The sequence below is a fragment of the Gossypium raimondii genome, chromosome 2, assembly GCF_025698545.1.
Source record: "Gossypium raimondii isolate GPD5lz chromosome 2, ASM2569854v1, whole genome shotgun sequence".
NCBI classification, from domain to species: domain Eukaryota; kingdom Viridiplantae; phylum Streptophyta; class Magnoliopsida; order Malvales; family Malvaceae; genus Gossypium; species Gossypium raimondii.
Window position 1 is genome coordinate 501,791 of NC_068566.1, and position 60,948 is coordinate 562,738.

Below are 60,948 nucleotides of genomic sequence, written 5' to 3' on the forward strand. Positions count from 1 at the left end.
ATCGTGATAAAGAGGCCAAATTCCTCTTTTTAACCTTAAAACCTTGTTGCAAGATTCATATTTGCATATTATCTGAATGTGATTGATACTTGCTTAAACTGAAACAACTAAAAAGCAAATAAAATGCCAACAATGGCAAATGAAACTTCAATTGCAGAAATTGAGCAGTCAGACCAGAAAAGAAAAAAAAGAAAAAGGAAATGATAGCTTAAACAGTTGATGCTTCATCATTTTTCCTTTGGAGGGGCCTTCTTTGCAGCCTCGGCTGCTTCCTTCTCTGCCTCGATCTCGGCTGCAATGGCATCGATTTCAGCTTCTTCAAGCTGCCGAAGACCATGTTCCTTTGTCATCACAGCAACTTCGATGTTCTTTCCCCCACTCTCAACAACCTACATGAATGAGAAACACGTAAAGACAATCAAACATTGTTTTCTCGTATAACACACACCCTTTTAACGCATTAGCAAGCCATAATCAACTGCAGGTAAAGCTGATGTTGGAACGTATTATTTGACGGTAAAACCACCGTGGAGGCCACTGTACTAAAAGTCAGATTACATTTTGCCCCCTCTACTCGAAAAATGAGCAAATTAATCCCTATATGTTAAATTAAAGAGCAAATTAGTCATTTAAAAATTTCATCCATTTATAATTAATTAAAACTAATGTGATTAATAGAATAATCAAATAGTGACACATGATATATCACGCTTTTATAGTAAAAATGGATGAATTTTTAATAAAAGAACCAGTTTGCTCTTTGATTAATGTATAAGGACTAATTTGCCTATATTTTGAATAGAGAGGGCAAAATGTAATCTGACTTCTAATATAGGGGCCTCCATGGTACTTTTATCATCATTTGACCTATGCAGACAAGTGTATGATTTCACCATGGAAGTCCTTATTGCAGTCATGCCTTCGGGTGGCAAGGCAATGGAAGAAACAATTACTACATAATATCACACAAACAATATGCAAAAATATTTTATCATCGATGTTTGAGATAAAGAACTAACACAATATATACTTTATCCGAAAACATAAATATAATCAATGTTCGAATTGCAAGTTCTTTTTTTTTGCTCCGCTTCAAGATGCACAGGTCGTTAAGCCGTATCATCTCTACAAAGGTTAAGAGTCCATGCAAGGAAAAGTTTACAAGTTAAAAGATAGATTTAATTTGGTAAAAGTATTATGAAGGCTCCTGTACTAAGGGTTGAATTGCACTTTATCCCCTCTACTAAAAAAATGGGTAAATTAGTAACTATATGTTAGATCAAATAGCAAACTGATTCCTATACGCTAGCATGGGAGACACGAGGCACACCACATGTCACATTTGGTTATAAAGTAACGCCAATTTTTAACCATATAAATGGATAGAATTTTTAATAAAAAGGACCAATAGGGACTAATTTGACCATTTTTTAAGTAGAGGAAGTAAAATTACTTTTACCATTTAATTCATATTTCTTTGGATTCAACATGACAAATAAATACCGAATGGCAAACAATGGAAAACAAAATAAAATTTACGCACATGAAGAACCAACAAATGGAACTTACCTCGAGCAATGCACGAATTGCAAGCTTAATGGTTTCTTGCCCGGAAGTTTCCTTGTAGTTCTTCTCTAGAAACTCTCGTATCGAGTTTGAGTTTCTCCCAGTTGCATTAGCTTTCCAAGCGGAAAATGTCCCTGACGGATCAGTTTGATATAGTGCCGGTGTACCGCTATATGGATCAAAGCCAACAATCAGAGTCGAGAGACCAAATGGTCTAACACCTCCACTTTGAGTATACTTCTGCTGAAGACCCGCAATGTAACGAGTAATATACTCGACCGTAACGGGATCTTCAACAGTCAGCCTATGGCTTTGACATTCGATCCGAGCCCTGTTTATGAGGACACGAGCATCGGCTTTGAGTCCAGCACATGCCAATGCAATATGATCATCCAAATTCACAATCTTCTTAACCGATCTACACAATAGCATGCAGTAAAAATGAGTAAAAAATAGCCCAATTTGAGGAAATTCAAAACCTCTAGTGTTCTCATTGCATGATTTTATCATAAAATTCCTAAAAAAACAGTGTTCATAAATAACCCAACATAATCTATTAGTTCCAATTCCAAGTCATAGAACCCTAACCCTAAATTTCAACTTGAACAAAAATTAAGCAGAAAGGATCAATTTTTGAGAGAGATAAAAAGGGAAAAATGAAATAGAAGGGGTAATATAGCAAAGAGATGAATATAACCGTGAGTCCTGGAGTTTGGCGGCGGATTTTTTCTCGACGCCTAGAACAACGATGTCGGTGCCGCGTACGCCAACGGCGGCGTTACCTTTACGAACGGCTTCGAGGGCGTATTCCACTTGGAATAAATGGCCGTCCGGTGAGAACACGGTAATCGCTCTGTCGTATCTCGCCATTTTTCTTCTATTCCTTAGGATTTGCTTATGCTATTACTGAGTTTGATGAAGCTTTTTGCTCTTTGAGCGTCAACTTAAGCTAAAGCCCAACAACTAATAAAAGTTAATTTCACTAAATATCCTCAAACTTTGACATAAATTTTAAATTGGTCCCAAATCTCAAAACTTTGAAATTGATTTGTTAAAATAATAGTTAGATTTTTTAATTACAACATATTGAAATTTAATATCAATTTAAAATTTGAGCCTTAATTTGAGAATAATATCTTTTTTATTTTTGAAAAAGTGAACAAAAGGCTTATAAAGGAAACACAAATAAAAATTATTTTCGATATATTATTGATATACCTAAATTTATGAGTTCGTTTAATCAGTTTATGATCCGATAAGTCCACACTCCTAATTAAGAGCTAAGATGTTTGCGAGTATAAGACCTCATGAGCTCAAACGGATGGAATCACACACCTGACACGTCACACATATTCGTTCTTCAAACATGATAGCTCATATCAATGACGACAAGACATTATTAAGTCGGATAAATTTGAAGGGGTTCAAAACTAATGTATGGACAACACGTGACACATTAGGAGCTATCAAAGATGGCCCCTAGCACCGAATTAAAAACCTAAGACACTCGTTTTTCTAGCACGTCCCAATCATCTTAATTTTCTTACGGCTTTCAACTTATCGAGTGAATCGTTAGACATTTACAATCTTCTCCTTGTATTAATAATTAGTCTCCAAATTCAACCCAAAATAATCATATTATTCTTATTAGCCTTTGGGGTTTAATATATACAGTTATCACATTAACTAAGAACAAACTAAGCCGAAAGTTAGACTATAAATTAAAAATAAAAAATAAAAATAAAACCAGTTCCAAACTGAAGATTTGAAACAACAAAACTGGTTGTAATCCTATGTATAGCAGACAGTATTAAAGCTTCTTGTTATTGTTGTGTTTTCTTTTTCCCCAAGAAACTGCCATGGCATGCATAAACATTCAAGGTGATGACTGTTTAGTAAGTGAAAGGATGGTGGACACCATCAACTTGTAATCAATTGGCTTTGTTAAATAAGCATCCATGCCTACTTTCAAGCATTTTTCTTTATCTGATGACATAGCATGAGCCGTCAAAGCAACGATTGGAATATGCCAACCCGTTCTTTCTTCCGATTTTCTTATCGCTTTTGTCGCTTCGTATCCGTCCATCATTGGCATCTGTAAAAGAAAAGACAGAACATGATTGAATGTTTTGCAGTTTGATTTGAAAAATGAAGCATTTTTTTTTCTTACTTGGCAATCCATTAAGATCAAATCATATGGTGGAGAATCACATATCTCTGATTCCACTTGGTCGTTTCTATGTTCGTTGTCATTATCGAGCACGGAATTGAGGGCTTCGACCGCTTGTACTCCATCTCCTACCGCGATTACTACAGCTCCCATTTTTTCGAGCATGATGGTTGCTACTCTTTGGAGAACTGGTGTGTCTTCTGCTAGGAGTATCCGTAAACCTTGGAGAGATTTGGGTTCGTTTGTTATTCTGTCTTTAGCATTGCTTCTTACCGAAGGTTGTTCTGGGGAATCGGGATTTTCGGGTTTGATGTCTTCGGTATTTTGCAACTTTGATCTGGTATGGCATTGATCTAAGCCTAATCGCGTGAACTCGACTAGGCAGTTCCTAAGTGTCGATGGACTGGATTTTAGTATGGTTCCTTCTCTCGATTCCTCTCTGATATGGACCGAACTTACAGAGCTAACACCAGCTGTTTCATCGGAATCATCAGAGCTGCATGTCTCGAACTGAGTTGAATCGATTTCAAGACATTCGTGAGAATCACCTTCTTTAGATGTACCTTTCGTTCCATTCGGACTTCGGTTTTGAGGCTCAACATAGCTTTCTTTTATGACAGCTTCCAAAATATGTAGCATTTTGGCCTTATATAATGGCTTATTAACCATCAATATATGTCCTTTCCTACGGAGTTCCATCTTTATAGCATTGGATGTATCGTGATTCAGCATCCATGCGAATTTCACAAGGCCGGAGAATTTATCGAGGAAATTAAGCTGTTCTTTCCATATGTTGGTGCTCAAATCGAGCAACCCGAGATCGACAACTATGATGTAAACCGGGTTCTTCATGTCTTGTAAGCTTTGTACTTTGGACCTCACAGGTTCAGCCAGTGAATAATGAGTGTCGAAACCAGAATCAAGAGTTCGGGCATGGAATAGTTCATGGAGGATTTGTGTTAGTTCATTCCATTCCGATGCTTCCAATGTCGGGACTCCGTTTTTCGATAGCCATTTCGACATTGTCAATCTACCTATGCTACCATGTAATGCAAGGATTACCTGCATTCATATTTGCTTCGATCTCAAGCCGATTTTCGAGCACTTTATGATAAAAAAAAAAAAAAAACTCTATGTACTAACGTAAAAGCTGTAAAGTCGAGTATTGAGATAATCAAACTTTACTCACAGCTACACTGTGCTTCGAGACATCAATTCGTCCTTGTTGTTCTACGCCATCTGCAGGGGTACTAAGGAGCAAAAATAGTCTCATTAGAGTTCCAGGACCGTTCTTTTTAACAACCTTGATTTCTCCTCCCATTTTGTTAACCTGTCATCGATAATACGAGTGAAAGAACGATGTCATCCATCATTTTGTACACAATATTTCAGCACAATGTAGTTTCATATGTCAAATGGTAATGAAAATTTGTAATGGAATACGAAACTTGTTTGTCAAGGAACTTCACTTACCAAGGTTCTCACGATGCACAGTCCGAGACCGGTGCCACCATGCCTGAAAAGACCAAAAGTGCATTACATTTCTTAATCAGCTCGTTAAAATACGATTTTTTTTCTCAAAGTACTTACGTTCGAGTTGTTGAAGGATCAGCTTGCTCAAAGCTCTCGAACACCGATTCCCATTTGCTCCGGTCAATTCCTGCAGATCATGTAGGATAAATTAGTTCAAGCTAAGCTACCTCAAAATTGAACCCTTTTTCCCTTTTCACCAAAGAATCTTACCACAGCCCGTGTCATCGACTTCGAACCAAAGAATCATTTTGTTGTCTTTCTTGCCAGCCTTCTTCGTATGGTTTCCGTGTTGTTTCAACTTTGTCTTTAATGCAGACAACGGTTTCTTCTGATCAGGAGAAAACTTCCCGGAATCACTACACACATTCGGGTTCTCACACCATCCGCGGAGTACGATATGTCCCGCTGCAAACCATCCGAAAACAGTTAAGTTCTGCTCAAGTGTAACAGTTCCATCATCGAAATAAATGTTCATCTTACATGTTGTGAACTTGATGGAATTGCTTATTAAGTTAGCGAAAACTTGAACAACTCTAGCCGAATCTCCTCGAACTACTTTCGGAATATCATCTGTTTACGAAATTATAATGTAACATAATTTGTATAAACATAAACCGATGATCATACATTTCGTTTTAAGTCATACCAGAGAGATCCAGAACTGTTTCCACATTATGGTTAATGCATTGTACAGAGAACATATCAACAAGTCCTTCGAGTTCCCGTCCCAAATCGAACTCAGCTTCTTCCAACACCAATTTTCCCGATTCAACCTACAAAATGTAAACATCGTCCTCAATTTTACGAACATTTTAAGTTTATATTCTTATTAGTTTGTCTTTGAATCTTACCTTGCTTAGATCCAATATGTTGTTAAGAAGCCGGAGTAAAGCCGTTGAGCATTTACGAATCTGAGTAACCATTGCGTATTGCTCGTTCGTAAGGCAATCATCGCAGATAAGAATGTCCAACAATCCGATAACAGCAGCCATAGGTGTTCTTAATTCATGACTGTTAAAACACAAGATACATTAACATGCATGCAAGGCAATAATGTCAAATGACCTGAAAAACGGAAATCGGTTACCTCATGTTCGCGAGGAATTGGCTTTTGTAATTACTCGAAGCTTCAGCTCTTCTTCTTGCATCGAGATGACTTATTAACTCAGCTCGGAGTTTCATTTCTTTGGAAACTCCATTCGTAAGTATCAAAATGCAAACACATCCAATAACTAAGATACATACAGATGCTGATATCAATATAACCAATGTTTTCAAAGCCCTTTCATCAACTTTCCCCATTATATACTTTCTCGGAATTATAATAACCCCGACCTGCACCGGCAACATAAACGGTTAGTTTCGATGTTTGGGTTAATCGGAAAAGACGGGATAGTTTCGGAACTTACTATAGGTAACCTTGTTAAGTTGAGAAAAAATGAATCAATGTAATAATGTTGACCCCCAAGGTTAGCTTTTTCAACATGAACCACATGGCCAGGTGGGAACTTATTGCCATAAGCTTCTTGCAACCATTGAGCTCCCATTCGTATCACACGATCCTCGGAGTCGACGGCCATCATTAGTTTCGGCCCTTTCGTCGTGTTTTTTAACAAAGGAGCATTAGTTGATGTCGCTAACAAGTAACCTTGTTGTGAAGTCAAATATATATACCCACTATGCACTTCAACCAGTTCTTTCATCAACTGTCCTACACTAAAAAGAGCGGTCGTAACACCGACAACAGCCATGATACTCGTATTCGTAGCGTCCCAAACCGGCAAAGCAGCCGAAAGCAACGGTGAATCGGTGTATTTACTAACCGAGACATGCCATGAAGCTACCCCATCAGGCACTTGAGACGGGCCTGCTATGTTGATAAGATCATCCGGTGGGATTTGTGAAGGCTTTCCTTTCTTTTCACCCGTCACAGGATCGAGCGGTTGGCGGTACCATATCGCCGAGACATTGCCGTGGATGAATTGATCGTTCCAGCCTTTTCGGGACGATAACATCTCGTTATGGTACGATTCGGTGGAGCTGATTGAATAGTTTGCGAGATCGGAATAGATGTAGAATGTGTTGTTGCTTCTATGGTCCCTATGGAATGCTTGTACAAATCCATTTTTGTAGTTTATGGTTATGGCATTTAGAGCTTTACGGCTTGCAAATAGTGCCCATGTTATGTCTTTCATCATTTCATACAGCTGCTAAGATTGCAATAAATCAACACAAACAAAACAAAAAATGGTTAAATTTTTTTTCTTAAACAATGCTTATAATGAAGAAAATGAAGTTTTGGTCAAATCCTAAATAAGGTCCCTATATATGTAATTTTAGCGAATTTCGTCTCTCTATTCAGTCCTGAAATTAACTTTTTTTTTCCATGAATTCTGTCAAATAATTTTATTTTGATTATTTTTTAAGCATTAATTGAGGTGATATATAAAAAAATGTATATATCATGTCATCATATGCTGGGGCAGATGGTGATAGGAGCCAGGGGCCTTTGCTCTCCAAAATTTTTGAAAATTTTCATTAGAGCCCTGAATTTTTTTAAATTTCATTTAAACCCCCAAAAGTTTTGAAACTTTTTATTAAGCCTTCCAAAATTTTAAGAAGACCCTTCAAAATTGTTGTGAATTCTCATCAAGCTTTAATTAGAACAACCAGAATTTAAAAAAAAAAATCAAAATCTCCCAACTTAAAAAAAAAAATTTAATTAGACCCCTTTAAAATTTTTGTAAATTCTCATTAACCCTCCAAAATTTTCAAAAGTTTTAATTAGACTTACCAAAACTTATAAAAGTTGTCATAAAATCTTCTTCCAAAGTTTTTGAAAATTGTAATCAGCTCCCCTCCCCCCCTCCCCAAAACTTAATACCAAAATCTGCAACTGACCATACGTCAAACTACTAAAAAAAAGTTGATCTCAGGACCGACAACCACATTTCGAAAAGTAAAAACTATAACAGAAGGACTAAATTTGCAAAAAAAAAAGTATAATAGGAGGAGCTTTTATAGAATTTGACTATTGAAGTTTTATAAGGATGAACCTCAACTTGTTCTGCCTGGTTGGTGGGTTTACTGTAGCGCCTAATTACATATTCAGACAACTTGACTTGAGCTGTAGTAATTTCCGAGGTCGAATTCAAGATGTTCCACATCCTTAAGATTGGTCTTTGAAGAAGCTCATAACGAAGACCAAATGCCAATGTGTTTAATGATTTTGTTGTGTAAACCTTTGTGAAATGCCAGGTTAGAACTGTTAGCAGCCCAATCAAAATAGCTAGCATCACCTGGAAAAAAAACATTTAATAGAGGGATTAAACCCATAATTTGACCCTTAGTTTTTTGGGCACGGATGAGCTGAAAAAGAAGCAATATTTGTTCCAAAAAGAAAGCTTCAATGAGCGAGCCAAGTAATAAATGAACTATATTTTGATTAACTTATAAAAGTAGAAGAAATGAGTTTTGTCAAATTATAGGGACTACATCTCAAATTAGAGTATATCAGAGGGGCCAAAACCATAATTTAACCCCTGGTTTTAGCCATGGATGAGCTTGAAGAAAAGCAATATTTGTTAAAATAAAACTTCAATCTAATGAGTAAGATATTAAAGGGATTAACTAATGATAGTATAAAAGTAGAAAAACCAAATTATGCTAAATTATGAACACTAAATCCCAAATTAGAGCATAATAGAAGGAAAAATTATTTGGAATTAGAGGAACAGGATTAGACACTAAATTAAAGATACCAAAAGGGATTAACTATTGAAATCATAAAGGTAGAGGAAAAGAATTATTGCAAATTAGAGGGACTAATTCCAAAATTAGAGCATAATAGAAGGGCCAAAATCAGAACTTGACCCTGGTTTTAACCATGGATGAGCAAACTACTATTTGATTGGAATTCTAACGATATTTTGATTAACTAAAGGAAAAGAATCATGCCAAATTATAAACACAACCCCAAATTTGAGCATAACAGAGGGACCAAAACCAGAATTTGACCCGCTAGTTTCAGCCATGGATGAGCAAAATACTATTTGATTGGAATTCTAACGATATTTTGATCAACTAAAGGAAAAGAATCATGCCAAATTATAAGCACAACCCCAAATTTGAGCATAACAGAGGGACCAAAACCAGAATTTGACCCTCTAGTTTCGGCCATGGATGAGCTGAGAAAAAGAAGCCATTTTTGTTCCAACAAAAAAAAAAAAAACCTTAAATCCAAACAAAATGACTGAAATTCTCAAACTGTAGAACGACAAGGGAGAGTTTCATGTTCATGTTCACTAACCATGATAGCAAGCCGAGCAACAAAAACACTGTAATAAGACGATAAGCAATGACCACCGCCGCCGCCGCCACCACTACCACCACCACCACCGTACTGAAACTCTTCCCTTTCAACATCCCTATGTACAATCCTACGACCACGTGTGGCGGCTGCTTTTTTCCCACACGTTGAAGAAGAAACAACAAACTCTGAAATCCCATGTAATAGTTTCCTCAATGGAGTAGTGTCCATTGATGAAGCTAAAAGAATCGGTGAACTTTCAGAACTACTACTGCTTTCAAATGGTTTTTCTGTCATTTATTTTTCATGGAGTTTTATGCACATACACAGCAAGATCTTATGTTCTTGATTGTGTGTGAATGTGTTTTTTGTAATGTGTGTTGGCACGTGTGTTTGTGTTTTATTCTCGGTTTAATTGTGGATTCGATCCCTGTACCTTTTTTGGATTTTTTCGAAATTCAGTTCATTCATTTGTCTGATTTAAAATGGTTAAAATTTGCCATTAAGCCCCTATCAGTGATTCTACTTTTTAGATTTTTTTTGTTAAATTACAATGCTACCTTTTTTCAATGAAATTTATTTGTCTCATTTGAAAATCAAAATTCTATTCATATAATTATACTTAATTTTTAAATTAGATTTTTTAAATATTGAAATACTAAATATTCAAATCAATTAATAATATTATTGATTAGATTTTAATTTTTAAATAAAAATATATAGGAAGTAACTTCTTGAAAGGATGTCAGATTGCGTTTAACTTAATTGGCATGTCGTAAGATGACATGGGTTTGAATGCACTGAAGCGCATTATCCTCCTATTTATGGGTTGTGAAGGGGCTATGGGTAGTTCTAGGCATTGTGCTAAAAAAAACAAATATGATCAAAACCTATAATAAGATTATTCGGAAAAAAAAAATTCTCAAAAGACTCAAATTAAAAGTAGAGGATTAAATTTCAAAAATCCTAAGAGCATAGGGACTGAGAGACCAATTGAACCTTTATTCTTGGAAGTGGGTGTGTGTTTTTTATGCACTGCTTAATTGTGTCATTCCCCACTTTTTCAAGGCATTGCACAAAGACAATGCAATTTTTCCTAAGTGGAGCTTTGTGGTGTGTTTTTATTCCTCATCCAACAACATATTTGCCACAATTTTTTTTTCAACTCTTTTGTGATTAATTCTATTATATAATTATAATAAAATAAAAATGATTCGACTCAAGGTCAGACCCGATATAATAAAATGATACCCTAAATGTCAAAGTGAGCGCTCCTTCTTCAACCTCCAATTTTTCTCTAAAACAAGAGGATACCATTTTTTTCCTTATTTTTGGGACCTCTATTTTTACTTTTTCAATAAGATAGGGGACAAATTGTTATATAATTATAATAAAATAAAAATGGCCCGACCCGGTATAATAGAAAGAAACCTTAAACCCCAAAGTGAAGGGGCTTCTTCTTCAACCTTCAAATTTTCTCTAAAACAAGAGGATATCATTTTTCTCTGATTTTTGGGACCTCCGTTTTTACTCCGGTTGATTCTTTGTATCAACAAATTCTATTATCTTATGATGATTTTCAAAATTAAAACTCGTGTAAAAAGTTTATTGTTTATTTTTTGTTTTTATCAAATATTTTTTATATTCTAATTTTTATTTGTTTATGCTTTGTATTTACATATATTTATAATTATATTGTATTTGTAAGAGTTAATTGCACAAAACATTTTCAAATTATAATTCTCATTCTAAATTGGTTCTTAAACTTTAAAGCATTTTAATTACATCCTCAGTCTTGTTTTGTGATGTATGAGTTGACAATGATTTGCTTCGATAGGAGTGCGTGAGTCAATTCTAAATATATCAAAATTTTATTGAAAAATATAGATAAAAAATTATAATGTTTTAAAAATTAAAAAAAATTATATTTATATTTGTCGCTGACAGCAAATTTCAAATAATATATGTTTGAGTCAATTGTAAATGTGCTAAAAAAATTTCTAATTTCATTCTTTCTTAAAGGTGATCATGGGCTGGGTCGAGTCGAGAAAAAAATTTAGGTCTGTTTTTTAGGCTTGGGCTCAACTTGGCTCGAAAAATAGGCCTAAATTTTTTTCCAAACCTGACTCAGATAAAAATGTTAAATTTAAAAAAATCTTTACACTTAAATAATGCTAAAATAGGTGAAACTTAGCAAACCAATGCCACTAAAATAGTAGTAGAATTAATATTAAACCAAGAGTTATACAATTTCCAAACAATAACAACAAAATAATAGCAATATAATAGCAAAACAACATCTTTTTTTTTTTTTTACAAAATCGTGCCAGTTCAAGCCTTATTTTTTGTCTAAATCTATTTTACGGACTTATACTTTTATCCAAATCCTCTCATTTTTCGAGTATACCTCGGACCGACTCATGATAAGTCTAACTGTGCATACCTCACTGAACTGGGTCGGGTGACAAGTAATTAGTCCATTGTTAGGAAAATTGGGACCATGAGTTTCATGATTAATTGGAGAGTGACTGGCGTTTCAAAATTAGGTCTTTCGGTGGTGGGGATATGATTAGGCTAGGTAGGAAAGAACCATAAGAATAGACCCTAATTAAGGGGGTTGACTAAATATGAATATATATATATATATATATATATATAATAAAAATGGATTAAGTAATATTTAGTCCTTAAAGTTTGCAAGTTTTTTCAATTTGGTTGTAATTTGACCTTTGAACTTGGATATCATTAAAGTGTAATGATGTGATAGAAATTGTGTTATGCGATTACTTAAAATTTTAAAATATTTATATAAAATCTAAAAATTACAATAAAAATAAAAATAAAGTGATGATATGATGCAATTTCATAATGTCGAAAATTCAAATTCAGAACTAAATTGAAAAAAATATAAATTTACTTGCCAAATTCAAAATCTAAATGTTAGTTAAACCCTAAATAAGTAATTTCATCATTTTAATTCACATCATCATACATTTTTATATGAAAAAAGTAAATTATAAAACATGCATGAACCTATGAAGTGTGAACAAATATTTGCAATTTATTCATTTTTTTCACTAAATAAAGAATTTCATAATCATGTTTATAAAACAAATTTTTGAGTGAAAATGCAATATTTTATTTATTTTTGGTCACATTTTGTTAATGATTTTAAATCTTTGTATTCTTATTTGTTCAATTATAATATTTGTATCGTCAATTCAAATTTCAATTGGGATCCTAATGAATATTTTATGAAAGTAACAAGTTGGACATGTATTGGGATTTTTACATAATACCTAAAAAATGTCACATCATTTTATTTAACATTTTAATAATAGCCACTAGGGTTAGGGTCACAATTTTAGAATTCAAAACTAAAATTAACTAAACGGAGTCCAAAGATTAAATCCGTAATAAACACGTAATATTTAATGGTGTCAATTATTTAGATTAACTAAACACTATAAAAGTATAGAATCCAATTATACCAAATTAGAGCATTATAAGTTCGTTATTTAATTTAATCGCATACTTTAATTTAGTCAATTTTAATCCTTGTACTATTTAAATTTTAAAATCTCGATCATGACCTTAATAACAACCATCAGTGACATTGTTTATAAGTATCGTGTGAAAACAACTAGATTTTCACACAATACCCACTAAAACGTCAATAAATTTTTTAATTATCGCCATTAGGATCAATATCCAAATTTCAGAACTTGAAAAATATAGATACTAAAATTAATCAAGTTAAGGTATAAACATTAAATACACAACAAACACATAGTACAAAGCAAAAACGAATATGAAGTGGGTAAGCAAGAGCCCTAACTCCCCTCAAACGGAAAAATTACTATTTAAGTCCCCTGAAAGATGACTAGATTAAAAATTAATTTATAGTATAATAATATTCCGATCCCTTAAAATGACGAAGATAATAAACTAATACATTATAAAATTATGTTTTGATCTCTCAAAATCTTATTATTCAATTCCGATCCCCTAAAAAATTCTAGATTTACCCCTATACAAAGTATAATAACTATTTTCATAATATTTTAAAGACAAAGTTGGGGTAGGTGATCCTTTACACATTTGTCATTAATCCATTGAAGATTAAAAGACTTAAAATTATGAAGGGGCGGCTTAAAAATTAGTAATATAAACCCTAAAAGAAAACCAAAAGAAAATGGGGGTATGGGCGTGCAAATGCTTTTGAGTTTGCTTGATTGGGAAGGGTTTTTATCAATTATCATCCTCTAGAACTCATGCATTGTGACTCCACCTCAGTAATCCATCATCCCAATTGAACATAAAAATATTTGGCTAAGTTCATTTTTCACCTTTAAAGCAACATATCTATTGGTGTATGTGCCAATAAGTCTCCAACACTGTTCTTTATATTGCCTTACCTAAAAGGATAAACACAAGCAGCTAAAAGTAACCATATATATACACACACACATGCATTATCATCTTTTCAATCTTCCCTAAACCTTTTATTAAAATCGAGAAGTTAGTTCATCAATTTATTAGAATTTAATTATCGTAGTTCCCTAAACCAGTTTTCTGACTTTGCTCTTGAACATTAATACTCAATTGGACTAATTTTTCAAATATTATAAACTATAAAATAAAATTTAACAAGAATTTTCGTAAAAAATACGAATTTATAAATACACCCATATAGGTTTGAGGCAATGTAAGGAAGCACCTTGTTCTTCTCATATATAATAGTTAATTACTATTTATTATCCTAAATTTTGAGGGTAGTAGCATCTTTTATTCTTCTATGGTCTCTAGTTTCCTATGGTCACCCTTATCATATACTACAGGGAAGAGGGATTTTGTTAAATAGTATCCAAGATAATCATTTTTCTATGCACAAAAGAAGATATATTTTAACTAAAGTAAAATCCTTTTTGTCTTTATACTCTTTAATCACTTTAAAAGCTTATAGAAGAGGTAGACATGGTTTGGCCATAAATTGATAGGTATTATACAATGGGTTTGAAGTCTCCAAAGAATCAATTGGAGATTGAAATACCTTTTGGGTAAGATTGTGATGCTAACAGCTCTACAAGCATTTAATATATAGGATCATTTCACTATTTTTTTGATACAGTTCAGTGTTTATCCATTATCAGATATATATATATATATATATATTAAATTTTATAATAAAGTAAATGCATATGTTGTGAAGAATCAGACAAAGAATCAACTAGCTATGTTTTGCACTAAAAAGATGGGATTGGGGGAGTAATTATGAAGGCAATTTGAGGATTGGCTGGTTTCAACAATAGAAGAGTATTTGATTCCTTTACTTGGACTTGGACTTGAAACAAAGCTTAATGGCACCATTTGAAAATTTGGTGGTATAGATTTAAAGCTAAAAAAAGAAAAAGAAAACAGAAAATTAAACAAAATACTTTCTTCAAATTCACAATTCAAAACCTTCCACGTGGGTTAGTGCCACATTGTCACGACATTCTTTATTAGAGATATAAATGAGAAATTAGTACTCACAAGTTATTTGAGTTCAACTCAAAAAGATTTCGAATTCGATTCATTAATTATTAAGAGCCTATCAGTCAAGCTGAATTCGAGTATCATAATGCTTGATTTAAAAAAATCGTGAACCTAATCAAACTTTTTATTTCAACATATCTTTATATTATGAAATTATATTTTTACTTTTACTATATAAAAAGAGTCCAAATATAATTAAGCTTAAATTAAAAAATTAATAAATAAATTTAATCGAGTTTAAATTCAAACTCAAACTCAAAACAAAAATATTTAATCAAGCTCCAACTTACCACTCGAAAATTGACTTCACTCACCACCCATCAAAGTTCAAACCATACTAAATAGCAAGGAACGGGACGTATTTTCCCAAGTGGACCAAATGTGGTGTGCGCATGGCTAGCTTTTAGGGGTCCACCATTCACATTTGTGTAGTTGGATGTGGCCCCCTCTCATTGTGGATTTGGGGTCCAGGATTGGGAAGCATTTGATGTCTCACAATGGACGCTACATCTGTCAAAATTCTATATGAACTCGAAATTTTATGATCAACATATTTGACAGGTGGTGTATTGAATCAAATTAATTCATTTAATAGAGTTAACTCTATGGTTTTATTTGAATCTTTTAAATAGTATGTAGATTAATCTGATTTATTTAATAATAGGGTAATTAATTTAATTTAATTTTTATAAGAGAAAATTGAAGAGGTGCTCTCACAAAACTTTTCATTCATTCGTACAAATTTGATTAAAGCGTAAAATATCTTGATTTAAATAAAAATTATAAATTAATAAATGAAACTTAACTATCAGACTTAAAAATAACTTAGATAAAAATTGCAATACTTAATATCTGAATTAACACGAATTTATTTGACTTCACCCAAAACCAATTAAATCAGACATCCAATTTAAAGGAGTTTATTTGACATGAGTTTATTATTTCTTCAATGGTAATTGGATGGTATAGTTGAAACCAAATAAGGGGAGATGAGAGTTGAGACTATAATTGCTAACTAAGTGGGTGAATTTAAATAATGTTAATATAGGCTTTAAATTTTTTTAGGTATTTTGATCAAATCATGTTCGAATTATTCAAGGTTGAGAAACATGTTTTTTGAGTTGCGTTATTATAAGTTTAGATGATTTCGTGTTACTTGTTCAAGTCATTTCAAGTTTGTTCAAGTCATTTCAAGTTCAAGTTTTTTTCTAAATGAGTTTAAATCATTTTGATTTAGGTCAATTTGGGTTCGAAGTATTGACTTTTAAAATCAAATTGAGATAGGACGTGTTTGAATTTGGGTTGAATAGATCAAATTTAGAATTCAAGTTAATTGAAATGAATTTTCAAGTTCGGGTTAAAATTGAAAACTATACATATATGGTCTCCATGGTGAAAACTATACATATATGGTCTCCATGGTACATGTAAAAGACTTTATATTCATAAGGAATCAGAATAATAAAGCAAGATAAGCATTCTTTAGTAAATGTTCTTTTTCTGTCTGACGCAACAACGAATGGTCTTTTCATACCTATATACCTAACTATATTATATATAGTGCAGATATTTTCCTTTACCATCAAAACCAAACACCAGCAAAAAGGTTGAAGGAAACCTAGGATAGAGATAATGATGATGTTTAACTAAATTGCATTGCATGCAGGCATGTAGGCATACGTAATTGACAAAAGAAATCCACAGAAAACAAGTATCACTCTCACACTATCATTGAAGAGAGATTATAACCAAAGACTAGCTATGGCACATGATAATGCCTAGAAGATCCTAATAAATTGGGTTCAACTCTAACCTAACGCATTCAAGGGTGAATCTGATGATTTTTCAAATCTTCATAACTTATCATTACTACAACCAGACTAAAGCCTTCTAATTCTTGCCACTAATAGAGAAAATATGTACAAATATTATAAATAAGCAACAACAGGTATTGATAATATATGAAGCTTAGGGAGATAGGGATTATAGCCAGTTTTCTTGTTAACTTACAAATTTGAAGAATGGGTATTTGAAAGCAATCACTTCTTTCCCTTTGCCTTTGCCTCTTCAACGGTAGCCTTAGCAGCAGCCTTGGCTAGCACGGTAGCTTTAAAAGAATTTTTGGGATTTAGTGCCTTTCGGATTTTAAATGCAGCCCATGCTGTTCCCACAGCATGCCCTGCAGCATCAAGCCCTTCGCTAGCTGCCTCAGCTGCTTTTTCTCCATACCTGCAGAAAGGATAAGCTCTAAATTCGTGTCTCTTTCTTAATTGGCAAGAGAGTTCAGAGTAAGAGAAGAGACTTTGTATAAAATTGTCCTTGAAGCAAGGGCATAGCTCTCTGTGTGTGGGAGTGTTTGAGTGCATGGACCTATGCGTTAGGCATAAAGAGCAGAGTAGAACTCCTATTGTTAATGCCAATAAAAAACTTAAGTAAAATCTCAGAGGCAAATGGATTACAACACTCTTTGAACCAGGTTTACATCCAAATACAAACTTCAGTTGCTTGTCCATTAATCCATTAATATACGTTATGAACTTACTTTTGGTTGACAAATTCAGTCGTCACAGTGGATGATGTTGACATCACGTTTTTCCCAGCTGCTTCAACAGCATCACAAATTTTATCTGTTCACAAGGAAATAGTACTACAAATTAATAGGAGAGATCTGAATACTGCTTGAAATTGGCCACATAGAAGTCACATATCTACCAATCAGAAGCATTGCATTTGCTCCCCAAATACCCAAAATTTGATGCCACAAAAGTTGATAGTTTAATAAGATAATCAGCGAATCTAACCCACATAGGAATGGCATGAAATGGCATGAAATTTGTTCACCATGGAGTGATAACAGAGTCATAAAGTAGCTCGCCAACAAGGAAACTCAAAACAAATTCTATCATTCAAAGGCAACAGGGACTTAATTCATCAGCATATAAAGAAGCTCAATCACCTATATGGTATCTGAGAGGCCTCTAAAAATCGTAATGTGGTTCTGGGAGTACAAACTCGTTAGTAACCCAACCAACCCAACAAATTATCAACTGCACCGTTCAATGCAAACACACAAACACAAAGATATACGAACACAAAAGTTTCTGTCATATTCCTCTAGGTATGGTCTAAACAAGCACATTTAATCACCCACATAAACAAAACAGATATAGCATTGACCCTGCAATGAACAAATGGTTAAAAAGTTAGCTCATAAGATATTTGACTTAAACGAAATGCAAATTTCATGAATGGATAAGACAATACAAATTAGGGTGCAAAGGGATAGGAACCCCAACGCATTTGGATATCTCAAGCCTAAGTGGTATGGTTAATTGGAGTCTGCACCTATAGGTAACAGCCTATGGAGCCTGAGATCAAATTATTCTATACCATCCAGTGCATTCAATTCCACCTGAAGACAAGAAATCATAAAAACAGGATACAGATATCCTTAAGCTTGTATCAACCTACCGCACACCTAGAAACACCAACCTAGCAATCTACTTTCCATTTTCTCGACATCAGTTACTACAAAGGAGCAGTAGTGCTTTTGGGACGTATAAACCTAACACAGCCGTAGAAGAACCTAAAATGCAATCCAGCTGCCATCTTTATTAATTAAACTCCATGCATAAGCACACAAATCAAATATTCATTATACTTTAGTAAATTGCACAAGGATGAATGGCATTCTAAAAGATGCAGCTGCGCATAGAAAATAAGGTGAAGACAGGTGAATGACATACCAAATCCATCCAGGGTAGCAATAACCATTTCTCCGGGTAGGAGCTTAAAAATTTTCTTTCCCAATTTTGAGTTTGCAACTGAGCTCGAGAAATATCCAGAAACTTTCACAGCCCCAGACAGAAGCCCTTTAGCTACTTTGTGTGTCACTGTTGTCACCTTCTTAACCCTGTATGTATAGTTAAACAAAATTATCAAGCAGTGTTTGCTACAGAATTAGACCTAAAAGCCAAAGAAAAAGAACTAACTTGTACCATTATTATCCATGCTACTCGGGTTAAATCACAAGAAAACTTATGAAGTAAAATTCTTCTGAACAAAGTTGTATTTCAGTTCCATTTCCATTAGAAAATTCCATTGCTTTCAAGCATAGAACTTGAAAGAGAAAACGCGCAAAGGGTCATCACTCATCACCTAGTTTTATACAAATGGTACGAAAGAATTTCCACTTTTGTCTTCCCGTCTTAAGGAACAGAACACAGCAGTTTCAACTTTCTATAAACACTAATGTCATTGTTGTGCTCTGTTTCCTAAACACACACATAATGCAAATGTAATTATATACCAAATTTATCAATAACCTTTATCTTGCTACCATATTGGCAGCATATATATATATACTACCCATGCAATTGAAGCCTTGTGATTATCCCAAATGCAGACAAGCTAATTGTTTCTAAATTCAATTGATATTATTACCTCATTAGCTATAGCATTTCATAAGAATGAAAAAGAAACCGAATGCCACCCGGGCCCGTGGTATAGTGGCAAAGGACTTCCGTTGAAATGAATGAAGTCCCGGTTGATAGGTTCGATCTCTAGACACCCTCTATCCATCCCATTATCCAAAACAAAAGGAAAAAAAACAAAGAAAAGAAAAAAAGAAATGAAAACATAAAAAAGTAACATCATAAATCAAAGCCAACAGTTTCCTAACCTCTGTATCCTCTTCAATGTCTCCGGACTAATCTCAGCATCCTTCTCGGCCGGAGTCATTCTGGTCTTCAATACCTCATTCCCTCTATTCAGTCTATCTACTGTCACATCCCCACACCACAATATCCCCTTGATCAACTGCCCTGATCCAGCCGCAATCATCTTAGCAGCTTTCCCACTATATTCCTCCACATTAGGCGCCAGCGTGGTCCAATATGCCGCGCATTTCCCCTCCATCGCTTCTTTCTTGCTTCCGGAATTCAAATCCTCCGGCGACGTATTCTTCGCGGCAGACACCGCTCCATCTAAAACCTCCTCCCCTTTTTCATTTACTTTCTGCACCGTAAAACAACAATAACATTGCAATATAACATCGAACTGCGACAACAAATCTTCCTGTCCTTTCGAAGCTATCGTCAAACCGTAACTAAGCAAATCAGAGCCGTCGTCATCGGATTTCTTAACCTTCCTATCACCGTCCTCAATTGAATCCGCTTCCTTAGGAAACTGAAGCGAGAAGAAATAATGAGAATCATCAAGTTTAACTGACGTTCCCTGTTTCGTTATCGGCCATTGGATTTCATCAGCCACGCGCGCGAGTACAGCTACGATTTCGTTATCCTGCCAGAGACGGATCACGCTGAACTCGCCGCAAGCAAGCTCGACGCTGTACGATTTGTCGATCAAATGCACGATGGCGCCAGGGATTTTGATTAAAACTTCCTCCACGACTTCAGGTGGAGCCGTTGGCGCTAAAGGAGGAGAAGGATCTGAGTAACCGTTATGGCCGCTAACGGAATATTCAAAAGACGGTGCCGTTGGCGCAAAAGACGGATCTGAGTAACCGTTATGGTGACTGACGGAATATTGAAAAGACTCAGCCGTTGGTGCAAAAGACGGAGCTGAGTGGTCGTTACGGTGTCTAACGGAATATTGAGGATAGTCCGGGAAAAGGTTATCGACGAAATCATGCTTGTCGATGGTAGGGTAAAGATTATTGGAAGAAGAAGAAGAAGAGTATTGAGGGATACCGGGGTTTGTTTGGATCACTTCCGGGTAAAGGGAGCTTCTCCGGGTCGGGTATTGAGAATCCATTTTCCTTTCTGTTTGGGAGGAGAGAAGATGAGAGGGAATTTTTGGGAGGGAATAAATGAAGAAGAAATAAATATATATATATATAGGATAATTAGACACGTGGCGATCATTGATTGGTAATTTTGACAGTTGAATTGTCTCCGATATCCCGCGCAAGTATACGAATACTAAGATTAGATTTACTTTCGGTCTAATTATGGTTTTAGTCCCTCTATAATGCTTGTGTTTTCATAAAGCATTGGAAGTTTTCACCACATTGAAAAATAAAATTTTCAAAATTTAAACGTGTTTCGTATTTGTTTTAAATGTTGAATAAGATAAATAGATTAAAAATTAAAATTATTATATTCAACTTTTATCCAAATTATTTTCAATATTTATAAATTCAAATTATACGATTATCAAATGATATAATTATATTCTACAATCTCAACAACGGTACGTGACATCAGTGAAAAGGTAAGATTAACAAAATGCTAGAGGCACCTACTCTCCAATCAATCACATGTAAGAGACAATTTGATGCCCCTAAAATGGTAATTTTATGTTTTGACATTTTAAAATTTATAAAATTTTAGTTAATATATTGTAAAATTGTACCATGTCCCCAAAACAATAAATTTTAATTTAATTTTTAAAAAATTATAAAAATATAAGCTATTAAAATGGAGAAAGTACATTTTAACTCTCGTAAAATTATACGATTTAATTTCATCTCCTGCCCAAATTTTTTTTTTCTAACTTCACCCTAGCACAAACCACAATCTCTAAAGATGCTTATATCAATACATCTACATGCTTCCCTTTATAATTTTCATTGCAACCGTTTTCAACAATCTTTTCATTTTACAGGAGACTCAAAGGCTTGAAGCTCAAGACACAACATTTAACTAATTCTTATTTTTAAAATTTAAAAATAAAAAATATTATTGTCGATTGAGTCTTAACTCGATTGGTATCAAAATAATTGATAATGTAGGAAGATGTGGTTTCGAGTGCGTTTAAACGCATTACCCTCCTATTTAAGGGTCGGGGAGAGATTATAGATAAGCCTAAACATTATATCAAAAAAGAGCAGATACGATGAGAACCTATAATGAAATTAATGTAAATTTATTGAAAACTTTTATTTGAAAGTGATCTATGCATATATGCTTATTAAAATTTCAATAAGAAAGTACGGATTTCCATAGGACCAAGCTCCACAATGAGAGTTGAAGTAGTAACAGGGCCTCCTCTAATAGGAGAAGAAGGTTGTTTTCCATTGTCACCTTCTACTTTCCATGATAATTTCTTCATCTCTGATTTCACTTGATTTGTTGTTAAGCTCATTTCTTGTACTTCCTTTATCTGAAAAAGTAAATAAATAAACCCAATATAAAGCTCAAATTATGTTAGTTCAAAAATGGTTATATAGAGAGGAGTGAACTCGGAAAATTATTATAGGACGTCAAAAATGAATTATAAATTATTAGAAGTGAAAATTGCAGGTTTATCGTTATTTTAATTTGAATTTCATAAAATTTGAAGGGATTGAACGGTAGTTTTACTATTTTGGGGGGCCAAGGCACCTGCTTACTTTTGTTTATACATTCAACGGTGGAGCCAAAAAAAATTTTTGAGGGGTTGGTATTAAATTGTATATTTTTACGATAGTAAAAATACAATTTCATTATTTTAATAGTCTATATATTTATATTTTTTAAAAGGTTAAATCAAATTTTTATCATTTTTGAGATACAAAATGTAATTTTTTTATTACTAATTTAAAATTTTATAAATTATAAAGGGCTTAAATTAAAATTTTACCATTTTAAGGGGCAGCCACTAATACACTCCTATACGGGCAGAGGCCCTCCCAATATGGTAAATTTGCTCCTTTTAACTCTTTTAAAATTTATTAAATTACAAATAAATATAATGGTAAAATTATACTTTACCCCCTCAAAAGTTTATTATTTAATTTTGGCTTCTTTAATTAATATTTTAACTTCGCCTTGGTGTGTGTGTGTGAGAGAGAGAAAATTTTCAAAAAGTTCTAGTAAGGACCGAGTCCTCAAAGTATTAATATTATATAAATAAAGTCTTTTTGTCAATCTAACCAACTTAGATGTTAAATATTAGCTCAAATTTGACGTCGAGCATATTTAAAACACACGGAATTAATTGTAAATACATGCATTTACTGCATAGACAACTTAGATATAACATGTTAAAAAGAAATCGCTCCTAAATTTTATTGGCACTTATCTGTTTTCTTTTTAACACATTAAATCTTAGCTGTACATGCGGTAGGTACACATGTATTTACAATTTGATCCACACGTTTTAAATATACTGAGCTTTAGATTTGAACTAACATTTAATGTCCAAGTTGATGGTTATATTGACAAAATGACTTATTAATATGATAATGATACTTCAAGAACTTAATTAAAATATTTTAAAGTTTAAAAGTCAAATCGCGGATATATGATATAATTAACCCTATGAGTATATGTACATGTGTGTGTGTATGAAGCTTTACATACCGTTCTTCCATTGAACATCTTCTTTAGCTCAACTTTTGCTAGATGTGAATATGTAGAATCTTCACCCTCCTAATAAAAAACATTCACAATAATCACAAGAAATAGCCATATGGTCAATATGTTTCTTGTAATTTCACATTTTGTTTAGTAAAAACCCGATTTAAAATATGTTTTGGTGAAGAATTTTAGAAAATCGGATCGAGATGTTCGAGTTACTTACTTCGTACAAATGTGCTAAACGAAGGAGTGCAGTTCCATCACTCAATTCCTGCAAAAAAAACGGAAAAGAAAAAGAAAAGAAGCAGCTATTTTTAGAGGAAAGAAAGAGAGCTGTTTTAAGTAGAAAATTACGTTGTTAAAAAGGGGTGAAAGTGTCTGATAGGTCCCTCTATTGTTGAGATTTTGTCAATTTAGTCCTTATACTAATAAATGTGTCAATTTAATCCTTATACTATTAAAAGAAATTCAAAGAGGCCAAATTTTGATAAAGTTAACATTTACTGTTTAAAATTATAATTTATTATTTAACAGAGTTAATATTTTTAAAGTTTTTATGATTCTACAAGTGAAATCATTTGTCTAGAGTTGAATTACAAATGAAAAAAATTATTCTCATTTGATTCTTTTTTATTAGTACAAAGACTAAATTGATCCATTTAATTGATGTTGTAAAATCGGACCGATGATCAAACCGATTAGATCATTGGTTCCTGATTCAATTGTTATAAACTAAAAAATTCCAAAAATTTCTAAAGAAATAAAAGAATATTTAAATAAATAATAATGTAAATATAAGCATTCATTTTATAAATTATAGTAATAAAATTAAATATTTAAACTAGCTTAAATTTGGTCAAATGGCTTTTTAATTGGGCTTTTTACCCGGTTTAATCGGTTCTGCAATGGCTCACTCCTACTTTGGTTTTATAGTACCAATTGAACCACCGATTCCTGGTTCAACTGGTTGATCTAATTCAATTCTAACAACCGTGCATTTAATAATAAAAGAACTAATTTAATTATATCTCTGTAATAGAGAGACCTGTCACATACTTTCACCTTAAAAAATGGGTTCGAAAAACTGTCACCTGAAGAGTTATTAAAGCAACATTGAGTGGCAAAGTATAGCCTGGATCCATGGCAGTTGCTTTTGTCAAATGGGATGATTTCCAGGTCTCCATGTTCTAAATGATCAATCATTTGTATACACAGTTATGGTTTTTCCTAGACATGTATTTGTGACACATTCAAAGTTACAATGTTACCTCATATGTGAAGGCTAAAAGGACCGGCGAGTAAACTTCTTGACCAGTCGTACGACGCCAACGTGCGCCTTCCCCTTTCCGGTCGATACTAACGTAATAATTCCCTCGAATCTGAGCCAAAGACAGGATATTAAATCATTCAAGTATGGATTTTCATTAGAAACGATATGAACTAGCATTGCAATTACAGTTAAGAAGTGTACCGTAAGTCCCTCGCATGTGTTGCCTACACATACGCTTTCGTCAAGGGCTTCGCCTACCCCTCGGGAATCGTCGTAGAGCATCCGCCTAAAGCAAAGTGTGTTCAGCAGGTTCACATTGCCATACATGAATATGTGTTGGATACAAATATCGACTATGGGTATTTTAAGAAGCTAAATGTAAAGGAAACCTGTGAAGCATTAGTTCTATTTCCCCGTCTTTAATACTCGATCCTCCTGTGGCACGATCAACCAACACGGATAGTTCCGATTTCTTATCCACAGTGTAAATTCCGAGGTTAATCTAGAAAAAAATTGTTTCAAGACATCAATATGTACCATGAAAACCTATAAATACACATATAACGCTATACGCTATGAACTCTTAAGGACGACGAGTTCTCAAACTCCTCAATGATGTGAAGAATTTTCGGGCTCGTAAACTAGAACCGAGAAAATTACCGGATAATAGTTCCCTGCTACAGGTTGAGTAACCGTTAAGTTCCAGTCTTCTCTGAAATCTCGAACCTGAAATGGAACTGTGATGTTTTACATTTCGAGTTGGTACTATAGTAGCCATAAGACTAAATGCTTAAATTGGAGCTCAACCTTGCTCACATAAGGATCAAATCATTCAAAATGATCATATAGAGGCCTAACCTTCACAAAAGTGTTACAAGAAAACCAAGCCTTTTAAAATGGTCAAATAAGGGTCAAACCTTTTCGAATATACTCAAATAAAGGCTAAACCTTTTCAAAAGTGCTCATAGAAAGGCTTCTCAAATATCGTACATCAGATTTCAAATTATGTTTTTATTACTTTATTTTCTTTTCAAGCAATATATATAAGGGCTTCTTAAATGTTTATATCAAGTTTCAAATTATGTTTTTATTATTTTCTTTTATTTTCAAGCAATATTTGATTCAACTATTATGTATTTTATTCTAAACACGTTAACATTCTTCTAATTTTACCATAAACTGACTTGAAGTGCGTGAAAAGCCCTTAGTTGAACACTTTTGTAAATGTTAAGTCCTTATATGACAATTTTAAAAGGTTTGACTCTTACGTGAGCAAGCACTAAAAGGTTGAACCCTAATTTGAGCATTTAGCCTAGCCATAATGCAAGTAGAAACATCAATATATAAGAACGGCACAACGTGTCCGAGATCAAAACCGAACCAACATCAAGAAACATTATGATTTGTTGATATCTATACTATGCTAACTTGACATTGAAGCTAACTCAACTTCATGTATCTTCAAAGAGAAGGAATGTTTCAGAAATTACCCTTTTTAGAAAGTCTCTGCCATTCGAATCAGTATAAAACTCTTTGTTCGTAACCATATTTGCTGTCAGCTGAGTAATAATCTCTTTTCCGACACCATCATCTAAGGGGATCGGACCAATCTTCAAACACACACACACACACGTTCACCAGAGCCATTGATAACACAGTTTGAGGAAAAAAGAGAACATATAGGTAATAAGATTCAACTTCGTTTTAGATTTGCCTTACGGTGAATTCGATTTCAGCATGCTCTTTGTCTTTGTAAAGTCTGGTGACCTGGTAGATCCATTCATTAAATTGTTGGTAAACCTCGTCGACTAGAGGTCCACGAGTGACATTCAATGGCACCTGCAGGGGAACAAGGTTTTGATGAGAGGCTTGTTATATGCTCGAAAGATGGCAATGTTTAACTAGAGACTTACCGATCGTGAAACAACAGTTGGAGATTCTCCGTCAGGCCGGAATATGTATGCACCGGAAGCCTGTAACATTTAAGAAGGCTCTTACAAGTTACGACCTCGTTGTGAACACTTATATACGAAACCCAAGTGCTGTGATTGCTTACCTGAAAATCAGAACCACCCGAACTCGAACCATACCATAGGTAACTCTGCTGTAGTGGTACATCTACCTGGCGAAATTGGAAAACAAAGATTAAAACATACGCAAAACCGGGACTTAAAACATACCCAAAACCGGGACTTACATGATCATTGTTTGGAAATTACAAACAACTTACTCCAGTTCGAGAATTATACATCCGTTGGAGTTGGCCGGAACTTGTAGAAAAAGACATCTTGAGATTTCCCTGTCCAATTTCAATTGTCCCTTCTTGTGGCATTGCCGAGACCATTTCAACCGTGCCTCGTCCTACACCGTAAAAAGATCAAACATATAAATACAAATTTTCCTTTTTGTATATAAGCTTCGAGACTTCAACAAGGGTCCAGTACCTTTTTTGGTTCCTTTAGAAATGAAGTAAGTATTCCAGCCGAGTGCAGGTATAGATACTTGAAAAAGAAGCCAGTACTTCGGAACCGAATCCGACGGCAGTCCCAAGTAAGCCTTTGTGTAGAACTCCCTTACATTTATTGTAACATTATCCAAAGCTATAAATTGTGTATCAATGTTATTACCAGAGGAATCTTGGACAACAAGATTCGTGTCGTTAACCTGTAAATGGTTTGAGACAGGGCCTAAAAGTTACACCATATACTAAATCAACAAAAACCCAAAAGATATAAAATGTTAGCTAGCTCACCGGTATTCTAACGATATCGGTACGGTTCCATGCAAGAGAATTATATACCACCACCACCTGAAAGTGACCATTTCCGAATGGTGAACGAAAAAAAAAAAAAAAAGGAATTCGTAACGGAAACGAAAAATACACGAAAATTACCAAGCTTTTCCCTTGTGGAATGTCCTGTTCTGTTGGTGGACAGTAACTGATGTTGACCAATTGGCACTGTTATAAATGGTGTCAGACCAACAAGGATATGCACAATATAAGGAGACATTAACAGCTCTTAATGGCTTACTTGGCTAAATATATTTCCCGATTCTTCACATTTATCTCCGGAATTGTTCTTAGTTAAGCACGAGAGAGCAGAAGATACAACAGTTTCGGCCTGTGGATGCAACAAATTGTTCGATTTTCAATGATAAAACCCGGAAATCTCCTAAAACGGGTTGAAGTATAGAGGAAGTTGGCTGTCAACCTCAGTTACTCCTATTGCAAGGCGTTTCGAGTAGTCATTAGTTGTGTGTTGTTTAGCAGTACCGGTGATGGCATCATGGTGTTGTGCAATACCTAAAGCATCTCCCAAACTAAAAGTATTGGAACCATTGGATCTCCTTCCTACCGAGAATTCGAGTTGTCTCGCTGCCTGTTCGAAGAATACAGAAATATCAGTTCGATTTTACCATTAACTACAGGTTGTTCGGTTTTTCATCTCGTTAGTTTGATGACATTACCAAATAATATCCACTAAGCTTCCGAACGAATCGTTTAAAGGCCGGCCGACTTGTAAAATATCCGGTCCAATAAGCATTTTGACTGTCTGCATAACTGCCATGCATCATCGAAGCGTACGTGTAAAAGATCAGCCTATGCAAACTTGAAAACAAATGGTCAAGCAAATGAAGTGCTTACGGGAAATAGTCATCAGTTTTAAGTGGCCACGTTTCGTTTGCGGCATTTTTTGCATCGGTATATATGGATGGTGTAGAATACAATGCGTTCACTCTGCCATCCTAAGAAAAGGAAGCACAAATGAATAGTATTGTACACATTGAGGGAAAATTCGAGCTCAAAAGCTACAATTTCAAAATAAAATTAGCGATTAAAAATCGATTTCATTGTCTGAAAGTACCTTGTTAACATAGTGAATAAATTTGTCCATCTGTCTGAACCATGTTTCAGCATATTGATATTGGAAATCATCTCCCATTGTCCACATAATATGGTTCGTCCTCGTCACGTTGGCCTAATCGGAAAGAACAAAAAATAAAAACCGATAGTCAGGCTCCTAACTTGAGAAACAAGAAACCCAAAAAACGGAACGAACAGTTTACTTGGATCATTGCAGCATTAATGAAGTCGTTAACCCGCTGTTCAACATTGTAATCGAATAGAAGAGGATTGTCCTGGAGGCATAGAAAGTAATACACAACAAACACGAACAACGATCAATACAAAGACCACATAACTCTTTGTTAAACATTATCGTACCTGGACAGGCGCGGAATCATCATCCACTTCAAAATGGAAACCGGTCGGAGGACTATAATGAATGGGAAAAGCATTCGCGAAAATCTGCAGGGTGACCAACAAGTTAATACAAAAAGTAAAATGTTATAACTACAGGATTTTTTATTCCGAACCTGAGATGAAGAACCGAATGTATTGGACCCTTGCCATATAACCTCGAGAGACTTCTTGTTCTTCCGTTGAGCTCTATCTTGATAATCAATCCTTGCAAAATGCATTGAATCAAAGCCAACCTGTAGGAAACAATGTACGAAAATGTGTCATTTATTCAAATTAAACTCAGTTTCGAGTCGGTTAAATTGATTGAATTATGCACCTCAGCACCGAGTAGGTAACTTTGCACAGCAGAATGACCAAAAGGATCGATTTGCCATCCAGCACGAGGAACATTGTTGAATTGCTCCTTTATCGCACGATGGCCTAAAGTCGTTTGATCGATCATGTCTATATAATGTGTTGCAGCTTCATCATGCATACACCAACCACCATTACTGCATATACAATCCCCAATAGGCCAGTTTCAGTATATATGGAATAATCAAACCTTACAAGACATCAAGTTGCTCGGTAACCAAACATACACGAATTCCAATCGACCGGCATCCACAAGTTCTTTCACTTGTTCTTGTATTTCTGAACTTTGTTCCGTCCACCATCGTTGGAAAAATGCCTGTATAAATTCATATCGAACTTTATTATTACACGAACATGAACATGACTGGACTCAAGACTAGAAAAATGACCATTTACCATCTCGGCAAACACGAATTTCCTATTCGGATCACGAAGCAATGCATCGACGACCGAATCGAGCACATTCTGTACACAAGCACCCTGCATACACAATTCACTTAAAAAAAACCATCAAACATAACAAAGCTCATTGTCATTGAGTAAAATTAACATAAACATGGTGAGAACCGAACCTGAATGCTGTTGTTTGATCCAACATAATACTGATCAACAGTCTTTAACCAGCCAACATCGTCATGCGAATGCGGTACCAAATGAACGTTTAGTTTCCCCGGAACAATCCTGGCTCCGGTATCGTACTTCGCGTACACCGTTCCGGCATTAAAACAAACAACAACGACAACAGCAAGAACAACATAAACTGTAAAAATCTCATGTTTTCTCATTGTTATCACTGGTAATAATAATAACCCAGTTTTGTGCATTGTTGTTATTGTTCCATTTATAAACCTTCAACAGGCAATACCAAGGATATCATAAATGGCAGTAATAAAAGGACAAACAAACTATGTTCTGGCATGTTGGTGGCTGGCGGGCCGGCCAACGCTCAATATTTGTATTTTTGGGAAGTTTTTTAATGGGGATTAAAGTAAATGGATTTTTTAACTATAAACTGATGCCACACTACACGATACTAATATTAGCGTAAATTACACTCAAAATCATTAAACTATTAGTAAATTTACGTTTTGGTCACTCAACTTAAAAAGTTACAAACGGTCACTAAATTATACGAAAGTTTTCATTTAAATCATTGAACTATTTAAAAAAATTTATCTAAGTAATTGGGTTATTAATATTTTTTAAAAGTTCAACTAACGAGCTCCAAACGTCGATTAAATGATTGATACGATAGATCAATACTCATCGACAAGTAGAAGAACAAATCTTAGATCTAAGTCGATCTGACGATTGGTGTTGGAGATTAGAGAAAAAGTTATTTGAATTTTAATTCGCAGATTCGTGATTTCATGAAAAAAATTGAACTATAAAAGAGAAGGAGAAGAAGAGCTTTCGATTGGTGCAGGCGGTGCGAACAGAGAAGGTCGTACAATAATAATTTTAACAATCTAATAATTTAAATGAAAATTTTCGAATAATTTAATAATCATTTTATAATTTTTTAAAGTTAAGTGACTAAAACGTAAATTTATTAATTATTTAGTAATTTAAGCGTAGTTTAATTTTAATTTTTAACAATAACTGATGATGGCACACAGTACACAACATTAATATTAAATAGCGGATACCGAGGATAATGGCCTGTCTGTCACTGAAGATCCTGGCCGTTGAATGTTATCATATATGTGAATCCAAGGGTTGGAAATGGAAGAAGACTAAGCGAAACAATGAGTTGGGGTGCAAGCATTTGAGCTAGAAGAACCTAAGTATAATCCGTGAATGTTTGAAGGTTAAAATATCTTTAAGTCCTTGAAGTCTTTGTAAATTTAAAGTTTAGTCCTTTTACTTTTAATTTTACTTTTTGAGATTTAGTCAATATACTTTTTAGATTTTAAAATTCAAGTCTAATCGTTAACTCCACATTAAAATTCTTCTGTCAAATTCATTACTCACTCGATAGCAATTTAAAAAAAATAATAAAGTGGTAATGTAGATGAATTTAATATAAAAATTTTAACGTGTAAACAATTGGATCTGTGTTTTTTTAATCTTTTTACGAGATAAAATTACAATTTATTCACACAAAAAATGTATAATTCAATTTTGACTACCTAAAAAGATTTTTTAAATTCGCTCGTTCCTAAACCCGGTATATGAACACCTCTACCCCAATTAATTCAGTAAACAATTGATTTCCTCACAGCTGACCTAATTAAAAAAATCTATAAAATTTAACGTAGTCGCCATCTTTGAAAGCTTAAACAACAAATGGAACAACGCCTTTCTCTTGTCAATTTATGTATGTAAGAAACATCGACACCAAGGATAAGAGTTAAGGGTCTTATTTTTTTTTAAAAAAAAACTAAGGGTAAGAAAAAAACAAAACTAAAATAAAATAAAAACTTTTTTTTTATATACTTTCTTTCGTTTGAGTGTAACATCACGATTCCTAGTTTCGCATCAATCTTTGAATAAGAGAATAATGCGCTTCAACACACTCGAACTTATATCCTCTTGTACTGACAATAATAGTTCTGCGAATTAAACTAAGACTCAATCGACAAAACTTTGATGCATTAATATTTTGCTTTTTATGATTTTTTTTTTATTGCATTATGGTTTGGTTTGGTTTTGCCGATCAAGGGAGGTTTAACCAATCGGAAAAGTGTGAGATTTGGATAAGGAATCACTGCATAATCGTGAGACTGTTTGGGTTAAGCAGTCAACGCATGTATCACTCGCTTTCTTAATAAGCTTGGTTTGCTTCATTTGGATAAGGAATCACTGCATAATCGTGAGATTGTTTGGGTCAAGCAGTCAACACATGTATCACTCGATTTCTTAATAATCGAGGGATTGAGGGTTTCTGGAGATTTTGGATTTTAGATTGTTCAGCTTTTTTTCTTCTAAATTTAACATAACATCATTGGTTTCCACATATAATAACATAACACCCAGAAAAATGTTGATTTCACTGCAAATAAGTTGTATGATAATATAGTAAAATCTGTACTAGAACAATATATATATATATGTATATATATAATTAGTGGAAACATGAATGAGATGCATTTCAATGAAAATAACATATGCTGTTACAAAGGCCTTCAAAACGAAATAATAACCATCAACATGCATCCTGGTGGTAACCATGAAGAGCTTCCGTATCTGCACAACAAATCTAATTATATATATAAAGAAAACATTAAAATCTAGCATGTATTGATAACAGCTATGTATCATGAACCATGCAAAATCGAATTATAGCACAACCTGAAAGAAAAACGAATCCGAACAAACATCACTTCTTGTCTTCCTCCTTTGGTGCCTTGTCCTCATCTTGCTTCTGCTGGGGCTGAAAGGGTAGTAGCATAAACATCAACAGAAAGTAATGAGAAACAAATTTGATATAAAATGCGCACATTGGTGTATCGGTTAGAGATCTGATAAGGCCAAAGAGGCCTTGGCATTATACGCAACGGCTGAAAAACTGGGACTTTGATGCCCCAGGTTCGGCTACCGCATTGCGTAAATCATGTGTGGATATTAGTTTGATTGTGCTCTTTAAAGCTAGATAGACAAGAAATATCTTGAGAACCTTATTGTTCAATTTAATGGTAAGGCTATACACAAATGGGGTAGTCCCCGAACACCTAAAACACCGATGCTAGTTCGAAGGGGAATGAATTCCGAGGAGCAAAGTATTAAATACGACCATGAACCACCGTGAACTGCAAAAATAATCCTCTGATCCCTACTATAAATCATTTTAATATTTTATCCTGCTACTAAGTTCAATGAGCTTACCTCAGATTGACTTTGCATGGAAGCAAGCACCTCCTTAACTGAAGGATCGTTTGGATCTACCCCGGGAAGCTGCACAAGGAATAATTTAGCATTAAACGATCTTTTATTTTCTGAACTCAGAACTTGGATATAAGGATGAAAGAAGATAAACAGAAAATGCAGCAGACATACCGATGCAAGGATGGAGGATACGAATGACTGGTCTGCCAATAACTTACTCATATCTGCCTGACTAGATGAATCTTTTGCACTGTCTTGCACGGATAATTGAAGAGCTGAGAGAATTGGAAATACATAGAATTAAATCAGCATTCATGGAGAAAGGAATTAATACAGACATATCTCAGGTCTGACTTGCATCAACAAGTTTCTGAGATGAAAAACAACTAATTTCGGAGGGTGATTTAACTTGCATAGAAAGCTACAAATAGTATGAACTTGTAACTCGTAATCATTCAAACAACTTAAAGTGACCTGAGGACACGCTTTGGTCATCGTTGACCATCAACTGCAATCAGCAAAATATGCATACAAATAATTTTTTCCTAACACCTATATGTCTGGTTTTTCTCATAAAGAAAGGAATAGTTGTTACAAATATGCAACGACTCGGTACACTTACCTAATGCCAGCTCTGGATCCTCAGTAGCTGCATCTGACATCTCAGTATCCTGTAAATCATGGCTGGAGGCAGGCTCATCCATCGACATTGCAAGAGCCTGCTGTAGTAACGTATTGTCATCATCAGTAACAGACTCGAGGTCAGTTGTATCTCGACATGGAAGAGCAAGGGTCAATCATGTCTTTTTATGGAATAATTGTCCCACCCGAAGCCACTATCCTATTGAACCAAGTAATAACGAGACACAAAACAATACTACCCTTCTATAAAAACATCCACTCACAAAAAGAACAGCAAAATTAAATGGGAATAAAACCATACTAACCAAAAATTCATTTTTCTTATTATCAGCTTCTGAAGCTCCCTCACTAGCACGTTCTGTCATCGTCGCATCCTGTTCTTCCCCACCCTTTTCTTGTTTCGATGACTCTTCTGCCGCCTTTTTAGCAGCAGCTTCTTGCCTGGCTCTCTCCTCTTCCATTGAAACTCTAAGAGCAAGGGCCAGTTCAGGATCAAGGTTGGGATCCACGCCGAACTCAAAACCAGAGATGCCACCAGCTGCAGCTGCTGCTGCCGAAGCTGCAAAACCACTTCCACCTTCCCCGTCCCCAGTGAAGATGGGTGTACTGCCATGGATACAATAAATATCCAGCTTCAGCAATAACATCACAATTACGAGTAATTAGCACGCTGGAAAGAGAAAAAATCACCTAAATCACTAACCTTAGAAGTACATCAGAGAGAGCATTAGGACCAGCAGGAATATGAACGATGTGACTAGTATCATTATTGTTAACAGCAGCAAGAAGCGCTTCGAGCTTCTCTGTCTTCCCTTCATCATCTTCACCGAAATTTACAATATCAAGCGTTACACTGTTCTTTTTCAACTTCTTTCCAATCATCTCCAATGTCTTCTTCTCATGTTTGACAGGGCTGCAGAAAAAAAAAATCATACCTCATTTTTTACAACCAAAACATTGAAAAAAAACATTTCTCTGTTAATATAAAAAATGGCAATAACAAAAAAAAAAAACACCTTCCAGCAAAGACAATAATCCTTTGCTGCTGCTTTTTATTTTGCCGATGCTTAAGCGCCAATTGAGCCACTTGAATCCCAGCTGCCAAGTTCATTTCACCACCTATTTCTAAGCCTAGATTATGATAAGCAAAAGCTCCAATTTAGCAACTTTTATTACAAAACAATGTTAACAAAACTATAATATATATATATAGGGGAGGAATCCACTTACACAAAATTTCATAACTCTTGATATGATTAATATTTTAACAATCCTACTCAGGGGCGAAGCCAGAAAATTACCTTTGGGGGGCCAAAGTGCAATTTTACCATTATACTAATTAGTAATTTCATAAATTTCAAAGGGATTAAAAGGCATATATTTACCATTTTTGGGGCAGCCAAGGCCACTGCCTGCCCCCCTTATCTATGCCCCTGATCCTACCATTTAAAATCGATATGATAACTCTATTATATCTATCTAGAATAGTATCTTTATTAATATATTAATTTACTCAAAATTAGACATGCATGATCTACGCGAATGAAATATAAAATATGAGAGTTAGATTGTTAAAATATTAATAGTACAAAGGTGTACAGATCCTCCCTATATATATATATATATATATTATGCCTAAAGCAAGCTAAGAAACGAACCGTGCATGCAAGCTAAGATTTTGCCAAGATCACTTGTGGGAGTGACCAAAACACGAACACCTTTGCCTGCCATTGTTAAAACTCCCACTGTATTCTCTGGATTAGACTGTTAAAAACCCTCTAATTCAATAAAGCTCAAACCTTTTTTTCTTCCATAATAAACTAAAACCCTAAATTTCACATGCAATAAACAAATCAACATACATTTTTTTAGCAAAATTCAAATTGATTCCTTTTTTTTTTAATCCGGTCTACCTGAGTTTTAGCTCCACAAATAAGGTTAACAGCATCGGCTTGAGCCTGAAATCGAGAAGGACCGTAATCACCATTCCGCATCCACTCCGAATTATCAATACAGATCATCGTTGCCTGCAAATGCACAAAAATTAAGATAAAAAAAAAAAGCAATTTTAATCGAAAGAAAAATTGGAAGAATTGGAATTTGGGAAGAGAAATGGAAATTGGGATTTTAGGGGGTTTACCTCGAGCACCATGGTGAAAATGAAGGAGGGATCGAGAGAGAAAGAGAAAAATTTTGGGTTTACAAGTTTGGTACTTGAATTGAAGGAGATGGATGATTAGAAAACGACAAAGTATTGATCTGAATGAACAGTTGCTGTTTGAATATATATAGGCTACGAGAAGGTAGAGTATAGAAGAGGTAAGCTTACAATGAAACATTGACACGAGTAATGGAAGCAATTCCTAAAGAAAATTGAGAGGAGTCGAAATTTAGATTTAGATCATTTTGAGTTTGAATTATAAGTTCGGGTTTGAGGTTAAATTCTTTCTGAAATAGTTTAAGTTTTTAACTAATTTAAGAATTTAAGTTTGAATCATTTTATTTACTTGATTGGATTCTTTTCGAATTTGGTTCGATTTAACACGGGTAAATTTAGTCATGATATCATTCGAACATTATAACACTTAATTCAAATAACTTTTGAACCTAATCGGCTTTCTCATTTTAACATATTTTTATATTATAAAATTACATTTTACCCTTATTATACTTAATTAAAGCTCGAATTCAAATTTAAGTACGAAAATTAATAAATGATTTCAAACTTAAAAATTAATGTTCGGTCAAACTCAAGCTGAACCAAACTCGAGCTTGCAACTATTTGAGTTATATTACACCCCTACTTTGAATTCCTAGCAAGCATATCTTTAAATTTTGGGAATAATGAACCGTTGAATTGATTGATTGCACCTTTATTGTTTCATGCTTTACATGGAAATGACTATTTTACTACAACACTAGTATGAATATATCATCCAACCAGGGAACTTTTCTTCATAAATCACCCATCTTGGACTAAATGAGAAAATAACCATGTACAAGAACATCATTCATACAGGGAAGACTGTTCGGTTTTTGACCCTTCCGGTTGAAAATTATACACCACAATGCCAGCGGATCAATTTGATGCCGGAGAGATGGCAACGAATACAATGGCCAGACGGCTGCATCAGCGTTTCCCAAATGTTTTGTGCATGATTTTGAAGAGACAAAGGGTGCAGAAACACACTTCTGATAGGGATGGCCATTGCAAGGAGAAAGCGGCACACTGAAACATTAACATTAGGAAGAAAACAAAATCGAAATTAGACCTACGTGTGAGTTTTATAGATTTCAAATGATCCATTTGAGAGATGTTTGCTTCATACCCAAAATTGAAGACCAAGCCAAAAGATCATGTTCGATTATTGAATCTAAACTCGGCTGCCCCGCTTGATCTGTCGAATGAAGACAAACAGATTTCAGTGGCAATAAGGTACGTCGGTTCAAGATTCTTATCTTTGTAATAAAGGTGAGAAATGTAGACAAAATGGCCATTCGAGTCATGTTTTCCATCACCAAATGCCATCATGTCACAATAAGGACTAGTTCTAGCAAAGTAAAACAATAAGGTAAGTCAGGTCAAGATCCTTATCTTTGCAATAAAGGAGAGAAATGCTGACAAAATATGTCTTCATTAGATGCTACAAGGATAATAAGACCAGCCATTCGAGTGATGTTTTTCACCACCAAATGCCATCACGTCACAATAGGCCTAGTTCTAGCTAAGTAAACAATAAGGTACGGTATGTCAGGTCAAGATCCTTATCTTTGCAAGAAAGGAGAGAAATGTAGACAAAATATGTCTTCATGATATGGTACAAAGGTAATAAGACTGGCCATTCTAGTATCGTTTGCCACCACCAAAATGCCATCATGCCACAATTGCCCACGTAAACATTAACAAGGAAATTTAATCTCATTGCTATTATTATCTCTCAACAGCTAGATTAAGAAGCAAAGTCAGACTTTCTACTATCTCGTATTGCCAAGAATGAATCACCTAAACCAAACCTGAAGCATACACAAAGGTGTACTGTAGGCTGGCCTTGTGATGCTTTTAGCAGAATGTAGGGATTGCCATGCTTTTATCATCTATATGTACTTTCACCATACAGAAATTTGCGAAGTTCTCTAATGCGTGACAAGCTATCGAGATTTGTGCAAATGTCATTACCAGTAATTACCCTAACGGATTTCTGAAAATAAATAAACAATTCCCCTAACCTTCATTGGAAACTTCTACTCGTATGATTAGTTAATTGAATGCTCATGGGCCTTAGTATGACCATGAAATCCGAGAAAATAACCAAGAATCCAGCAAAGTTACCAATCATCAGATCTCAGTATTACGACAAAAAATGGTAATCCGTGCAACGGGTCAGTTCCTTTTGATCTAAACAAGAACCACTATATAAGTTCTTACAGTAGCTTAAATCTCAACTTACACTAAAAATAGAAGCATGCCTGTTATGCTGTAACTCTCCAAGTGAAATACAAACTTAGAAATAAGGCCTCTGATCACTAACCTTGGAAAATGCAAATTTGGTTGTCATATCGAGTTTGCATACAGGGCAGAAAGTCCCCCACTTAGTCAGCCATGACTCTACACAGCTTGAATGAAAATCTGCAGCAAAATTTGTGTTCATTAACTAATATCTACACACAACAAGAACTTGAATAGAAATGATCGGGGAAACAAGCTTTGAGTATTGTGTTCATTTATCTGTAAAGTGCAAACAACAACATCATCTCTCTTTTCGGACTCGTAAAACTATGGAATCGAATCAAGTTCTGACTAAAATGATCAAATAAGTGCATGGGTTCAGAATGAGGGTGCCTTTAAACAACCAATGATCCAAGCTTAATGTGCTAAACAATTTCATCAAGCTAAGTCTTTTCCATATGTCAAATTTGTGAAAATTTCGTAGTTCCTAGGCTAAAAGTCATATATATCCTCCACTTTCTACATTTAAAACACTTACTTCCCGGTCTCACAAAAATCAAGCTACAATGTAATATAAAAGGCTCGATATTGATCCAAAGGCGAAAAAAGTCCTACCATGTTGACAAGGAAGCACTTTAAGAAGCTCCCCATCATTATAATCCTCGAGGCAAATCGCACAAGTTTCACCGGCAATACTCGAACGGGCCGAACCAAACACAAGACAAGGAAGAGCTTCAACCACTTTACTATCAACACGTCTCACTAAATTCCTTCGTCGCCAATTCGACAAGCTTCGAGGAGCAACAAAGGCAATCACCAAGAAAGCTGCTATAACAACAAGTGATAGGAAACAAATAGCAAAAACAGTCCATGCTTTCCCATTCAATGGTGGGTAAATACAGCATTCCCCATTTTCACCTTTAGCATGATCTTTTAAAAATTCACCAGCAGATTTAGACACAAAAACAGCTAGCACTTTGATTCCTTTAGGGTTCACCATCACTTCAAAACAACAAACAAAAATTCCCAATTTAATAATCTTCTAAAAGTTAACTAAAACAGCATAAATTCAGTTCAATTCAAACCCAAAGAGGAAATTTCTTACTGTATACTAAATTGTTACTATATTTATCATCGTAAACAATTGCAGCAGAAAAACCCTTATTTTGAGCGTTTCGGATTTTCTCCTCGAAAGAACAATCCCCTCTAATTATCAAAGCAAATCTTATAGCTTCACTTTGGTTAGATCCGAAATCGTTTCGGAGCGGACTACAAGCATCCAATGGATCCGCCACTTCAAGAGCACCACAAACGCCCGTGTTATTCCCAATAGCTAAACACCCAAAAAAAAAAAAGCTTATTAAAGTTCGATTTTTTGCAAAGATTAAGCTTTTGTTAAGTTTTCCCGCATTTTCCCGGTAAACAAACAGTATAAGGAAGAAGGAAAGTTACCGAATTTGGCGGGAAGGTCCGGCAAGGAAATTGATAAGGGCTTAAAAACAATGTTAGATGAAGCTAATTCACTGAAATAAGCAATAAATAACAATGAAAAAATCCCAAAGAAAGCTTCTCTCATTGCTAAATGCTATCCCCCGCCCCTTTTTTTTTTTTTTTTGAAGCTTTTAATTTTCAGATTTTCTGATAAAACAGTGAAGTAATAATAAAAAATAAGAGTCTTGTGGAAGGTACTAGCCTTGGGTAACAAACGCCGTCGTTTTATCAACAGATACGACGGCTAAAAGAAGGGGTTTATATATTTTATATACATATATACAGTTCCTTTAAAGCCCTCTTCACGAACTTTTTTGATTCAATAATGGAGGAACCTTCAAAATCGCCATTGCCCGAAGCCTTCCTTAGGTTTCTTCAAGCAAATGGGATCGACCCATCAATTTATATAGCCTCTGATTCAACCCCTCGTTACCTAAGGCAAGTTCCATAAACTTATTTCATCTTTTTGGCTGGAGTTTGTGGGTTGTTTTTGGATTTCATTTGTTTTTTATTGTTTTAAAAAAGGTTGAAACCAGGGAATGAAGCTGAAATTGATGGAATTGAAGCTGAGATAAAGTGTAAGCTTGAGAAAGTGAATTGGTTACCTGGTTTTTATTCTCTTCGACCTGATATTTTGATTGCCAATTCAAAATCATACTTGGATGGGAAGGTGAGGAATTTAGTAATTTACGTTAAATACTTGTGCTGATATTTTTAGCTGAAAGTTTCATTGATTGATTGAACCTTGACATCTGTTTCTTCTTTTTTATTCAGAAAATGTTGATAAGGCCTGGAATTTGTCTCTTGTTTTAAACGATGGTGTTCATGTATTCCTTCTTATCCTAGAGAAACTGTTTTAAAAGATGGTTGTAGCTTATAATTTGAAGTTTGGGTCTTTAGGGTGTGTTTGGTAGAGTGGAAAAAAAGGGAAAGATAGAAAAATAGATAGGAGAAGTGGAGAGAAAATAAATTTTGACTGTGTTTGGTAGGTAAGAAAAGTGAGAAGAAGGAAAATAGAAGAGATGATTATTTTCTATCCTAGTACATTAAAACAAATCATTCCAAATTAGGTAAAAGTATCATGGAGGCCCTAGGAATCAAATTGCATTTTGCCCCTTCTACTAAAAAAATGGTAAATCAAACAGCAAAACAATAGGAATGGGGGAATTTTTAACAAAAAGACCAATTTACTCTTTGATATAGTGTACAGTGGCTAATTTGCTCATTTTTTTAGTAGAGGAAGCAAAATGCAATCTGACTCTTAGTATAGGGCTCCATGGTACTTTTAGCTTCCAAATTGTGATGATAAGAGGAGAGAAAATAAGGGATGCACTTATGTTAGTTTCAATATGATGCATTTTTCAAGAAGTTCTTTTTTTTGCCTCTCATTTCTTTCAACTCTATCAAGTAATAAATCGAAAGAAAATTATCTTTCAATTTCTCTGATTTTTCTTACTAAGCACACCTAGGAAAAGAAAATTTTTGTTTGCTCTTTATGTTAATTTTAGGCATTTTGTTCGGATTATGAAGCATTTACTCTTTCATATCTTTCGATATTCATTTTTTGTTTCGATTTGCATTTTTGGTGTTTCAGATTTATGGAATTGATGCTGCTTCTGGTGCTGCTGTCTCAGTCTTGAATATTTCACCAGGGGACCATGTGCTCGATCTCTGTGCTGCTCCCGGTAATCAATCATTTCTTCCCGTTATTATGTATAATCAACTGGTCCAGCACATTCGTTCATATACACCTCTAGTGTAAAAGGAATGGTAAGATTGATAAAGTCCTGATCAAACCGTAAAATGCAATCTATTCTCAAAGGGATCATCCTGATATCAAGTCTTGGATGAGATTTATATCTGTGTTCCTGTTCACAGTTCTTAGATTGCTCATTTGAATGTTACTGAAAATTATATGTATTTTGCCGGGATCGAATTCTTGATTGATTTCACTGATTCAGCTTTGTATAGAGTGTTTTTGCCGAACTTATTTCTTGTGTATGTCCTTCAGGTGCTAAACTTTGTATGATGTTGGATCTTCTCGGTGATTCGGGTTCTGTAACTGGTGTTGATGTTGCACGACATCGGTTAGCAGCTTGTCGAACGATGTTGCAAAAATATTCCTTGGGTGATCGGTGCCGACTATTTGTTGCTGATGGGACAACATTTTCTCTTGCTCCTTTGAGGGTCGATTCCCGTTCTAGATCATGTAATAAATCTGCTAATTTTTTTCGAGAACTCGACATACATGTCTGTCTGCTTTGACGTGTTCCTCGAACAGGCGAATCTTCGTTTGAGGAAAAGGATGAAAGATTTAGAGAATGGACTTCTAGGAGGCCATGGAAAGAAAGGAAAAGAGCTGCTAAAGCACGGGAAACCATGTCTTTACAATCGGTTACAACGAGTGAAAACCCTGAACTTATCTTTTACGGACGGCATTCCGGAGTAGTCGGTCTCAGTAAAAACAAACTGTATAAAACCATGTCTGATCTCGAAGTTTCGAGCTGCGGTTATGACAAGGTGAAGTCGTATTTAATTTTAAATCATCTTGGGAATCGACTTCTCTTCTTTTATGTTTTATCTGATGCGAAGGCAAACTAATCGGTGCTGTGCTTGCAACTTATCAGGTACTCGTGGATGCAGAATGTACGCATGATGGATCGGTTAAACATATCCAAAAGTTCGAAAATTGGGGATGGACAACTCTTCAACGCCGTGTATTGGATGCCGTGAGAACAGATAGCTTAACTCTACTTCAGGCAATGCCATTTTTCCATCATGATTTATATACATATATATATTGTTTGCAAGGTTTTATTTCTTCATGTAGTTCCTTTACTGTTTTGCGATTCTCTAAATATTTTCGCCTTTGTTTTCGGTCTTTTTTATTCGTTTTCTCGCAGTTAAAACTTCTAAGGAACGGTTTTAGACTGCTGAAAGTCGGGGGGTTGCTGGTTTACAGCACTTGCAGGTGTGTTTCGTTGGCATCTCTTGCGTCGTTTAAACATATAGCGCACACACTCACATAAAAAGATGCACGGCAATGTTCTGATTACCTCTTTTTACCTTTTTCCGTTAATTAGTTTGACAGTTGCTCAAAACGAAGACATAGTAGAGCAGTTCTTGAAGGAAAACGCTCCTGCAGGTAGTATAAACTCTCCTACAAGACAAAAGAGTGTCGTTTAAATTCTTATTATCGATGTTCAAATGAGCCTTTTGTCATATTACTCCTTCATTCTCACGTTCTAAGAGATATATATTGCCTTCGGGTTGTTTAGAACTACAGGAAATAAATGAAGCAGAAGAGTGGCCCTGTAAAAGTGGGAGGATACCAAAGACATTACGATTTGATCCCTTGACATCACAAACTAGTGGACTTTTCGTAGCTAAGTTCACAAAACTCGGCGCTTAATTAAGGTTTGTTCATTTTAGGTCTCTAAAAGATGAAGTAGCCGCATTTTTGCCGGATAATTGTAGCTTACGTTGCATTACTTACAGATTTACATTCTGGGGTGCAGAGAATCGTCTCTTCGTTGCTGCACTTCAACCTCGGATCTCGGCTGTTGCCTGTTTCACTACTTTTGGTAACACTGGTTTTTTTATTGATGATCAAAAAATTTTGTAATTTTGGTTGTTTGTTTTAGTATAGTTATAAAAATGATCCTAATTTAATTATAGAATTTATCGTTTCTACCTTTCTTTACCTCATTGCAAGCATGTTGGATTCCATCTTGTAGATGTTATATACATATGCAATTCTTTACATTTATTCGTGAGGACTCGAAACTTGCCCATCACATGAGTATGACAGAGACTTTAGCTCCAGTATCATGTGGCCTTAGGCTCAAAACTTCCGTCCTTACGTCAACTTATGTCTAAGTTTTATGTATATGCAACTTTTTCTAATGTGTAACGTTGATTTTCTTACATTTATTGATGAATACTCGAAACATGTCGGTTACATGAGCATGACAGAGCTTTAGCTCCGGTATCATGTGGCCTTAGGCTCAAAACTTCCGTCCTTACGTCAACGTATGTCTAAGTTTTATGTATATGCAACTTGTTCTAATGTGTAACACTGATTTTCTTACATTTATTGACGAGTACTCGAAACTTGTCCGTTACATGAGCATGACAGAGACTTTAGTTCCGGTATCATGTGGCCTTAGGCTCAAAACTTCCGTCCTTACGTTAAGGTATGTCTAAGTTATATGTATATGCAACTTTTTCTAATGTGTAACGCTGATTTTCCTACCTTTATTAAAGAGTACTCGAAACTTGTCCGTCCGTTGCATGAGAATGGAAGAGACTTTAGCTCCGGCATCTTGCCGTCCTAGACTCAAAACTTACGTCCTTACATCAACATACGTCTAAGTCGTCAACGTTATGACTCTTCTTGATTTAGTGTTTACTCATGCAACAGCACTACATGAGTAGTTTGGATCAAGCTTATTACTGTGCCTATGCCTCTTGGTTTAATTCAAATTGCGGATTCGGATTTTGAAATTACAATCCGATACGGATTAGAACAAATACGAATCAATATCCTGGATATTCATTATCTAAATCCGCATTACTTATTTAAGTAATGTTTCTGAATTTGAATTCGGATATCTATCATTCAAAATGCTTATAATTTTGACTTCATATATATAAAAAGAATTTCAGTGTTTTCGAATTCGGATTTTTGCAAATTTAAATATCGTATCGATTCTTTTTTATAGATTTAAATATCTGATGGATAGTAATATTTAATTCGAATTTCAATAATATGTTAAAAACAACAAATTTTAATTTAAATAATTAAAAAAAAATGAAGATACTCAACCTGTTGATATTCCTATATTGGAAACCGCGGTCAACCTTCATATTTGATTTGCCTTCGGCTGCTTTGCTTTAAGATAGTATTAAGTGAAACAGACGCTCAACGATGTGGGATTGGATCGCCAGACCAATTTGCTTTCTATTCTTATCAACATTTTGGGGCCTGATTTTGACATGCCAAATTTTTTATTCATCTAACTTGAATCAGCGGCTACCATAGAATACTTGTAGGTCTAATTATGGTTTTAGACCCTCTACTATGTTGAAATTTAGAATTTAATCTCCCTATTTTAATTATAAAATAATATTTTTAATAGGTTCAAATTGAAAACACATGGTTAAATGGTTTAACTTCCTTTTTAGCCCTTAAGAGTAATAATTCTATTTAATCTTTTTTAGTCCCTTGATTAAATAATTTTTTACATTTTTGGCCCCTTCCAAAAATTAATAATTCATTTTGAGCCATTCTAATAAATAAATTTTAACATTTCTCTCTACCCCATATTTTTTAATTTTATCTTGGCCCAGTATAGAACTCCTAGCAATTTGCATGTCAATCGAGTGTTTTAAGACTATTTAAAAAAAAGAAAAGAAGAAATAATTATTTCATCATTTTCGAAGTAGCAACTAATGTCAATGAAGCCTTGGCATTACGAGCAAAAATTAAGAGTCTAGATCTTGAGTACCTAAATATAAGTCCCACCATGTGTACATGTGAGTTTTAATTCAGATAATTTTTTATTTCGTCTGTCTATTAAAACGAATTGACTTTACTTTGTAGTTTGCTTGAGCATGTATTTGTGCTTACACATTTTATTTGTACTTGTAGAACTCGTTTATTACAAAAAAAAAGAAGAAGAAAGAATAGAAGCTAATCAATTTGAACCTTCTAATAACATTACAAAATTAGAGAAATCAATTTATGTCCGATTAAAGTAAAAATATTAAATCTCAAAATTCTACATAATATAAGGACTAAAATCAGAATTAGACCAATAATTATATATATTACCAACTTACATAAGCTGGCGGCTTCGTTTTTTCGCTTTTAAATTTGGATGCTTAAAACAGGGGCGGATCCGCCGTAATATGCGCCGGTGGCCCCCAAAATTTTTGAAAATTTTCACTAGGCCCTTAAAAATTTTGAAACTTTTCAATTAAGCTCCTTCAGATTTCTTTTTTGTAAAATTTTCATTATGTCGTCAATTTAAAAAAAAAAACTAATTAGATTCCTCAATTTTTATAAGCTCTCATTAAACCCAATTAATTTTTGCATAAATTAAACTAGTAATTACTCAACTATAAAATGTTTAAAAATAGTCACCCAACTATCATTCCAATTTAAAAAGCTACCGCCGTTACTAAAAAAGGCAAAATTGAATAGTTTGGTGATTAGAAAAGAAATTTACTAATAGTTGGGTGATCATTTTGTAACTTTTCATAATTTGATGACCAAAAAAGAAATTTACTAATAATTGAGTGACTATTAGTGTAGTTTACCCTCAACTTTTAGAAATTTTAAATAGGTTCCTTCAAAAATTAATACAAAATCCACACTGATAATGAAGCTTCCTGGTTCCAATGGTGGGATTTTAAAAACCAAGGTATAAACAGCAGCCGCCTGTTTCATAATCAAGCTATAACAAAAACTATATACATACATACATACATATATATATATATATAGCAATGGTCAAATACCAATATTATTTCCATAAAACTCATCTACATAAATATTTTTTTCGTATCTATTACTTTCTTTGTAATTTCTTTCACAAATGGGTCCTTTCTTTTCACTTTCCGGTGCCGGAAAATGGCTTGGACTGGTGGCTGCTATTTGGGTTCAGGCCATTTGTGGCAACAACTATACATTTGCCAATTACTCCGATGCACTGAAATCGCTTATGTCCCTTACTCAGCTGCAGCTCAACAACCTTTCTGTCGCTAAAGACGTCGGCAAGGCTTTTGGGCTCGTTGCCGGGTTTGCTTCCGATTGTTTACCGACGTCGGTTTTACTTATTATCGGATCGGTCGAAGGGCTGATAGGATATGGAGCTCAATGGCTTGTCGTTAGCCGGCGAATTCATCCACTTACATACTGGCAGGTAAGGTTCTTTTGATATACAATGCTTACGTTATAAACGTAAATGGGACATTTGTATTTGCATGTTATTGGAAGTTGACTAGATTAAATTTGGTAATTATCGAATCGAGTTTGAGTCGTTGAACACTTTAATATTTATTTGCATGGCTCACGAGTTTAATTAAATTTTTTATTTTATTTTACTTTTATATTATGAAATTATAATTTTATTATTATTATCTTGAAAGAGTTTAAGTACAAATGAATTTAATTTAGTTCGGATTTAAACTTGAGTACAAAATCATTAAATAAGCTCGATTATATCTCGAGTCAAACTCGAACTTAGAAACTGATGTTTAATCAAACTCGAATTGAATATCGAATATCAAATTTCGAGTTAAGCTCCAGCTAGCTAGTATTTTAGCTTAGTTTGATTACACCCGTTCATGTTACATAGATTCTTGAAAGGGTTAACATAAATAGAGTTAATTGCATTAGGATCCTCAAACTATGGTTTAAATTTTAAATTAATCCTAAACTTTATAACATTATAATTGAGTCCTCAAAGTATCAGCATTGTATATAATATGTTATTTTACTAACCTAATCATTAGCTTGTGCATTAAATGCTAGTTTAATTTTTGTATGCTAAAAGAATAGCCCTCATACATAGACGAAGTGAGAAATTTTTCGGGGTGTTGGATTTGAATTATAGATTTTCAAGAGAGCTAAAATGTAATTTTATCTCTTAACGTGAAATTTTATAATTTCTTGACGGATTAAACTATACACTTTTCATTTTTGAAAGGGTCAAAATTGAATTTTAAAATTTAGTGGGGCTAAAATGAAAAATTACCATTGGATTAACTTAAAGTTTTGCAATTTTTAAAGGAACTAAAGGAATAAATTTACCATGCCCCTATTGTCCTTTTTTTTTTAAAACATATTAGGTCCAAACTAACCATACAACAATATGTACATATTTGTAATTTGATCCACGTACTTTAAAGTACTTAACGTAATATCCGACTAGTTTTTAATGCTAAAATTGATTGCTATGCTAACAGAAAGACCCGATTGATGTAATATTGATATCTTGAGGACTCAATTAGAAAAATATATATTTTAAAGTTTATGGATTAATTTAGAATTTGATCAATAGTTTAGGGATGTTTTATGAAATTAACTCGATTTTAACATATATGAGCTTATATAATAAATTTGCAGATGTGTGTGTTTCTATGTATGGGAGGCAATAGCACTACATGGATGAACACTGCAGTTCTGGTTACCTGTATGCGAAACTTCCCGAAAAATCGAGGCCCAGTCTCGGGGATCCTTAAGGGCTATGTCGGACTCAGTACCGCAATCTTCACGGATATATGCACAGCTCTGTTTTCTTCGGACCCTTCAACGTTTCTCTTCATTCTTGCCGTTGTTCCGGCCATCGTTTGTCTTACCGCTACATTTTTCCTCCACGAAATCCCAACCCCGACTAAAAACCCGACCGAACTTCGGCAAGAAACGCTGTATTTCCACGTCTTCAATGGCATTGCTATCATATTAGCCGTCTATTTATTGGCCTTTGATATCACCGGCAATCACGGCCGGGTTTTATCGTTGGCATTTGCGGTAGGACTCCTTGTCCTACTAGCAACTCCATTGAGTGTACCATTGTATTCGTTCATATCTAAACCATTGTCCGATTCGGATATCGAGCGGCCGATGAAAGTGTCGTTGTTAGCGGACCAACCAAAGACGACGACAACAACAGGTGTTGAGCTGCAGTATCTCGAACGAAAACGACCGTCGATCGGGGAAGATCATACGATCGTCGAGATGATACGAACATTTGATTTTTGGGTACTGTTCGTCTCGTTTCTTTGCGGTGTCGGAACCGGGATGTGTGTGATGAACAACATGGGACAAATGGGGATAGCTCTTGGCTACTTGGATGTCTCCATTTTCATCTCTCTTACAAGCATTTGGGGTTTCTTCGGACGCATTGCTTCGGGTTTAATATCAGAATACTATATCTGGTAATAAAATTTCTCTTCTCTCCTTAATTTGGCAAAATTAAACTTATTATATAATTTTTTTAATTAAAAAATTATTATAATTATTTTTTATTTCTATAAAAACTTATTATATATTTTAATTTTATAAATATTTTTTTATTTAGTTTGCTACAATATCTTAATTTTATAAGATTTTATTTTATATTTGATTTAAAGTACAATTTTTTGGTTACTTAATTATGCAAAGTTATTAGTAAATTTAATCGTAAAACGTTACAAAATGATCACTCAATTTTTCAATTTTGTCATCTTTCTTTGTTACCATGGACTTAGGTAATAACTTTTAAAATTGGTATAATAGTAATTTTAATATTTAATATTTATATATTATATTAATTTAGTCTCTATTCTAAAAAAATTTAACTCACAATATTTACGCATAATATAATTTATTTTTTTTTTACTTTTTTTTGTGCCTTTAAAATTTATAATTTTATCTGGATTAGGGCTGTGCATAATTCGGTTAAACCGATTTTTTCGGTTAACAGACCGAGTTCGGTTAATCGGTCGATTAACCGAAAAAATTCGGTCGGGGGTCGGTTAATTTTTTTTGATTTTTTCGGTTAACGGTTAAATCGGTTCGAAACTGGTCGGTTAACCGAAAAGAATCGGGTAAACCAAATTTTGCAGGGTAGGGCCTAAAATAGGTCAAATTAAACCCGGCCCAATTTTTTCTCAAGCTCAACACCGAACTTTTTGGGTAATTTTCGGGTAATTCGGGTAATTTTTGGGTAATTCAGTTAATTCGATTAATTCGGTTAATCGGGTAATTCGGGTAATTTTTAACCAAAAATAAAAAACACATAATTTTCGGTTAATTCGGTTAACCGACCTTATTAACCGAAAAAAATTCGGTTCGGTTAATTTTTTTTTTAAAAATTCGGTTCGGTTAACGGTTAAAAATTTTGGAAGGTCGGTTAATTCGGTTATAGCAATTTCGAGTCGGTTAACCGGTCGGTCAACCGAATGAACACCCCTAAATTCTGGATGACCGAATAAAACAAATTTGATTTACTTTTTCCCTATTGTATAGGAAATTTGGAACACCAAGGCCACTATGGAACGCAGCATCACAAGTTCTAATGGCGATCGGCTACATCGCCATGGCCTTAGCCCTACCCGGCTCACTATACATCGGCTCTATCCTGGTCGGAATATGTTATGGGGTTCGCCTGACAATTACAGTTCCGGTTGCCTCAGAGCTGTTTGGTCTTAAGTACTATGGCCTTTTGTACAACATCCTTATCCTCAACCTTCCTTTAGGTTCCTTCCTTTTCTCTGGTTTGCTTGCTGGGTATTTATATGATGCACAAGCCACCGCCGTTGACGGCGGAGGTAACACTTGTGTTGGGGCTCAATGCTATTGCCTTGTGTTTGTGATTATGGCTTTAACATGTGTTGTTGGGTTGGGATTGGATGTTTTGCTGGGTGTTAGGACAAGAAATGTTTATGTTAGGATTCATGAAAGTAAACGAGCCATTGCTGTATCTGCAACGGATCGTTCTTCAGCAAAATGCTGATTGAATTTTGGGTTATTTATCTATTTGGGACTTGAAACTTAAAATACATTTTAAGTTTTTGTATATTTTGTATATTTAAAGTTTATTTCATGTAATTTTATTTTTAAGATTTTATTTTTATTTTTATTTAAATAATTAAATTCAGTTTTTATTAAAAAACTTAGTAGTAATAAAATTAATTATGAAAATGATTATACTATTTTTTTCTCTTAAAACCACCGATTAAAACTTCTCATGCAGGGGCTGACTCCCCAAAATGGGAAACTAATTTTTGTTCCTTTGAAGTTTATAAAATTTTAAGTTAGTACACAATAAAATTGCACTTTGATCCTCAAAATATAAAATTTTGATACAATCATTTAAAAATTATAAATGTATAAACTATTAAAACGGTAAAATTACATTTGAACCTCATAAAATTATGCAACTTAATTCTAGCCTCCCAAAAATTTCTGATTTGACCCTCTCTTCATGATAAAATAATTTTTTCTTTTGGAATAGTGTTCTTACGAAAAGTTTATGTAAGCATTTCCTTTTAATCGAACTAATTAATATTATTAACTATTTAAACCAACTAACGGCATTATAAAAATAAAGAAACTAAATTTATAAAAGTTATAAAATTTCAGGACCAAGTTGAGAAAAATATCAAGCTGAGGGACTAAATGGTTTAATTAATAACCAAAAGGTCGATCAATTACACACGTTGGTGAATAATATATTAATTTATTTTTGTTTTGGTCACTCATATTTTAAAACTTTCAATTTTATCACTAACATAGAAGGTTTTGGCCACTCCTTTGTTAAATTATTAATGGTAAACTACGCCTAAGATCACTAAATTTGTAGTAAGCTTATATTTTAGTTACTTAATTTCAAAAGGTGACAAAATGATTATTGAACTATTTGAAAGTTTTCATTTAAGTCATTAGACTGTTAAAATTACTATTGTATGACCTTCACTATTCGCACCACCTACATCAATCGAAATTTCTCATCGTCCTTCTCTTCTAAAGTTTAATTTTTTCATAAAATAGCTTTAAATATCACAAATCTACAAACCAAAATCCAAATAATTTTTTCTCCGATCTCCATCACTGATCATTAAATTGATTTGGATCCAAAGTATATTCTTCTATTTATTGATGAATACTGATTCACTGCACCGATCATCTAATCTCGTTCAGCAATCACTAACCATACTTTTTTTAAAAGAACAAACATAACAGCTCACTTAAATGAAATGCCTCTTTCTTAATTGGCATAATGGAAATTTTAATCCTCATTTTTTAACCATTTTATCATTTTGGTCCTTATTTGACCGAACCCAATCTCAAACCATCTGTCACCAGAATCTAATCTGATTTTCCCTCAAAGGCCGTCTCTCAGGCTTTACCGAGGAGATCAAATTGAACGAAGTTTAATGGAAACGAACAGTAACAGTGCAAGTTCAAAGCCTTCAGCTTCTTCATTAAGATGGAGAATCCTTAGTCGAGCTGTTCTTCATCGTGCCAAAAATCCAGGTACCCTTTTCAATTCACTGATCTCAATTTGTTTATATGGCATTGTTTTAGCTTTGCTCACTGATTTTAATCATCGTGTAGAAGATGAATCGCAATTGGGCATGAAGCTCATTTCCAGAAAAGCAGCAAAAGGATTCAACTTGATACCGTGTCAGCTGCTAAATCATGATCACGAGTCTAGAGATGCCCAGTTTTGCTACACCTTGCCCACTCAAGGATGTCCCAAGCTTGTTTTAACGTGAGTTTTCATAGACTCGATTCCCTTTTTGTTTTTCTAGTTTCTTTCCGACATTTCTTCGAACACTTGGTGGAATGAGCAGTCAATGGAAGTGTTGTAACATTAATCCTGTTTGTTGTCTTTGGAACTTAATGCAGTCAGAGATTGAATAATAATGCAGACCTCACTGACTTTGAGATTTGTAATAGACACAACATTGACAATACTGGGACTGTCTGTAAGTTACTTTTACCCATTGTTTATCAATTTCAAGTTTTTTCCTCTGATGTTTGTTTCCATGTCTTGTTGAGGGTTAGTCGGCTCCTTTAGGAGAAGTCTTCGAAATGTCTGCCAGACAGTCAACTGGACCCCCAACAACATAAGTTATTATCCTTCAGGAAAGGTTTCGTCTCCTGTGCTCTGTCGAGAGCTAACATGCCGTGAGCGGCTGCCTTGAGGACCTAGTTCACAGAGTTAGGAGCGCTCTCGACCATACGTGGATATACAATCACCCACCATGGTGACGTAAGCATCTCGCCCTTGATGGGGTTCGTACTTGGCATATAGGTCTTTTATTGGGGAATATGGTACCACTTAGCCCAAGTGGTACCAAATTTCCCAACAAGGGTGAGACACTCATGTTGCCTTGGTGGGTGGCCGTACATCCACATACAGCCGAGGGCACTCTTGGCTTTGTGAATCAAGCCCTCAGGTCAATCGCTTACCGCACACTGGCTCCCGGTAGAGCATGGGAGACAAAACTTTCCCCGGAGGACAATACTTTCAGTTGTTGGGGCACCAATTCGGCTACCTGGCTGAACGACACTTCAAAGACTTCTCCCGAAGGAGTCGACCCTCCTTCAACATGTCTATCTTTATCGAGTAAGATTTGTGTCTGGTTTGCTGCAAGGTGGATTGATACTCTCTAACTTATTGAAACCAATAGAACTTCTTAAACAAATTTCTCTATTTCTGTTATTATGGCCATAAGTTAGTTCCTTATTGCAACTCTGATTGTATGTTATGTATCTTATTAGTCACTAATATGTATCTTATAAGTTAATTTCAAGTAGTAGTTGTCTTTCTTAATTAAACTGTTCGTTTTCTCATTTGAAATGTTCTTATACAGGTCAGTGGCCATCTGAAGATGTCCTTGCCTATTATTGCTTATCACATGCAGACATGTTCAGGTTCGTATGTAGGGTTAGTCTCCTTTAATAAAATTGCTCGAGCTTGAGAACCAGGATAATACCATGATTTGGCTGCTTCTGCTGATCTGCGAGCTATTCCGTATTCCTTTTCACTTGGATGATGTTTCTGCATTATAATTCTAAAATGCCAGGTCTAAAAGAGTTATTGAGCTCGGGTCAGGTTATGGCTTAGCTGGCTTAACCATTGCAGCAACCACAGAGGCATTAGAAGTAGTAATTTCAGATGGAAATCCTCAAGTGGTCGATTGTATCCTTTTGACTTCATCATAAATACCTTGTTATATATGGAGGAAACAGCTTTCCCTGTAATTCCTTTTCTTTCATTCCTATTCACTTTGAATATATGTCTTGAGGTTCCTTAACATGAAGATATTCTGCATAATATTAACACAAACTCTGGAGCATTTGGTGAAACAAGAGTAAAGCCCATGAAATTGCACTGGAATGAGAAAGAAGTTTCAAATCTCTCACACACTTTCGACGTCATCGTTGCAAGTGATTGGTAAGGCCTATTACTGGCTCATGTTATGAATAACACTTGCATCAGCAAAAATACCATAGAGGCCCCTGTACTAGGAATTATGACTCGATTTTATAATTGATCTAGTGTTGTGGACGATGTAAGCAGTCAATCAATTGAGACTACTTATAGTCCGCTAACTAGGGGAAAGAAAAGCCTTTGTTATGAGTTGAAGGCAAAAAGGTTAGGCTCGTTCGGACGGGAGCAAGCCTCACACGAACCTACTCTTGTGACCTCAATCTTGAGGCTGAAAGAAACCTAGTAGGGACAGGTTATGGAGTATCTGGACCATTAGAGGCATGTAGTATTGCAAATTTCTCACTTTAATGGTGCGCTTATCTTCTGCCTTATTCTTAGCTTAACATCTTATTTTCAACAGCACCTTTTTCAAGGAATTCCACAAAGATCTTGCTCAAGTAACAGAGCTCTTGTTGAAAAAACCAGGACCCTCTGAAGCTATATTTTTCAGCCCAAAAAGAGGTAACTCATTAGATAAGTTTCTGGAGGAAATCAAGGACAATGGCTTGCTTTTCAGCATAACAGAGATCTACGACCCGGAAATATGGAATCGTCATCAACAGTTCATGAACGGAGATGAGTCATGGCCTGGCTATGAAAAAGATCATTGTTACCCATTGTTAATAAGAATTACGAGATAAACTACAGCAACTGGCATTCATCCCATGATCATCTGCCAACTGTTCGTGGGAATCTTTCCTTGCCGGTTGACCCATGTCATGTGCAGGTATGAGTGGTATAGTTGCTATCTTTTAAGACAGCAAGATTCACATGTACATGCACTTTCCATATCAACTTCAATTGCTATTTTTGCCATTTTATCATGGTGGGAATGGAAAGAACATGGTGATGTTTTAATTTTTTAATTTATCCTTGTCATAGTGTCTTCCCTTTTAAATGAAGCATGGATGAATGCACCGAAACTCTGCATGGAATATTCCGAGCAATAAAGTTAAGGATAAACTACACTATGAAACTGATGTTAGTAAATTTCTTTTTTGGTCACCAAACTATGAAAAGTTACAAAATAGTCATTCAACTATTTAATTTTGTCTTTTATGAAAAAATTACAAAATAATCACCCAACTATTCAATTTTGTCTTTTCTAGTCACCAGTTGACTAACTATTGTAGTTTTTAAAATTAACATAATAGCAACTTTAATACTTAACATTTATATATTGTGTCAATTTAGTTTTGATTTTAAAAATCTAATCTTCAACATTTGCACATTATGAAATTTGGTTTTTTTTGCAGTTTTACTTTTTTTTTTACCGTTTCACCTAAAAGTTAAAAAACAAATTTATCAGCAAAATTTGTTTGAATAAATACAAATAATAATATTAATATATAAAATTCAAGATAACGATTTTCATTTTTCTCTTTCTTTTAAAATTAACCCTTAATTTCACCAAAAAAAATAAAATTACAAAAAAAAGACCAAATTACTCAATGTGTAAATGTTGAGTGTTCAATTTTATTAGAATCAAGACTAAGTTCACATAATTTATAATTGTTGAGGGTTAAAAGTTGCCATAAGTCAAATTTAGAAGTTGCTACCATTAGCCAGCCACAGCTAGTGACAAAAAAAAGGACAAAATTAATTACGTGACAATTTTATAACTTTTCATAATTGGGTAACCAAAAAAATAAATTCACTAATAGTTGGGTAATTATTAGTGTAGTTTTACCCATATAAGTTTTATTTTCTAGACTTGATAATTAGGTCCATTTTGGTACATACACTTTTTTTTTTATTTCTTAAACGATTAAATCCATTTTGATCCCTAAACTTGATAAATATAAAAATGGGTAAGCTACAAAAAGTTACTTTTGTTTGCCTCAGATTACATTTTAGTCACTTATGTTATCGTTTTGTTACGAAGTGGTCACTCTACCGTTAAACTCCGTTACCTCCCTAGCGGCAATCTTACGTGGCAGTCTAAATGGGTTTTAAATGTCGACTTGGATATCCAGTTGCTGAGATGAAAATAAGTTTTTAATTAAATAAATTTAATTTGCACTACTACGTAGGACATCCAAATTGACATTTAAAACCCATTTGATCTACCACGTAGAACCGCGGTTACATTAACTCAATTAAAAAATTCAGATCAGATGCAATAAATTATTTAATAATGAACATTTGGTAAAATAATTGAAGGCTTGTGACGGCCAAACCCACACCATATATCTTAAACTAAACAAATCATTAAATAATTACATTTCTTAAAGAACAAATAGAGACAAATGAACTCATCTCCTTTGGCATTAGTAGGCTACGGTAACAAACCATTAACGTTAGCCATAGCCAACTAATCATTGTCTTTTTCCTGCATTTTATGTCTAATAATCGATTGAAAAATATGCCTCTATCTTGCCTGCCTCTAGTAATGTCTGATATATATGTTTTCTATCTTTTGTACTTATATATTACACTGGTTTTCCAGTTGGAAAGAAAATGCAGGCCGGTGATTATGCGATATCATTGGATGGTTTTAGGTTGTGTGGCCAACTGTTGATCTTCACTCGGTTTCCGATTAAGTTTGCAAATAGTTGAGGTCCTGAATGTTGTCGGTTGGCAGCTTGGCATTGTCAAAAGAGATGCCAGAACTGCCATATTATGGCCAAACTGGTTATGGCACCGGCAATGAGAGCTGATGAAGTAGACCGGGAACTAGCTGAGATATCGACCGCCATGGGATCAGAGGTCTTGAGACTGCAACAAAATAAATCAACATCAGTGGCAAAATAAGTTCGATGTGATGATGATTGGGGGGGGTGCTCATAAATGTTGTATACGGCATATGCAGTTGCAGCATGGGACAGTGCTGAGGATTTGATTTTGGAAGTGTATATGAAGATGAACATTTAAAAAAAAATAAGTTAAAAGTACCATAAAGGCAATTGTAATAGGAGTCAAATTGCATTTTGCCCCCTTTACTTAAAAAAATAAAAAAATTAGTCCATGTACATTAGTTCAAAGAGCAAACTAGTCATTTTCGTTAAAAATTTCATCTATTTCTATTGCTAAAAACTGACGTGTCTAACAAAATAACTAGATAGTTACACGTAACATGCCACATGAATGAGATATAGAGACCAGTTTTAACATTAGAAATGGATAAAATTTTTAACAAAAAGACTAATTTGCTCCTTGATCGAATGTATAGAGACTGATTTACTTATTTTTAAGTGACAAAACGTAATCCGACTTCTAATACAATGACCTCCATAGTACTTTTACCAAAAAGGTACATGCAGGCCATCCAGGGACTAAACAATGTATGGTCCCTCCCCCATATGGCTCCCAATACCAAACCATAAGAATAGGGAAATTTCAACTGACAGATATGGATTGACCATGATTTGTTTAGTAGCAGATCAACTAAATCATAATAGCCGAGGGGCTTGCAATGCAATTATTACCTTGTGGAAGGTGTAGTAGGGCAGAAAGTAATGACATAATCAGCACCAGCACAAGTAAAGGTACTGGTTCCATCATCATAAGCATAGCTATAAGCAGTAGGACATGCTGCCTTGAAGAATTTCGAGTACGAGCTCGGCTTACACGTATTCGGAGTCGAATAAGCGCCACTGCAACAATATTTCGGGTCCCCGAAAGCATTGCATGCACTATTACAAGCCACTCCTTCACTCCTATCAACAACTTTAAGTTCCAAAGGACAGTTACCGTTCAATTCCGCAGCACATCCGGCTGAACTACAATTACCTCCTTTACCACCATGTGGAGACACCATCATTGGTAAATTGTATCCATCCACAAGGCTAACGTCATAAAAATCCAATCCCGAAGCTCCGTTCAATGTAAACTCCGCAAGGGTTGCAGGAGGGATAGCACCAGCACCAGAGCATTCTATCGTAGACGAACCGCAGTCTCCAGTGAGACAAGTGAATTTGCCAGAAGAATCTTGGGTACAAAGAGTTCGACCCCATAACCGACCTGACCAAGATGTTGGAACATCGATAGATTTCGATTCTCCTTGTTGAAGAACAAAACCTGTAGGTGAAAGTGGTGGGATTCCAGCACTTGACAATACTCCTGGCCAAACTGTATAGCTGCATTTGTTTATGATGGTAAACGTCGACGAACGAGCACCTGTAATAAAACCAGATTAAAACCAACAACAGCAGCAAAAACAACAACGACGAGAAATGAACTCGGCGAAATGATTTATGACCTGAGAATAGTTGAAGGAAGAAGAACATAACCAATACAATCGTAAGTTGCAAAGCAGCCATTGGAAACTATATTTGCAAACACTTTGGTGAGTACTAAGAGTGCTGCATATATATATATATAGAAAGTAAATCTAATGTTGATGTGTGGGTACCATGTGATGATATGGGCAGTGGGGCAGAGCAAAGAAGCATGTATGATGAGGCACATGCTCAACCTGCAAACATTTGCAGTCGGCCATTGCTGTCCGAGTAATTTTTTTTCTTTGCTTACTTAGGAAAACCAAAACAAATTGTCGCTATAAAGCTGACATCTATATATATATATATATATATATATATATATATATAAAATAGTAGAATACATCAATGATGAAATAGGCTTTTGGAAGTATTGATGAGGTACGTTGGGATTTCTGTATATTTGAGGTTGCAGAAAGGACATCAGGTTTGCAATTTGAGACCATGACTTTGACAGGTAATTTGAACATAACCAAGAACCTACGAGTCTCATATTTTTAACCAATGGCAGTCAACTTATACATGCAAGTTGTTGGAGGGTAGTCACCAAGCAAGTTATCCAAGGATCTGACAGGGATGATTAATTGTGGGTCAAATTACAGTTTTGGTCCTTTTACTATGCTCAAGTTTGAGATTTGGTTACTGTACTTTTTCTTTTTGACTGTTCATGAGACTAAATACTAATCCTTTCAAAGATTCATCGCTGCCCTCCAACAATGTTGTGTTTAGGATTCAAACCTGAACTTTTTGTTCGGAACTGCAATGTGCCTCATCACCATACTCAACATATACTTTAATTTGGCATAATTTGGTTTGGCTCCCCAAAAGTTTGAAAATTTTAATTAGGTCCCTCCATTTCTTTTTGAGATTCGCATTAATCTTCTCAAAAAAATTAAAATTAATTAAACCCTCCATAATTTTTAGAAAATTCTCAATATGTTCCTCAATTTTTTTAGATTAGACCCTTAAAATTTTTGAAATATTTAATTAACCCCCTCCCAATCTTAATCGCATGTTCCGCCATTGATTTGGTTTTTTTCTTAAACTACTCCTTCTAACATTTTATATGCATCAATATAATGATTTGAAAAAAGTTCTTTCAAGAAAAACCCAGATCAAAATTTTAGTCTAAACTATTTACTTCATAAAAATAGAAGGATCAAATTACACCAAATTAAATTATAAGGACTAACTTCATAATAAAGGAAATATGGCCATCATTGTGCAACTTGTCAATATTTTAAACTTGCTGGGTGGAAATCTTGATTGGATCATTATCTAGGCTGTAAAACATCAGTATCTAGCTCCATCATGCTCAACTCAACATAGGATCTAGCTGAGGCAAGTTGGTGAGCTCTGTTCAGCTCACTTGACCTTCATTTAGGATTTTACTTGTTGATGCACATGAAGTGTTAGCATAAAGGAATTTTGGCCCTTATATATATATATATATATACCTTTACTAACACATACAAGCAAGCAACTTGACTGCAATGGTCAATTGGGGGGTTTTATTTATTATTTTCTAAATTTGGCTTGAGTTTTCCAATGGGATTTAAACAAACAATATAAACATTTGACTACTTGTGAGGAAACAAAGGTCAATGTCAAAAGATCATGTGAACTCCTTTGTGGCCTTACACCAGCCGTGAAGTTGTAAGGCAAATGGTGAAGGATTAGACTTGTCTGAGGTTGGGTTATTTGTTTAAATTCGGAGGATTATTGTGAAATTTGAAAAGGTTTAGATAAAAATATTAGTTTTAATAATGGGTTCGAGTTACATCTGTTCATGAGTCGGATTACTTACATGGGCTCGAAGGCCAGCACAAAATTTGAGAGGGTTTAGACAAAAATATTAGACTTGAAAAATAAGTTTGGGTAAAAAAATTAGGCTCGATTAAAATATGGGCCGGGCTGAGCTTGGGCCTTGAGTATTCAAGCTCGAGCCAGCCCGTTTTTAAGTTTATAATAGTTTATATTATGTTATTTTTATATATTATGTTATTTAGAACACTTTAAAAAATAAACTTATACTAAATATATAATACTATTCTAATATAAACATTAAAATGATGACTATATAAAAACTTTCAATAAATAAAAAATAAAAAACATATTAAATATTAAATATTAAAATAATATAATATAAATATTTTTTTTTAAATGGGCGGACCTAAAATGAGTTTGGGTTAATCCTTTGTAAATATGAACGGATTTGGACAAAATTTTAAGCTCATATTTTAAGTCAAACAAGGCTTGGGAAAGCATAATGTATGTTAATATCATGCTTGGGCCCGCCCCGACCCATTAGCACCTCTAGTTTGAGCACATGGGGGTAAACCGGCCTTCTCAATGGTAAATTTATCATTTAGGCCTTTAAAGTTTTATAAAATTACAAATTAATTTTATGATAGAATTGTATTTTAGTCCTTTCAGAAATTTATAATTTGTTTTGCCCCTAACCAATTCTCTAGCTTCGCCTTTTTTGAACAAAAAAATCAGACTCATTTAAAACCTGACGCTATGTGACCCAATTCTCCTTTTTTAAGTTTAAAATTGGCTATTTTTTTCTTTTGTTTTAAATTTTGTTTATGTTTAAGAATTTAATAAAAGAAATATATATAATGACAATAAAATATACTTATATTTAATAAATATGAAATAAAAATAATGATATTTTAAAAATAAAAAATAAAATGTACGGATCTTAAAATTTTGAGTTAAAAATTTACAAATATAAAATTTGAGACTTATATTTCGATGCAAGGCCTCAATCTTAGGCAGCCCATAAACATCTTCATCCCCGTTAGGCCAGCTCCAATATACTTTGGGCTTCTTGTTAAAGTGTGTCTAATGCTTCATAATGGGCCTTATAGGCTGCCCTGTACATGGAGGCCAATGTAGCATGGGAGAACTAGACTATAAATTTGGAATTCAACCCATAATAGTTAGAACAAGTAACTTAAAATGACTCGACTTAGAGATGACCCGATAAAAAGGTTTGATAGGTAAATATGTA

At 34.4% G+C, this 60,948-nt stretch overlaps 10 protein-coding genes across 18 annotated transcripts; 3 read left to right on the forward strand and 7 right to left on the reverse strand.

The window, feature by feature from the left end:
- Positions 1-119: 119 nt before the first annotated feature.
- On the reverse strand, positions 120-2,496 carry LOC105787463 (proteasome subunit alpha type-7). The gene is made up of 3 exons (XM_012613855.2): positions 2,264-2,496; positions 1,570-1,984; positions 120-389 (listed from the first exon to the last, which is right to left on the reverse strand). The coding sequence occupies exons 1-3, from the start codon at positions 2,434-2,436 to the stop codon at positions 228-230; spliced, it is 750 nt and encodes a 249-aa protein (XP_012469309.1). The 5' UTR covers positions 2,437-2,496; the 3' UTR covers positions 120-227.
- Positions 2,497-3,184: 688 nt separating this feature from the next.
- Positions 3,185-9,918, reverse strand: LOC105787464 (histidine kinase 1). Of its 4 annotated transcripts, none has more exons than XM_012613859.2 (13): positions 9,579-9,918; positions 8,332-8,568; positions 6,679-7,476; positions 6,357-6,604; positions 6,121-6,280; positions 5,916-6,042; positions 5,750-5,839; positions 5,480-5,674; positions 5,327-5,396; positions 5,210-5,252; positions 4,926-5,066; positions 3,737-4,798; positions 3,185-3,661 (listed from the first exon to the last, which is right to left on the reverse strand). In XM_012613859.2, the coding sequence occupies exons 1-13, from the start codon at positions 9,873-9,875 to the stop codon at positions 3,443-3,445; spliced, it is 3,687 nt and encodes a 1,228-aa protein (XP_012469313.1). In that variant the 5' UTR covers positions 9,876-9,918; the 3' UTR covers positions 3,185-3,442. The 4 variants fall into 4 exon arrangements, with proteins under 4 accessions (XP_012469313.1, XP_012469312.1, XP_012469311.1 ...); XM_012613858.2 differs by having other exon boundaries at positions 6,679-7,479; XM_012613857.2 differs by having other exon boundaries at positions 8,326-8,568.
- Positions 9,919-16,937: 7,019 nt separating this feature from the next.
- LOC105787465 (protein EARLY-RESPONSIVE TO DEHYDRATION 7, chloroplastic) lies at positions 16,938-20,938 on the reverse strand. Its single transcript, XM_012613860.2, has 4 exons — positions 19,798-20,938; positions 18,863-19,029; positions 17,659-17,743; positions 16,938-17,345 (listed from the first exon to the last, which is right to left on the reverse strand). Exons 1-4 carry the CDS (start codon positions 20,889-20,891, stop codon positions 17,156-17,158), a joined length of 1,536 nt encoding a protein of 511 aa, XP_012469314.1. The 5' UTR covers positions 20,892-20,938; the 3' UTR covers positions 16,938-17,155.
- Positions 20,939-21,988: 1,050 nt separating this feature from the next.
- On the reverse strand, positions 21,989-30,129 carry LOC105787467 (alpha-mannosidase). The gene is made up of 28 exons (XM_012613861.2): positions 29,880-30,129; positions 29,704-29,787; positions 29,535-29,623; positions 29,270-29,444; positions 29,067-29,186; positions 28,915-28,998; positions 28,758-28,829; positions 28,556-28,669; positions 28,336-28,436; positions 28,158-28,251; positions 27,902-28,069; positions 27,722-27,811; positions 27,583-27,648; positions 27,442-27,498; positions 27,134-27,353; positions 26,920-27,050; positions 26,746-26,811; positions 26,603-26,662; positions 26,409-26,528; positions 26,180-26,299; positions 25,350-25,415; positions 25,079-25,191; positions 24,891-24,975; positions 24,688-24,798; positions 24,511-24,606; positions 23,643-23,690; positions 23,423-23,491; positions 21,989-22,241 (listed from the first exon to the last, which is right to left on the reverse strand). The coding sequence occupies exons 1-28, from the start codon at positions 30,090-30,092 to the stop codon at positions 22,050-22,052; spliced, it is 3,024 nt and encodes a 1,007-aa protein (XP_012469315.2). The 5' UTR covers positions 30,093-30,129; the 3' UTR covers positions 21,989-22,049.
- A 2,139-nt stretch (positions 30,130-32,268) lies between these two features.
- On the reverse strand, positions 32,269-36,084 carry LOC105787468 (26S proteasome non-ATPase regulatory subunit 4 homolog). Of its 3 annotated transcripts, none has more exons than XM_012613864.2 (11): positions 35,918-36,084; positions 35,691-35,804; positions 35,436-35,541; positions 34,794-34,908; positions 34,481-34,690; positions 34,083-34,383; positions 33,758-33,854; positions 33,307-33,410; positions 33,136-33,204; positions 32,602-32,683; positions 32,269-32,496 (listed from the first exon to the last, which is right to left on the reverse strand). In XM_012613864.2, exons 1-10 carry the CDS (start codon positions 35,927-35,929, stop codon positions 32,630-32,632), a joined length of 1,182 nt encoding a protein of 393 aa, XP_012469318.1. In that variant the 5' UTR covers positions 35,930-36,084; the 3' UTR covers positions 32,269-32,496; positions 32,602-32,629. The 3 variants fall into 3 exon arrangements, with proteins under 3 accessions (XP_012469318.1, XP_012469316.1, XP_012469317.1); XM_012613862.2 differs by having other exon boundaries at positions 33,758-33,857; positions 35,918-36,083; XM_012613863.2 differs by having other exon boundaries at positions 32,269-32,509; positions 33,758-33,857; positions 35,918-36,083.
- A 526-nt stretch (positions 36,085-36,610) lies between these two features.
- Positions 36,611-39,878, reverse strand: LOC105787470 (receptor homology region, transmembrane domain- and RING domain-containing protein 1). Of its 3 annotated transcripts, none has more exons than XR_008191156.1 (6): positions 39,677-39,878; positions 39,330-39,557; positions 38,840-39,226; positions 38,307-38,404; positions 37,107-37,502; positions 36,611-37,006 (listed from the first exon to the last, which is right to left on the reverse strand). XR_008191156.1 is itself a non-coding variant. In XM_012613869.2 (6 exons), exons 1-5 carry the CDS (start codon positions 39,798-39,800, stop codon positions 37,152-37,154), a joined length of 861 nt encoding a protein of 286 aa, XP_012469323.1. In that variant the 5' UTR covers positions 39,801-39,871; the 3' UTR covers positions 36,611-37,006; positions 37,107-37,151. The 3 variants fall into 3 exon arrangements, 1 of the variants encoding a protein (XP_012469323.1); XR_008191157.1 differs by having other exon boundaries at positions 37,107-37,498; positions 39,677-39,876; XM_012613869.2 differs by having other exon boundaries at positions 37,107-37,175; positions 39,677-39,871.
- Positions 39,879-39,985: 107 nt separating this feature from the next.
- Positions 39,986-43,484, forward strand: LOC105787469 (rRNA (cytosine-C(5))-methyltransferase NOP2C). Of its 2 annotated transcripts, none has more exons than XM_012613866.2 (10): positions 39,986-40,153; positions 40,241-40,385; positions 41,310-41,400; positions 41,727-41,924; positions 41,997-42,235; positions 42,343-42,474; positions 42,619-42,686; positions 42,799-42,860; positions 42,994-43,132; positions 43,214-43,484. In XM_012613866.2, exons 1-9 carry the CDS (start codon positions 40,041-40,043, stop codon positions 43,125-43,127), a joined length of 1,182 nt encoding a protein of 393 aa, XP_012469320.1. In that variant the 5' UTR covers positions 39,986-40,040; the 3' UTR covers positions 43,128-43,132; positions 43,214-43,484. The 2 variants fall into 2 exon arrangements, with proteins under 2 accessions (XP_012469320.1, XP_012469321.1); XM_012613867.2 differs by having other exon boundaries at positions 43,234-43,484.
- A 2,791-nt stretch (positions 43,485-46,275) lies between these two features.
- On the forward strand, positions 46,276-50,339 carry LOC105787471 (protein NUCLEAR FUSION DEFECTIVE 4). Its single transcript, XM_012613872.2, has 3 exons — positions 46,276-46,644; positions 47,850-48,661; positions 49,734-50,339. Exons 1-3 carry the CDS (start codon positions 46,318-46,320, stop codon positions 50,218-50,220), a joined length of 1,626 nt encoding a protein of 541 aa, XP_012469326.1. The 5' UTR covers positions 46,276-46,317; the 3' UTR covers positions 50,221-50,339.
- A 1,187-nt stretch (positions 50,340-51,526) lies between these two features.
- LOC105787472 (calmodulin-lysine N-methyltransferase) lies at positions 51,527-54,575 on the forward strand. Its single transcript, XM_012613873.2, has 7 exons — positions 51,527-51,743; positions 51,825-51,981; positions 52,119-52,198; positions 53,090-53,150; positions 53,303-53,418; positions 53,541-53,673; positions 54,071-54,575. Exons 1-7 carry the CDS (start codon positions 51,644-51,646, stop codon positions 54,348-54,350), a joined length of 927 nt encoding a protein of 308 aa, XP_012469327.1. The 5' UTR covers positions 51,527-51,643; the 3' UTR covers positions 54,351-54,575.
- Positions 54,576-55,808: 1,233 nt separating this feature from the next.
- On the reverse strand, positions 55,809-58,165 carry LOC105787473 (pathogenesis-related thaumatin-like protein 3.5). The gene is made up of 4 exons (XM_052624265.1): positions 58,064-58,165; positions 57,911-57,977; positions 57,138-57,828; positions 55,809-56,427 (listed from the first exon to the last, which is right to left on the reverse strand). The coding sequence occupies exons 1-4, from the start codon at positions 58,148-58,150 to the stop codon at positions 56,304-56,306; spliced, it is 969 nt and encodes a 322-aa protein (XP_052480225.1). The 5' UTR covers positions 58,151-58,165; the 3' UTR covers positions 55,809-56,303.
- Positions 58,166-60,948: the final 2,783 nt, after the last annotated feature.

Excerpts from the sequence above, each read along its gene's own strand:
- LOC105787463 (XM_012613855.2), bottom strand. The coding sequence starts at position 2,436 with ATGGCGAGATACGACAGAGCGATTACCGTGTTCTCACCGGACGGCCAT. Across the intron at positions 1,985-2,263 it reads GCCAAACTCCAGGACTCACG|ATCGGTTAAGAAGATTGTGA; the intron begins GTTATATTCATC and ends GCTATTGTGTAG. Across the intron at positions 390-1,569 it reads CAATTCGTGCATTGCTCGAG|GTTGTTGAGAGTGGGGGAAA; the intron begins GTAAGTTCCATT and ends TCATTCATGTAG.
- LOC105787464 (XM_012613856.2), bottom strand. The coding sequence starts at position 9,875 with ATGACAGAAAAACCATTTGAAAGCAGTAGTAGTTCTGAAAGTTCACCG. Across the intron at positions 5,397-5,479 it reads AGTCGATGACACGGGCTGTG|GAATTGACCGGAGCAAATGG; the intron begins GTAAGATTCTTT and ends CATGATCTGCAG. Across the intron at positions 5,253-5,326 it reads GATCCTTCAACAACTCGAAC|GCATGGTGGCACCGGTCTCG; the intron begins GTAAGTACTTTG and ends TGGTCTTTTCAG.
- LOC105787465 (XM_012613860.2), bottom strand. The coding sequence starts at position 20,891 with ATGGATTCTCAATACCCGACCCGGAGAAGCTCCCTTTACCCGGAAGTG. Across the intron at positions 19,030-19,797 it reads ACATTGAAGAGGATACAGAG|GGTTAAGAAGGTGACAACAG; the intron begins GTTAGGAAACTG and ends CTATACATACAG. Across the intron at positions 17,346-17,658 it reads ACTGAATTTGTCAACCAAAA|GTATGGAGAAAAAGCAGCTG; the intron begins GTAAGTTCATAA and ends TCCTTTCTGCAG.
- LOC105787467 (XM_012613861.2), bottom strand. The coding sequence starts at position 30,092 with ATGAGAAAACATGAGATTTTTACAGTTTATGTTGTTCTTGCTGTTGTC. Across the intron at positions 27,354-27,441 it reads CCGATATCGTTAGAATACCG|GTTAACGACACGAATCTTGT; the intron begins GTGAGCTAGCTA and ends AACCATTTACAG. Across the intron at positions 23,691-24,510 it reads TTGCTTTAATAACTCTTCAG|GAATTGAGTGATGGAACTGC; the intron begins GTGACAGTTTTT and ends TTTTTTTTGCAG.
- LOC105787468 (XM_012613862.2), bottom strand. Across the intron at positions 35,542-35,690 it reads TTTGTGGAGCTAAAACTCAG|TCTAATCCAGAGAATACAGT; the intron begins GTAGACCGGATT and ends GGTTTTTAACAG. Across the intron at positions 32,684-33,135 it reads CCATGCAAAGTCAATCTGAG|CCCCAGCAGAAGCAAGATGA; the intron begins GTAAGCTCATTG and ends CTACCCTTTCAG.
- LOC105787470 (XM_012613869.2), bottom strand. The coding sequence starts at position 39,800 with ATGAGAGAAGCTTTCTTTGGGATTTTTTCATTGTTATTTATTGCTTAT. Across the intron at positions 39,227-39,329 it reads TAGTAACAATTTAGTATACA|TGATGGTGAACCCTAAAGGA; the intron begins GTAAGAAATTTC and ends GTTGTTTTGAAG. Across the intron at positions 38,405-38,839 it reads AGTGCTTCCTTGTCAACATG|ATTTTCATTCAAGCTGTGTA; the intron begins GTAGGACTTTTT and ends ATTTTGCTGCAG.
- LOC105787469 (XM_012613866.2), top strand. The coding sequence starts at position 40,041 with ATGGAGGAACCTTCAAAATCGCCATTGCCCGAAGCCTTCCTTAGGTTT. Across the intron at positions 41,925-41,996 it reads CGATTCCCGTTCTAGATCAT|GCGAATCTTCGTTTGAGGAA; the intron begins GTAATAAATCTG and ends TTCCTCGAACAG. Across the intron at positions 42,236-42,342 it reads CGAGCTGCGGTTATGACAAG|GTACTCGTGGATGCAGAATG; the intron begins GTGAAGTCGTAT and ends GCAACTTATCAG.
- LOC105787471 (XM_012613872.2), top strand. The coding sequence starts at position 46,318 with ATGGGTCCTTTCTTTTCACTTTCCGGTGCCGGAAAATGGCTTGGACTG. Across the intron at positions 46,645-47,849 it reads ATCCACTTACATACTGGCAG|ATGTGTGTGTTTCTATGTAT; the intron begins GTAAGGTTCTTT and ends ATAAATTTGCAG. Across the intron at positions 48,662-49,733 it reads ATATCAGAATACTATATCTG|GAAATTTGGAACACCAAGGC; the intron begins GTAATAAAATTT and ends CCTATTGTATAG.
- LOC105787472 (XM_012613873.2), top strand. The coding sequence starts at position 51,644 with ATGGAAACGAACAGTAACAGTGCAAGTTCAAAGCCTTCAGCTTCTTCA. Across the intron at positions 51,744-51,824 it reads TCATCGTGCCAAAAATCCAG|AAGATGAATCGCAATTGGGC; the intron begins GTACCCTTTTCA and ends ATCATCGTGTAG. Across the intron at positions 51,982-52,118 it reads TGTCCCAAGCTTGTTTTAAC|TCAGAGATTGAATAATAATG; the intron begins GTGAGTTTTCAT and ends AACTTAATGCAG.
- LOC105787473 (XM_052624265.1), bottom strand. The coding sequence starts at position 58,150 with ATGGCCGACTGCAAATGTTTGCAGGTTGAGCATGTGCCTCATCATACA. Across the intron at positions 57,978-58,063 it reads ACTGCCCATATCATCACATG|TTTCCAATGGCTGCTTTGCA; the intron begins GTACCCACACAT and ends TTGCAAATATAG. Across the intron at positions 57,829-57,910 it reads CTTCCTTCAACTATTCTCAG|GTGCTCGTTCGTCGACGTTT; the intron begins GTCATAAATCAT and ends GTTTTATTACAG.